Here is a 72,089-nt window from a genome sequence, read left to right on the forward strand (position 1 = left end):
AATGAACACCATCAGTCCAACACTGGGTACAATCCAACAATAGGTACAGTCGATATAAAACCCATCAGATCAATATATTTGTGTTGCAAACGAGGACCATCAAACATGGTATTTAAAACATGGATGAAATCCTAGATACAGTCCAAATAAGGTGCCACTAAACCAATAACCGTAGTAACGCAATCTAGAGACCAGGGATACAATTAACCCTACAAAGGACAATCCATTCACAAGTCCACTGCTATGGTCATTAATACAGGTTCTATATACTTGACCGCCATAGTATACGACCACCTCCAGGTACACTGAACAATGGGATGAAAAACGTCATTCAACTGCTTCATCTACTACAACACGTTTTGGAAATGATAGCTGGTCAGGGCACTGGAGAAATGGCGCCTACATCTCACAAACATATATGCCCTGTGGGGGCTGAAATGGAGGAGGAGGAGAGGCACAGTGGAGCACAGTTTAGGTTTCGCAAAATGGGCGGTTTTTCTAGTTATCTGACAGGAGAGGAGAAGCAGGAACAGCCAGAGAAGCTAGAGGGTTATGAGGAAGGCGAGACAGAGGACCCAGACATGCCGTGGCATTATGCAGTGGAGATGGAGTCAGGGAATCCCTTCGAGTCACTTTGAGTCACTTGCACAAATGGCACAATGCACGCTCAACTTGCTTGAATTGTCAACATTCGGCAGCGGGATGACTTCTGGATCATTATTGGACCCTCGATACCGACACAAAATGGGGGCCTTTTTTACACCCACTAAGAGGGAGGACAAACTGACCTACTACAGAGAAATCCTATGTAGTCAGTTGGCCGATGCCTATCTGCTCCTCAGCTGAGACGGCATTGCTGAGTCTTACCCAGGGCATCTCCTCTGTGGACGAGTATGCCATTCGGTTTTGTCCCCTGGCATCGGAGTTAGCATGGAATGATGAAGCTCTTTGCGCCACCTTCAAGAGAGGATTATCAAGTAAAATCAAGGATGTCCTCGCTGCCCTGGAATTGCCATCTAATCTGAATGAGCTCATATAGTTGGCATCCCGGATTGGTATCCGTTTCTCAGAGCGATGTGAGGAACTACGCCAAGAAAGGGAATCTGCACAACCTCGGCACTTTCCTCGCCTGGCACCTGTCTTCCAGCAACCACCGCAACCTATTCCCTTTCCTCCCGTAGCGGAAGCTATGCAGGTGGATCGGTCTCGCTTGACCCCGCAGGAAAGGACTCGCCGACGAACTGAGAATCTATGCCTATACTGCGCCAGTGCGAAACACTTCCTAAAAGATTGTCCTCTGTGTCCTCAGTCACAGGGAAGCGCTCGCACCTCGGGTTTGTGGGAGAGGCCTCCCTAGTTGTGAATACCACCTATCCACGCTAAAATATGATGGTCCAGGTTTTCCTACCTTCTAAAGAGATCATCTCCATTCTTGCCTTTTTGGACTCTGGCTCTGCGGGAAATTTTATTGAGGCTTCGCTAGTACTGTTTGCCTGTTAAATCCTCTGTACATCTCTATGGTGAATGGTGAAAGACTGGACTGTACTGTGCTATATCGCACAGAACCATTGTCTATGCAGGTCGGAGTCTCGCATAGGGAAAACTTGTCCTTCTATGTTCTTCCTCATTGTACTTCTCTCTTGCTTGGCCTACCGTGGTTGCAACTCTTTGCTCCGCAGCTGGATTGGAAAACTGGAGTTCTTCGCTGGGGTCCGCATTGCAACAACCACTGTATCCACATAAGTATCTAAAAATTGCAACCATCATCTCGTCCACTGCCTGATTTGCCTTTCTTTCTTCAGGACGATGCTGATGTCTTCAGTGAGAAGCAAGCTGAAGTGTTACCACGGCATCGTACCTACAATTGTCCAATTGACTTGCTACCCGGCACCATACCTCCCAGGGGCAGAATCTACCCTGTGTCTGTTCCTGAAAATCTGGTCAAGTCTAATTACATCCAGGAGAACCTTCAGAAGGGATTAATCAGGGAGTCCTCTTCCCCTGCCGGAGCCGGTTTCTTCTTCGTGGAAAAAAAGACAGGTCTTTGCGACCTTGCATCGACTACCGAGGTCTGAATAAAATTACAGTAAAAAAACGTTACCCACTTCCTTTAATCTGGGAGTTGTTTGATCGTCTGTGAGGTGCCAAAATATTCTCTAAATTGGATCTTCGTGGGGTCTATAATTTAATGCGTGTACGAGAAGGGGACAAATGGAAGACCACATTTAATACTCGTGACGGTCATTTCGAGTACCTAGTGATGCCATTCGGACTCTGCACTGCTCCAGCAATCTTCCAGGAGTTTTTCAAAGATATTTTTTGTGACCTCCTATACTCCTGTGTTGTTGTTTATTTGGATGACATACTCATCTACTCGCCAAATATCCAGTCTCATCGCTCTCATCTTTGCCAAGTGTTACAGCGTCTCCGTGAAAATAATATCCACGCTAAACTAGAGAAAGTCTCCGTGAAAATCATCTCTACGCTACACTAGAGAAATGTACTTTTTTAAAAAAAAACAGCTTTCCATTTCTGGGGTATATTATTACCAGTCAAGGTCTTCAAATGGATCCCAACAAGCTGTCTGCAGTACTGAAATGGCCTCAACCCTCGGGCTTAAAAGCAATTCAACTCGGCTTTGCAAATTACTATCGGCAATTTATTCCTCACTAATCCACTATGGTAGCCCCATCATCTTGCTTACCAAGAAGACTGCTAATCCAAGAGTTTGGACTCCTGAGGTTGAAGAAGCTTTCTAACAGTTAAAGTCAGCCTTCGCTTTGGCTCCTGTTCTATCTAGAACTGATCTTAGCAAACCATTTATCTTGGATGTGGATGCTTGGTCAGTTGGAGCAGGTGCAGTGTTGATGCAGAAGTCTTCTAAGGGGAGAACTTTAACCTGCAGATTTTTCTCCAAAACTTTCTCCCCTGCGGAGAGAACTTATACCATCGGAGATTGCGAGCTCTTGGCCATTAAGTTGGCAATAGAAGAATGGCGTCACCTCTTGGAAGGCTCTGTACATCTGCTTACTATCTATTCCGACCACAAGAACTTGCTCTATCTCCAGTCTGCCCATCGTCTCAACTCCCGACAGGCTCATTGGTCTCTATTTTTCTCCAGATTTAACTTCTTAATCCACTTTTGTCCTGCAGAGAAGAATCTTCGTGCTGATGCTCTGTCCAGATCCTCCGATGTTCAAGGCCTGGAATCACATTATCAACATATAACTTATTTAACTATTTATTTTTATTTATATAACTTATTTCCCCTGATTGTCTCATCTCAGCAGTGCCAGCGTGTCTTCAACACTTGTCACCAGAGAAGACTTATGTACCTCCCCGTTTAAAACTCTGAGTCCTAAAATAGGGTTATTCCTCTCTATTGGCCAGTCATGCTGGAATTTATAAGTCCATACAGCTCATCGTCCGACAGTATTGATGGTCCCCTGTAAAACATGATGTCGTTGATTTTGTCCGATCTTGTTCAGTTTGTGCCCGGGACAAGACCCCCCCGTTCCAAGCCTGCTGGTCTTCTACATCCTTTGCCAGTTCTAGAGCAACCCTGGACCGATATTGCAATGGAATTTATTACTGATCTTCCCTCTTCTGGTAGAAATACGGTCATTTGGGTTGTTGTGGATCGATTCTCTAAAATGGCTCATTTTGTGCCATTACTGGGATTAACCTCTACACCACAGCTTGCCAAGTTATTCCTTTGCCATATCTTCCGCCTTCATGGATTTCCCTCCCATATTGTCTCCAACCGAGGAGTCCAATTTGTCTCTAAGTGTTCGAGGGCCCTCTGTTCACAGCTTCAAGATAAAGGGGTATTCCGGGAAAACACTTTTTTTTTATTTTTATATCAACTGGCTCCGGAAAGTTAAACAGATTTGTAAATTACTTCTATTAAAAAATCTTAATCTTTTCAATAATTATCAGCTGTTGAAGTTGAGTTGTTGTTTTCTGTCTGGCAACAGTGCTCTCTGCTGACATCTCTGCTTTTCTCGGGAACTGCACAGAGTAGAAGAGGTTTGCTATGGGGATTTTCTTCTAAACTGGGCGGTTCCCGAGACACGTGTCATCAGAGAGCACTTAGACAGAAACGAACAACTCAACTTCAGCAGCTCATAAGTACTGAAAGGATTAAGATTTTTTTAATAGAAGTAATTTACAAATCTGTTTAACTTTTCGGAGCCAGTTGATATATAAAAAAAAGTTTTTTCCTGGATAACCCCTTTAAATTCGAGATATACGAGATATTTTTTTTCGGGATACCGCCCTCAATCCAATGGACAGGTCGAAAGGGTAGACCAGGTCTTGGAAGACTATCTCTGCCATTTTGTTTCCGCTGGCCAAGATGACTGGGCCGATCTGCTACCCTGGGCCGAGTTTTCATACAACCATAAGGATTCTGAATCCTCTGGGTCTTCTCCTTACTTTTTGGTCTATGGACTTTATCCTCATTAGTGATGAGCGGCATATGCCATATTCGAATTCACGATATTTCGCAAATATGAGGACGAATATTCATCCCATATTCGTGAAATTCGAATATTTGTTATATTCGTGACGTTTTTTTGAATTGCGAATGCGAAATTAATAGCTCACCTGCGCATAAGCGCTATAACATCATGCAAGGGACGTTGCTAGGGACGTTGCTAAGCTCTGACAACTGTGCTTGCAGAACTCTAATTGGCTCACAGGCATAAATAGGGCGGAATTTTCACGAATATTCACATTGTGAATATTTGTATTGCGAATATCCGCAATGCGAATATTTGCATGCATAAACCTTTCGCTTCACAGTCTCATCCCTGGGTCTTTAATGAAATGATACAAGCATTGCATTTATCAGTCGAAGGAGATCCCTACAATGTGCTAAGTTTTTAAAACAGTTTGAAAAAAGACGAATATTTGTAATAGCGAATTTTAATCGCAAAATGTGTAATATTCGCAAATTCGTGAATATGCAAAATTCGGGAAAAATATTCGAATTGCGAATATTCGTGAGCAACACTAATCCTCGTCCTCCTTTACCCTTGACCACTTCCTCCTGAGTTCCCATGGCCGATGATCAAGTGCAGAACTTCCTCTCCATCTGCCACCACTCGTATGAAATCGCAAGCGGACAAGAAAATACGTCCTCCTCCCGAATTCTCTCCAGGGGACAAAGTGTGGCTGTCTTCCAAGTTCATCCGTTTTAAGATACCATGTTATAAGCTGGGTCCTCGCTATTTGGGTCTTCACAAAATCAAAAAACATTTAAACACTAGCTTATTCTCTCCATCTGCCTTCCTCTCTTCTGATCTCAACTTATTTTCATGTATCCCTCTTAAAACCTGTTATCCATAACAGCTTCTCTAAAAAAAAGTCATCACTCCTACTCCCATCTCTGCTACCTCTGATATTTATGTTGTCAAAGAAATTTTAGATTCCAAGTTGGTCAGAGGAAAACATTTTTTCCTTGTAGATTGGGAAGGATTTGTCCCAGAGAAAAGATCTTGGGAACCGCAGGAAAACATGCTAGACCATGACATTATCCACAAGTTATTGTCCTCAAAAAAGAGGGGGAGACCAAAGGGGGGGTAGTGACCTGGGTGTCGTCTGCTGCAGCAAGCCTATCCTGCCTTACAGCGGCTCCTTAGACTCCGCTCCCCAATACGGTAAGAGTCATCAGCCACACAGGTTAGATGATCTACATCCAGCTCCGTTACAGGAAGTTTTTACCCCTCACCTGCTACAATGGACAATACGTTGTTCCCTTTCACCATTTCGAAGAAAGTGTTACTCGTCTTATAAAGGGCGGCCCTACACAGGAACCAATCCCAATTTCCACCTAAGAACCCTGGGAAATGGCAGTATATGTAGCTGGAAATTGGGAGAGGTTCCTGTGTGGGGCCACCCTTTTTAGAGCGAGTAAAACTTGCCAAGAAGGGAATTAATAATGCGAGAGTAGGGCCTTGCTGGGGAAATGTTTACCCCCACCAATTATAGTGGACCATATGCTGTTACCTTCCATCTCTTAGAGGTCTTTGCATCACATCAGTACTTGGTGGTGTAGGTGGCACATGGTGTTTTTTGCACATCTTTCCTTTTGTTTGATTTAAAATAAAATTTGGGGTTCATATATTTTATCCTACGCAAATTATTATTAAAATTTACGTTTTACATAATGAATATCCTCAATACTTACTTGTGGTCTGATGCTGAGGAATGGAGGACGAAGAGAGGCTGAGGAGATGGAAGCTGAAACCTCGCTGTGAGGAAGGAAGATAGGTGGATCCAGGATAGTAATGTCAAAAACTTTAATTCCTATAACAAGTGCACGCAAAGCATTTCAAAACCATCCGTTTTTTTCATCAGGCGTCATGGTTTTGAAATATGTTGCGTGCACTTGTTATAAGAATAAATGTTAATGACATTACTATCCTGGATCCACCTACCTTCCTTCCTGACAGCGCGGTCTCAGCTTCCATCTCATCAGCCTCTCTTCATCCTCCATTATCGTCACGCTCGCTGGTTGGCGTGGGAAGCCGCTGCAGTCTATTGGATTTAACATACTCTTTTGACCGTTGTGCCTCTCAGAAAAACAGGTGAGCAAGTATCTTACAAGATCTCTATCACTGTGATTCCTTCATTGATTCCACACAGGGAGCGCTTTGTGTCTTTTGATTTTGATGCTGAGGAATGTCTGTAACTGGGGAGCAGCATCTTAAATATGTTTAGCACTATCCATATTTGTGAAGTGTTGGTGTGGCACCATGGTCATTCTACTCTGATGCATCAGGCATTGGTGGGTGGAAATCCTGGCTGATAAATGTCAGATTCATCTTCATAAAGGTTGCTTACTTGTGTACACTAACACTTTTACAAAAGAGACCGTTTTGTTCTGCCTACCTGCCTCAGCTACTATTCTGATCCTTCCCCCCGCCTGATGCCACACATCTGATGCCAAGTTCTCCTTTTTTCACCCACCTTCGTCACCGAGTATTGGTTTTCATAATGCCACCATATCTTCTCCTCATGCTGCCGCCACCTCCAGTCTGTGTCATTCAGCCACTATATGGTCTCTTAGTGTTGTCGCAAACTACAGGCTGTGTCATTAAGCGACTATATGCTGCTGCCAACTCCAGGCTGTGTCATTCAGCCACTATATGTTCTCTTCATGCTGCCGCCACTTCCATGCTGTGTCATTCAGCCACTATATGGATATTCTGCCATCTGAACATAGCCTAAGTGATCAATTGCCACCAGAGTTGGAGTGTAAAACCAAACTACATAAAAAATGTACTGGAGTAAAAAAACAACTGGGCAATGGTTTAGAGAAACAACCATTCCATGTAAATGGTGGACTTAGGAATCAAACTGATAAGAACTAAAGATTTACTTAAACATGACAACAATAATTGCCAGGGTTGACTGGGAGCAATGATCTCTAGAGACTACAAAAAGATTGAAAAAACAATTTTTTGGTACACCATATTAATGCAGTAAAAACTGAAACCCCAGATGAGGATTTTACTTTCGAGGAGCCCATGAACTGTCCTGAAGGAGCATTTCTAGTGTTTATCCTAGGGTTGATTAGAGATCAATTGCATATGCCTGAATTTTGCTGTCTAACCCCTTGCTGCAAATGGACGTGAATGGGTGTCCACTGCGGGCTCTCGAGGTATGATGCGTGCTCAGCAGGTGAGCGCGCATCATATCCATGGCTAATGCCGGACATCGCTGATCAGGCTGATGTCCGGCATTAACCGTTTAGATGCCGCAATTAAAGTTGATTGCCTCGTCTAAAAGCTGTTAATTCCCTTTTCAGTTAACTCAGTGGGCTGATCGGGACTACCTTGGCAAAACTGTAGCATGCCGATCAGCTGAGAGGGCTGGGGATGGTCTCTTACCTTCTTCCTCGCCATCCGATTGTCGCTCTATTGCACCATGCCTGAGATCAAGGCCGACGCAGTGGAGGGACGATAACACTGATCAATGCTATGCTATGTCATAGCATTGATCAGCTTCTGCAATCAAGGTATTGCATATTATAGTTCCCTATGGGGGCTATAAAATTTAAAAAAAAAAGTGTAAAAAACAGTTAATAAATGTGATTTAACCCTTTCCGAATAAAAGTTTGAATCACCCCCCTTTTCCTGTTAAAAAAAAAAAGTCAACAAAAATAAACACAAACATATCTGGTATCCCCACCTTTTTAAATGTCCAAACTATAAAATTATAATGTTAATTGAACCGCACGGTCAATGGCGTATATGTAAAAAACATTCCAAAGTCCAAAATTGCGTATTTTTGGTCATTTTGTATACCCTAAAATGCATGAAAAGAGGTCAAAAAATCTGATCAAAACAAAAATGGTACCATTAAAAACTTCAGATCGTGGTGCAAAGAATGAGTACTCATATAGCCCCGTATGCAGAAAAATTTTAAAGTTATAGGGGTCAGAAGATGACAAATTTGAACATACTAATTATAATTTTAGTTATAATTTTTTCTTTGTAAAATAAAATAAAACCTATATAAATTGGGTATCTTTGTGACCGTATGGACCTACAGAATAAATATAATGTGTTAATTTTACCAAAAACTACACTGCTTAGAAACGGAAGTCGCTAAAAATAACAAAATGACATGTTTTTTTTTTTTTCCAATTTTGCCCCACAAATATTTTTTTTTTCTGGTTTCGCCGTAGATTTTGTGGATAAAATATTAATGGTATTACAAAGTAAAATTGTTGGCGCAAAGAACAAACCATCATATATGTCTGTATGGGGGGGGGGATTGAAAGTGTTATGATTTTTAGAAGCTTAGGAGGAAAAAACTAAAGTGCAAAAATGGCCAGGGGTTAAGCATATGCTCATCTTTGATGGTATGATTTGAAAATATACATCCGGACAAAGTAAAAAAAAGAACTTTAATTTTAAATGATCAAAAAGAAAATATTTGGAATAGTTTATAATTAAAGTTGAGCAAGCATTTAAAAAGTTCAGCTCTTCAAGTTCATTAAACTTTCCAAAAAAGTCTGGTTCCCAGCGAACAGGTTATCCGTGAACAACACTGATGAGGACAAGACAGAAAATGTGTGGGCAGCGGCAGAAGGGGCAAGGTTTTCTTCACATTGTGGGGCATCTCAACCTTGTAAAGCTGCTCTATGTGCCTAGGTAGAGACAAAGTTTCTCTACTGGAAAACTGGACACAACTTCCTTTATGTTTGGAGGGATGGCACGGTGCCTCATTTTCTGCATCTGGTAAGGCAGAAAAGAATTTCCACACAGCAGAATGCCAGACAGGTACATCCCCACTTAACTGTGCCCCTCCTAGATGCAGCAGCATCACCGTCCATCACATGAGCATATCAGACCAGCAAGCCTATTTCTGTTAAATTTAACAGGTGCTCTGGCCCTACCTCGACTATAGTCTTCTTCACTGACAGTACTTCTACCCTCCCCTCCTCCTATGAACATGTCACCGGCTCCTCACCTGGTTCCCACATCCTGTTCAACACTACATTGTAATCACCAAAAATCCTCCTTATTTGTCCCCACCATTTCTCTCAGCATGAACTTCTGATGTCTGATGGACATCTTGCTCTAGCATATCTACCGTATTGCCTTACATTATGCCACCACGGCTACCACCACTAGTCCAACTAGTGCTATGCACAGCCACTGCACTAACTCTTCTGCAAATAATTTTGGTCTAAATTTTAAATACTCTGGGGGATATTTATCAAAGTTGTCTATGTCCCGCATCAATATAGACCAAACTACAGAGGGTTAGTCTGGTCTATTGTGCACCTAATTTATCAAATGGCGCACAGCTCTTGATAAATTTTGTGCACAGACTGCATGATCTATGCTTTAGTCTATATTTAAACCTGCTCCAACATGGTCTGACATTTCGGCGTACTTTCAGCCTATACAACTTGTCGCTGAAAAGTCGCTTTTGATAAATTCAGCACCAATGCATTTTTCAATGCATTTCAGTCTAAAATAGACTTGCATGCATCATGTTTTAAAAATCCTCTACAGCAAAAGTCGCAGAAAAGTCGCACATATTTAGACTGCGACTTTCTGTGCGACAAATTTAGACAAGAAAAACCAGTCTAAATCCTTTGATAAATCTCCCCCTCTGTCTATACAAAAGTCATGTATAAGGTCTAATAGAACTCCAATTGTATCTACGTTATGTACAACAAGATAGCATAATCCTTACCCTTCTTCTGATCACCAAAATGACAGCCCCCATTTTGACAGATTTCCAGAAAACAAAGGTTTATCCCAGACCCCATGGACTTCTAGGTCACCAAATAAGACCATTGATCAGAACCAGCCCAGTTTGCTATCAGTGTTCTGTCTTGTCCACCCTCTAGTGTAGAATTGGGGATCGTAGTAAACGGTGGCAATATCACCCCTAACTGAACAAGATTCTCTGCCTTCAACACGGTAAGACTCATGTTTGTTAAAGTGAATCGGACATAGATCAGTGAGGAATTTTAAACTTCTGTGCCTGATGCCACCAAATAAATATGTCATGTTTGCTATCAACTGGCAACTACTGCCACTAGCCCTGCTGTCGACTCATTAGTACTAAAAATGCCTCTGCTGTCTACTGGCTACTACTACCACCTCCAGCCCACCACCCCTGCTGTCAACACCTTACTACTACCACTAGTCCACTTTTGAAAAGTTTGTTCATCTCTATTCAAGAAATTACATATAAAGATTATAGAATGTACAATAAAATAATGTACAAACAACTATTATATTACAAATGTATATAACATTTATTTCAAGGTCTTTCCCTTTGTTCTAATTAAAACTCTTGTAATATATAAAGTTTATGCCATGTAGGACATGCTGAAATGAGGTTCATGAGCTCTAATACTGGTAATAAAAAGTACATCCATGGAACAATGCTATTTTTATCTGGTGAAGAAAGATATTGATGGACATTTATCAACTGGTTTAATCAGGTTTTCTTTACTATAATTGTCGCAACTGTGACTAAGTTTGTTTTAATGCGACAATTTGCATGAAGAACAAGAAAAGCAAGAAAATTCAAACTTGCTTACGTAGTAAATTTAAAAAAATGGATTTTCTTTAGTCGGGTATTTATCAACTGCGACAGTCGCAACAAGGTTAAAAATTTACTAAATTTACTCCAGCTCAAACATGGAGCAGAAAAAGCTACTACCAAAGTAGAAAAGGAAAAATTGCTTACGTGAAAGAAAATTATCAACAGGCTGAAAGCAGTTGATAAATAAGTCACACATAAGCAAAAAAAAAGTAAGGAAAAAATTACTAAAAAAAAGAATACATAAGCAAAGATTGATAAATGTCCCTCATTGTGATTAGCACAGTTTCTTCTATTAATTACTCTATTGACTTAGGTGGAAAAGCGGAGTGGTGTGTAATTACGACACCTCAAACTTATATGAGGTGCTCAAACAATAAAGTACAGTGAATGCACATCCAGTGCCCATATCCTGACCTCATTTCCCATCATCACATCCCATCCTTAGGTGTGGCTGAGCTGTGATAAAGAGATTGTATGCCGAAAATAGAAGAGGACATGATTTTGCAGAGCATGGCTTGTTGGGGGGATGGCTTTCAAGCCAGACCACCATATTCACCTGGAAATATGGAGCTTGTGGAGTATTTTGGAACCAAACTGTGATGAAGAGATTGTGATCAAAGGACCTGTGGGTGTATCGGGAAAAAATGGTGTGTTGGCCGTGAGCCCAAATAAACATAAAGCCGAAGTAGAAGAGGTGTGGCTTGCCAATGGGGCATGGCTTGCAAGCTGGACCATCGTGTTCACCAGGAGATATAGAGCAGAGCTGTAGGAAGTCCCATAGACTTGCATGGAACTGTAGACAAAAACCCTGACCCTTGCAAATTTAGATGGGTTTTGGTTCATTTAACTATCCTGTGTTTTTAGTTGACATATAAGAAACATGTGTACCAAGTTTCTATCTCTAGCTGTTTGGAAGTGATGTTAGAACATACATACATTGAGTTTTACATATATTTTAATGTAAAGCACATGTATAGAAATAGTGATCAATGTTTTCTTTTTTTCAATTACAATACATCTGTAAATAATAATGTCATGGTCGGTATCAATCTCCCTGACTTTTATTAATTGCCCATCTGTAGTACCAAACATAACTGATGTTTTCATGATAAATCAATAGGAAAGTCACTTATTTACATTACCCTATAGAACATTTTAATTTAATATATCTTGTGCTGCATGGTATTGTACAAAGTTCCTAAATCAGAATGGAACCTATCCAAGAATGATTAATATTAACTAATGCACCCGGCAAATTGCACAGTTGGAAATCTGTCCAATTTTCTCATCCCTGATGAATATCTATAATTAGTATTGGAAGGAAAATATTGAATTTTGCAGCAGATTTACAGTAATGGAGTGCAAAGAGTTTCATTCCATATGTCAGATGAACAAGAATTCAGAAGCCTAAACCTTATGCATTCTATTTTAAAATAGAAGTAAAGCATTGCACTTTTTAGTCATTGTTTTTATGTTTTAGAGAAAAAAAAATCTGGTGCTGGAAATAAATGCACACATACAGTTCAGCATGGTGGCTCAGTTACGGGCATTGGACTCTGGTCTTTTTCAACCTTATGAACTATGTTACTATGCTACTGAATGTACCAAGAAGTAGTCATTAGAATTTAACCCCTTAAGGACATAGCCCATTATGCCATTAACCCCTTAAGGACCAGGCCATTTTACACCTTAGGACCGGAGCGTTTTTTGAACATCTGACCACTGTCACTTTAAACATTAATAACTCTGGAATGCTTTTACCTATCATTCTGATTCCGAGATAGTTTTTTCGTGACATATTCTACTTTATGTTATTGGTAAAATTTTGTCGATACTTGCATCGTTTCTTAGTGAAAAATTCAAAAATTTGCTGAAAAAATTGAAAATTTTGCATTTTTCTAACTTTGAAGCTCTCTGCTTGTAAGGAAAATGGATATTCCAAATAAAAATTTTTTTTTTCACAAATACAATATGTCTACTTTATGTTTGCATCATAAAATTGACGTGTTTTTTTACTTTTGGAAGACACCAGAGGGCTTCAAAGTTAAGCAGCAATTTTCCAATTTTTCACAAAATTTTCAAACTCACTATTTTTCAGGGACCAGTTCAGGTTTGAAGTGGATTTGAAGGGTCTACATATTAGAAATACCCCACAAATGACCCCATTATAAAAACTGCACCCCCCAAAGTATTCAAAATGACATTCAGTAAGTGTTTTAACCCTTTAGGTGTTTCACAGGAATAGCAGCAAAGTGAAGGAGAAAATTCACCATCTTCATTTTTTACACTCGCATGTTCTTGTAGACCCAATTTTTGAATTTTTACAAGGGGTAAAAGGAGAAAATTTATACTTTAGTACTTTAGTATACATTTGTAGCCCAATTTCTCTCCCGTAAGGACATACCTCATATGTCCATGAAAAGTGTTCGGCGGGCACAGCTCAGAAGCGAAGGAGCGACAAGGGGATTTTGGAGAGTATGTTTTTCTGAAATGGTTTTTGGGGGGCATGTTGCATTTAGGAAGCCCCTATGGTACCAGAACAGCAAAAAATCCCCACATGGCATACCATTTTGGAAACTAGATCCCTTGGGGAACGTAACAAGGGGTAAAGTGAACCTTAATACCCCACAGGTGTTTCACGACTTTTGCATATGTAAAGAAATATATATATTTTTTCACTAAAATGTGTGTTTCCCCCCAAATTTTACATTTTTTGCAAGGGTTAATAGCAGAAAATACCCCCAAAAATTTGTAACCCCATCTCTTCTGAGTATGAAGGTACCCCATAAGTGGATCTGAAGTGCACTACGGGCGAACTACAATGCTCAGAAGAGAAGGAGTCATATTTGGCTTTTGGAGAGCAAATTTTAGTCGGGGGGCATATCGTATTTAGGAAGCCCCTATGGTGCCACAACAGCAAAAAACCCTCACATGGTATACCATTTTGGAAACCAGACCCCTTGAGGAACGTAACAAGGAATAAAGTGAGCCTTAATACCCCACAGGGGTTTCACGACTTTTGCATAGGTAAAAAAATATATATATTTTTTCACTAAAATGTGTGTTTCCCCCCAAATTTCACATTTTTGCAAGGTTTAATAGCAGAAAACACCCCCCAAAATTTGTAACCCCATCTCTTCTGAGTATGAATGTACGCCATAAGTGGACCTGAAGTGCACTACGGGCAAACTACAATGCTCAGAAGAGAAGGAGTCATATTTGGCTTTTGGAGAGCAAATTTTGCTCGGGGGGCATGTCGCATTTAGGAAGCCCCTATGGTGCCAGGACAGCAAAATAACCCCAACATGGCATACCATTTTGGAAACAAGACCCCTTGAGGAATGTAATAAGGGGTACAGTGAGCATTTACCCCCCACTGGTGTCTGTCAGAACTTTGGAACAGTGGGCTGTACAACATTTTTTATTTGCACAGCCCACTGTTCCAAAGATCTGTCAGACACTAGTGGGGTGTAAATTTTCACTGCACCCCTCATTACATTCCGTGAAGGGTATAGTTTCCGAAATGGGGTCACATGTGTTTTTTTTTTTTTTTGCGTTTGTCAAAACCGCTGTAACAATCAGCCACCCCTGTGCAAATCACCTCAAATGTACATGGTGCACTCTCCCTTCTGGGCCTTGTTGTGCGCCCCCAGAGCACTTTGCGCCCACTTATGGGGTATCTCCGTAGTCGGGAGAAATTGCATTACAAATTTTGGGGGGCGTTTTTCCCTTTTACCTCTTGTCAAAATGAAAAGTATAGGGCAACACCAGCGTGTTAGTGTAAAAAATTTATTTTTTTACACTAACATGCTGTTGTAGACCCCAACTTCACCTTTTCATAAGGGGTTAAAGGAGAAAAAGCCCCCCAAAATTTGTAACACAATTTCTCCCGAGTACGGCGATACCCCATATGTGACCCTAAACTGTTGCCTTGAAATACGACAGGGCTCCAAAGTGAGAGCGCCATGCTCATTTGAGGCCTGAATTAGGGATTTGCATAGGGGTGGACATAGGGGTATTCTACGAAATTTGCTGCATCGCAAACTTGCAGCCTGATACTCACTGTAAGCCCCCTGCCCATGTGAATGTACCCTGTACATTCACAGGGGGGAGGGGACCTCCAGCTGTTACAAAACTACAACTCCCAGCATGCACAGTTTATCAATGCATGCTGCTAGTTATAGTTTTGCAACAGCTGGAGGCACACGGTTGGGAAACACTGAGTTAGGAAACAGACAATGTTTCCCAACCAGTGTGCCTCCTGTTGTTGCAAAACCACAACTCCCAGCATTCTCAGGCATGCTGGGAGTAGTAGTTCGGCAACATCTTTAGAACCAGATGTTGCCGAGTTTTGCAACATCTGGAGGACTACAGTTTGCAGACCACTTATACAGTGGTTCCCAATCTGTGCCCTTCCAGATGTTGCAAAACTACAACTCCCAGTATGCCAAAACTGTCCAGGCATGCTGGGAGTTGTAGTTCTGCAACATCTGAAGGGCCAGATGTTACAGAACTACAACTCCCAGCATGCCTGGACAGTAAGGGCATGCTGAGGATGTGTAGTTTTGCAACATCTGGAAGGGCACAGTGGTCTCCAAACTGTGGACCTCCAGATGTTGCAAAACTGCAACTCCCAGCATGCACAGACGCCAAGGGCTGTCTGGGCATGCTGGGAGTTGTAGTATACAGGGTCCCATTACAGCAATGCATGTCGCTTTACGGCGACGTGCATTGCTGTAAAGGGCCCGACCGCGGCTGAAGATCTACTCACCTGTCGCCGCCGCCATCTTCCTCGCCGGGATCCGGGTCTTCAGGGACGAGGTAAGTACCGGGGCTGGTCCCCAGCACTCCCCCGTCCCACGCTGCGTCCTCCGGTCTTCCTCCCGTCCTCTCCGGACTTCCAGGGGCCGGGCAGGGCGGGAGGAAGTAACCGCCCCCCCCCTTGCGATTGGTCGGTTAGTTAACCGACGGATCGCAGGGGATTGGAGGAGGTGGCAGGCTTGCCACCTCGCTCCGATACTTCAGCATGGTCCTGGCTGTCTGTGACAGCCGGGATCATGCAAAATTACCGGGCGGTCGGGTCCCAGAGACCCGATCAGCCCGGTATCGCCGCAGATCGCAAGGGCGATTTCCCTTGCGATTTGCGGCAATCACCGACATGGGGGGCCTACATGGCCCCCCTCGGCGTTTGCCCTGGATGCCTGCTGAAGGATTTCAGCAGGCATCCAGTTCCGGTCTCTGCCCGGCGAGAGGCAGAGACCGGAAATACAACAGGACGTTCTCTAACGTCCTTGGGCATTAAAGCCCAGGTAGTGGGGACGTTAGAGAACGTCCTATGTCCTTAACAGGTTAAGGACCAGAGCATTTTTTGCACATCTTGCACATAAAGGGGTACTCCGGTGGAAAACTTTTTTCTTTTTTAAATCAACTGGTGCCAGAAAGTTAAACAGATAAGTAAATTACTTCTATTAAAAAATCTTAATCCTTCTATTACTTATTAGCTACTGAGGAAAGTATTTTCTTTTTGGAACACAGAGCTCTCTACTGAGATATGCTGCTCTGGACAGTTCTTAAATGAACAGAGATGTTAGCAGAGACAGTGCCCTCTGCTAACATCTCTGTTCATTTTAAGAACTGTCCAGGGCAGCATGTGTTTGCTATGGGGATTTTCTCCTACTCTGGACAGTTCTTAAATTGGACAGAGATGTCAGCAGAGAGCACTGTGCTTGTGATGTCAGCAGAGAGCTCTGTGTTCCGAAAAGAAAAGAATTCCCTCTGTAGTATTCGGCAGCTAATAAGTACTGGAAGGATTAATATTTTATATTATATTAATTAATATTAATGGAAGTCATTTACAAATCTGTTTAACTTTCTGGCACGAGTTGGTTTAAAAAAAAAGTTTTCCACCGGAGTACCCCTTTAAGTTGTAATTTTTTTTATTTTGCTCCAATACACTTTACAGCAGTGATGGGACCGTGATTGGACCGTGATGACTGCTGGTTACCCCCCCCCCCATAACGGCGAATGCCGGTCACGGCTTCTCCGGGCTGACCGGGTCTCTGGTGACCCGATCGCCCGAAAAATAAGAATAATCGGGGCTGTCTGAGACAGCCCCGATCATCCTAAAGGATAGGAGCGAGGTGATAGGAATGCCACATCCTCCTATCCCCTGACTGGCTGACCAATGGCAAGAGGGTGGCAGGAGGGGTTAAAGTTTTAATTCCCCTGTTCCGCCCGCCCATAGAATTACGGGTAGAGCGGGAGGGGGGGTGCTGGAAAGTGGCACGGGGATCTTACCCGGCAGGCAGTGGCGGCGGACAGCTAGGGAGCAGCGGCTGCAGGTGCAGGAAGAGCTGCAGCGGTGGAGGAGGAGACTGTGCAGTGGTCTCCAAACTGTGGTTTCCAGATGTTGCAAAACTACAACTCTCAGCATGCCCAGACAGTCCAGGCATGCTGGGAGTTGTAGTTCTGTAACATCTTTCCCTTCAGTTCAATACACCCGGCCGTTTGAATGTACTCTAAAAACACTATACTACACTACATTAACACAAAATAAAAAGTTAATCACTACATACACACCCTCTTACTAGTGATGAGGGGCATAGGCCATATTCGAATTCATGATATTTCGCGAATATATGGACGAATATTCATCATATATTCGCGAAATTCGCATATTCGTTATATTCACTATTTTTTTTTGTGCATATGCGAAAATATATGCGCATATTCACGAATATTTAGCCCTCCCTTCTTTAATGGTATAGGGAACTATGACTAGTAGGCCCATTGTGGTCTATGGGGATCTCACGGCATGTAAATCAGTAAAATAAGCAGGACCAGCAGCACAGTGGAAAGGGAGACCACCACTGGTTCGAGTCCTGGGGTGGGAAAGAGTGTTACAGTGTTGTGGTTAAACTTTACTTTCCTTGAAAAGCTGCTGAGTTGCCCATAGCAACCAATCAGATTGCTTTTTTCATTTTTCAGAGGCCTTTTCAAAAATGAAAGAAGAAATCTGATTTGTTGCTATGGGCAACTGCACACTGGTTTTGATGAATCTCCCCCATAGAGGGAAATTTCTCAAAATCTGTCTGGAGGAAAAGTTTCTGAGTTGCCCATACCAACCAATCAGATTGATTTCTTCATTTTTCAGAGACCTTTTCAAAAATGAAAGAAGCAATCTGATTGGTTGCTATGGACAACTCAGCAGCTTTTCCAGGAAAGTAAAGTTAAACCACAACACTGTAACACTCTGTCCCACCCTGGGACTCAAACCAGTGGTGGTTTTCCATCCCACTGTGCTGCCAAGATAGTCCTGCTTATCTTACTGTTTCACATGCCGTGAGATCCCCATAGACCACAATTGGCCTATTGGTTTCAATGGGCAAAAAATCACAGAGTTCATGCACTAGTCATAGTTCCCTATACCATTAAAGAAGGGAGGGCTCAATATTCGTGAATATGCACAAATGTGCATACATTTTCGCATATGCGAAAAAAAAACAAATATTCTATATAGTGCTATGTTCGCAATATTCGCGAATATGCGATATTCGCGATTAAAATTCGAATTGCGAATATTCGCGAGCAGCACTACCCCTTACACATCCCCCCCCAATTAAAATTAAAAACCTCTCATACGGCAGTGTTTCCTAAACGGAGCCTCCAGCTGTTGCAAAACAACAACTCCCAGTATTGCCGGACAGCTATTGACTGTCCTGGCAGGCTGGGAGTTTTGCAACATTGTAATATAGTTCATGAGGTTGAAAAAAGACCAGAGTCCATCAAGTTCAACCTAAATCCCTCCTGAGTCCCTGCTGAGTTGATCCAGAGGAAGGCAAAAAACCCTCATACTAGAGGTAAAAATTCCTTCCAGACTCCAAATATGGCAATCAGAATAGATCCCTGGATCAACGTTCTGTCCCTATAAATCTAGTATAAATAACCGGCGATGTTATTATTCTCCAAAAATGCATCCAGACCCATTTTGAACTCTTTTACAAAGTTCACCATGACCACCTCCTCCGGGAGAGAATTCCACAGTCTCACTGCTCTTACAGTAAAGGACCCCCGTCTGTGCTGGTGTAGAAACCTTCTTTCCTCTAAACGTAGAGGATGCCCCCTTGTTATAGATACAGTCCTGGGTATAAATAGATCATGTGAGAGATCTCTGTATGGCCCCCTGATATATTTATACATAGTTATTAGGTCGCCCCTAAGCTTTCTTTTTTCTAAACTAAATAACCCTAATTCTGATAATCTTTCTGGTTACTGTAGTCCTCCCATTCCCCATATTACCCTGGTTGCCCGTCTTTGAACCCTCTCCAGCTCCATTATATCTTTCTTGTATACTGGTGCCCAGTACTGTACACAGTATTCCATGTGTGGTCTGACTAGTGATTTGTACAGCGGTAGAATTATTTCCTTGTCGTGGGCATCTATGCCCCTATTGATGCACCCCATGATTTTATTAGCCTTGGCAGCAGCTGCCCGACACTGGTCACTACCGCTAAATTTACTGTTAACTAAGACTCCTAAGTCCTTTTCTATGTCAGTCGTCCCAAGTGTTCACCCATTTAATACATAATCCCAACCCGGATTTTTGCTCCCCATGTGCATTACCTTACATTTATCAGTGTTGAACCTCATTTGTCACTTGCCAGCCCAAACCTCTAACCTATTCAGATCCAGTTGTAACAGTGCACTGTCCTCTATTGTGTTTACCACTTTACAGAGTTTAGTATCATCTGCAAAGATTGTTACTTTACTATTCAACCCCTCTACAAGGTCATTAATAAATATATTAAACAGAACAGGACCCAAGACGGACCCCTGTGGTACCCCACTAGTAACAGTCACCCAATCAGAATAAGTACCATTAATAACCACCCTCTGTTTCCTATCACTAAGCCAGTTACTTACCCACTTACACACATTGTCCCCCAGCCCAATCCTTCTCATTTTATGTACCAACCTTTTATGTGGCACCGTATGAAATGCTTTGGAAAAATCCAGATAAACAACATCCACAACAACTGGAGGCACCCTGTTTGGGAAACACTGCCATAGGGTTTTGGTGGAGACAAGCGCCATCCTTGTATCCGGGTCCACCCCTATTGCAAATTCCTAATCTAGGCCTCAAATGCGCTTGGTGCTCTCTCACCTCGGATCCCTGTCGTATTTCAAGGCAACAGTTTAGTGCCACGTATGGGGTGTTTCCGTACTCAGGAGAAATTGCATTACAAATTTTAGGGGGCTTTTTATCCTTTTACCCCTTATGAAAAGGAAAAGTTAGGGGCTACACCAGCATGTTAGTGTAAAAAAAAATTATTTTACACTAACATGCTTGTGTTGCCCCATACTTCATTTTCACAAGATGTAAAAGGAGAAAAAGACGCCCAAAATTTATAACACAATTTCTTCCAAGTACAGAAATACCCCATATGTGGACGTAAAATGCTCTGCGGGAGCACAACAGGGCTCAGGAATGAGAGAGCGCCATGTACATTTGAGGTCTAAATTGGTGATTTGCACAGAGGTGGCTGATAGTTGCAGCAATTCTGACAAATGCAAAAAAAAAAACACCCACATGTGACCCTGTCAGTGCATGCTGGGAGTGGTAGTTTTGGAACAGCTTGAGGCACACTGGTTGTGAAACACTGAGTTAGGTAACAAACTCTGTGTTTCACAACCAGTGTGCCTTCAGCTGTTGCAAAACTCTCAGCCTCCATTGACAGCTGAAGGGCATGCTGAGTGTAGTAGATTTACAACAGCTACTACAACTCTCAGCATGCCCTTTGGCTCTCCGAGCATTCTGGGAGTTGTAGTTATGCAACAGCTGGAGGCACACTTTTTCATAGAAAAAGTTTGCCTCCAGCTGTTGCAAAACTACAACTCCCAGTATGCCCTTTGGCTGTGCATGCTTTTTGCATTCACTTCCAGGCAGTGGAAGAGAGAGCTTGTATCTGGTAACTATAAAATCAAGTACACTAAGCAATTGTTTGAGCTAGTGATTGTGTGTCTGTATACAATAGTGTGAAGTACGCAAGTGAGTGTAAGTATAAAAGTTAAAGGGACTTAAAATTAAGGGACTTTAAATTCAGGGAGTTTAATTGAAATATATATATTTTTTTTTACTGTTAATTTTTGCAATTCCCAAATCTAGTATGGCCTCCATGTTGTAAAATGCAGTCCAGTGTACATCTTGCATGATGTATGCAATCCTTGAACAGCAGTTTGAGGGTGCATATTGTTGTGTGAGATGTGTGCAAGTTGTTTATTTGGAAGCCCAGATCCTGGATCTAGAGGAGCAACTGGCAACACTGAGATGCATTGACAACTTGGAGAGGAGTCTCCTGCTCACTGAACAAGTACTCTCTGTGGTTGAGGTGGGGGAGGATAGTGGGACGGAGGTGCAGGACAGTCAGGCAGCTAGCTGGGTTTCAGTTAGAAAACAGGGTAGAGGGAAAAGTGTCAGGGAGGCTAGTCCTGAACTGGCACACCCCAACAAGCTTGCCCTGTTGGCAGATGAGGGAGATGCTATTTCAGAGCTAGCAGTACTGCAGCAGGACTCTGCCTCTGACCACCAAGGGTGTGTCTTCTCCAGTAAGGAGGGAGGAGTGCAGGGCAGGCCAGACAGGTACTGGTAGTGGGGGACTCTATTATTAGGGGGACAGACAGGGCGATCTGTCACAAAAACCGGGATCGCCAAACAGTGTGTTGTCTTCCTGGAGCTCGAGTTCGGCACATTGCGGATCAGGTTGACAGGTTGCTGGGTGGGGCTGGAGAGGACCCAGCAGTCATGGTACATATTGGCACCAATGACAAAGTAAGAGGTAGGTGGAGTGTCCTTAAAAATAATTTCAGGGACTTAGGCCACAAGCTTAAGGCAAGGACCTCCAATGTAATATTTTCTGAAATATTACCTGTACCACGAGCCACACCAGAGAGGCAGCGGGAGATCAGAGAGGTAAACAACTGGCTCAGAAGCTGGTGTAGGAAGGAGGGGTTTGGGTTCATGGAGAACTGGGCCAACTTCGCTGTACCAGCTCTACCATAGCGACGGGCTGCACCTCAATGGGGAGGGTGCAGCTGTGCTTAGGGAGAAGATGACTAGAAGGGTGGAGGAGTGTTTAAACAAGGGACTGGGGGGATGGAATCTACAACATAGAGGGAGAAGATAATGTAGATCAGTCTTTCCCAAACGCTGTCCTCAAGCACACCCAACAGGTCATGTTTTCTGGATTTCCTTAGTCTTTCACAGGTGGTATAACTTTGGTGATGCCTGATTCACTGACCATAATTATATCACCTGTGAAAGACTAAGGAAATCCAGAAAACATGACCTGATGGGGGTGCTTGAGGACAGCGTTTGGGAAACACTGGTGTAGATAGAGATGGAGGACTTATTAATATACCTGGGAGTGGAGCAGAGGGAGGGCTTAGAATAGTTAATAGGGATAGGCTTCATAGGAAGAAATAACATACACCATAGACTTGCATGTTGACTAATGTCAGAAGTCTGTCCAATAAAACAGAGGAACTGAAGTGGTTGATGTCTGAGAAGAATTATGACATAGTGGGTATAACAGAGACTTGGTTGAACAATAGCTGTGACTGGGTGGTCAACATTAGTGATGCCGCAAATGCGAACTTCCACAAAAGTTTGCGAACCGGGCGAACCGCCATTGACTTCAATGGGCAGGTGAATTTTAAAACCACAGGGACTCTTTCTGGCCACAATAGTGATTTAAAAGTTGTTTCAAGGGGACTAACACCTGGACTGTGGAGTGCCGGAGTGGGATCCATGGCAAAACTCCCATGGAAAATTACATAGTTGATGCAGAGTCTGGTTTTAATCCATAAAGGGCATAAATCACCTAACATTCCTAAATGGTTTGGAATAACGTGCTTTAGCCCCCTTTAGGCAGCACATAGAGCCCCCCTTTAGGCATCACATAGTTAGATCCCCCCTTTAGACAGCACATAGATTCCCCCATATTAGGCAGCACATAGTTAGATCTAATATCTAATATCTAATATGCACGGTTGCTAAAATGGGCAGAGATGTCAGCAGAGAGTACCAGAAAATTAGGCATGTAGACATGGCTCAAAAATTTGGTATTGTCGCAGCCGCAGCTGTAGCAGCGCCCAGAAAAATTGCGGCAGCATAAAAAGTGCTGCACCAGAGGGCAGAAAAATTAGGCATGTACACATGGCTGAAAAATAAGAACAAGCGCATATTCAAGAGTCCAGAAGACTCTATAATGCAGGACGGAGAAACAGACAAAGAAATTCTATTTGTATTTTATTTTTGAAAATGTCAGTTTAAAAATCACATGCAACAAGCGTTCCTTGGTGTAATGGTTAGTACTCTGGAAAATTCAAGTTTAAATTATCAGAAAGTCCAGAAGACTCTATGATGCAGGACGGTGAAAATCACAAAGAAATCCTTTTCAAAATAAAATTTTTCATCAAATCAAGATGAAAGCAGCGGCCAGAAAAATTGCAGCAGCAAAAAAAGTGCAGCACCAGAGGCCAGAAAAATTAAGCATGTACACATGGCTGAAATATAAGAAAAAGCGCATATCCAAGAGTCCAGAAGACTCTATAATGCAGGATGGAGAAACAGACAAAGAAATTATTTTCTAAATAACATTTTTCATCAAATAAAGAAACAGAGTTCTTCCCTCTCTGTATTTTACTTTTGAAAATTTAAGTTAAAAAATCACACGCAACAAGCGTTCCATTGTGTAATGGTTAGTACTCTTGAAAATTCAAGTTTAAATGATCATAAAGTCCAGAAGACTCTATAATGCAGGATGGTGAAAAACACAAAGAAATCCCTTTCAAAAGTGCACCATGGCCGTGTAGGAACATCTGAAATGGCCACACACCTTCCTGGACTGCTTCAGGACATCCTGGGTACTTGCGCACAAAGCGTTGTACTATCAGATTACACACATGTTCCATGCACGGCACATGTGTCAACTTGCCCAACCTCAATGCCGCCAACAAATTTGTTTCGTTGTCACAAACCCCCTTGACGATCTCCAGTTGGTGCAGAGTCAGCCACTGGTCCACCTGTGCGTTCAGGGCCAACAGGAGCGCTGGTGCGGTGTGACTCTCCGCTTTGAGGCAAGTTAACCCCAAGATGGTGTGAGACTGCCGTATCCGGGATGTGGAATAGCACCTGGGGAGCTGGGGGGGGGGGGGGGGGTTGCCGGTGATGTGGAGCAAGACGGTGGAAGTGGACTCGGCCGAGGAAGTTATGGAAGAAGATGGAGTAGGAGGAGTAGAGGAGGTGGCAGCAGGCCTGCCTGAAAGTCGTGGCGGTGTCACCAACTCCTCTGTAGAGCCACGCATTCCATACTTGGCAGCCGTCACCAGGTTTACCCAATGCGCAGTGTAGGTGATATACCTGCCCTGACCATGCTTTGCAGACCAGGTATCAGTGGTCAGATGGACCCTTGCCCCTACACTGTGTGCCAGACATGCCATAATTTCCTTTTGCACAATGGAGTAAAGGTTGGGGATTGCCTTTTGTGCAAAAAAATTTCGGCCGTGTACCTTCCACTGCGGTGTCCCAATGGCTACAAATTTTTTAAAGGCCTCAGACTCCATCAGCTTGTATGGTAAAAGCTGGCGGGCTAGCAGTTCTGACAAGCTAGCTGTCAGACGCTGGGCTAGGGGGTGACTTTGAGACATTGTCTTCTTGCGCTCAAACATCTCCTTGACAGGCACCTGACTGTGGGCAGATGAGCAGGAACTGCTCAAGGCAAGATACGGAGAGGCGGATGGTTGAGAGGGGGCAAGGAGGGCAGCAGTGGTTGACCTGGATGACGATGCTGGACCAGGAGGAGGAAGGCGGCTTTGACTTTGTGTGCTGCTTGTACTGACGTGTTGATCCCATAGGCGTTTGTGATGGGACATCATGTGCCTTCGCAAAGCAGATGTGCCTAGGTCGGTGTTGGACTTCCCACGACTCAGTTTCTTCTGGCACAGGTTGCAAATGGCCTCACTGTTGTCAGAGGCAGACACACAAAAAAAATGTCACACTGCTGAGCTCTGTGATGACGGCATTCTGGTGGTGGCAACAGCATACGTTGATTGGCATCCCGTCTGGCTGACCCCGGGTGCCGATGCATGCTGTCTGACTGTGCCACTAGCTCCTTGCGACGACCTCCCCCTGCTTCCAACTCGTCTCCTCCTCCTCTCTGTCTCCCCATCTGAACTTTCCCCCTCTTCTTCTCTTCTAGCGGGTACCCACGTGGCATCCACGGACACATCGTCATCATCAACACCTTCACCGCTATCTGACACCTCAAGAAAGGAAGCAGCAGCGGGTACAACATCATCATCACACCGTACGTCCATGTGTGTAATGCTGTCTGACTGAGACATATCCCTGTTAACTACATCCTCTGGCAATAATGGTTGTGCATCACTCATGTCTTCAAACTGATGTGTAAATAACTCCTCTGACGGATCAAGTAAAGCTGCTGCGGTGCTGGTGTTGGTGGTGGCGTCAGGCGGGCAAGTGGTAGCAAGAGAGGTACCCGAAACTAAGCTAGAGGAGGAGAAGGACGGTGTGTCAAGGTTCAGAGCGGAAGCTATAGTAGATTGGGTGTCTTGTGAGTCAACTAAGTCCTCAGAACTTTGGGGGTTCAGGGTACATGGCCTCTGAACACTGGCCATTCTAGGGCCAAAGGGAATCCCAGCACCACGATGGCCCCTGCGGGGTGGCCTTCCTCTGCCTGTCATTTTTTTGGTTAAATTTGCACAACTGTCACACCTAATGTGCTTTGCACTAGGGTGACACAATTTGCCCTGCAGGCAAAAAAAATGGCAACTGTGACGTGAACTGAAAGTGACGACTAATTTTATTTAACAGTCAAAAAAGTTTTTTTTTTCTTTTTTCTTTTGCAACTGTGACGTGAACTGACATTGACAGCTGATTTATTAAACAGCCAAAAAAGGTATTTTTTTTTAATTTGCACAACTGTCACACCTAATGTGATTTGCATTAGTGTGACAATGAGCGAAAAAGCTTGCCAGCGGAGTTCCTCTTTTAAGCAGTGGTCCCTAATCAGGGTGCCTCCAGCTGTTGCAAAACACACGTACTGATATATTTCAGCCCTTTGAATACTGTAGTAGTTAGTTGCTTTAAAGAAAAAAAGCTTGCCAGCGGAGTTCCCCTTTTATGCAGTGGTCCCCAACCAGGGTGCCTCCAGCTGTTGCAAAACACACGGACTGATATATTTCAGCCCTTTGAATATTGTAGTAAAAAGTTGCTTGAAGGAACTTAAGTTTTATACTGGAGTACCCCTTTTAACCAGCGGTTCCCTCAAAACCAGGGTGACTCCAGCTGTTGCAACTTGCAAGACACACGGACTGATATCTTTCAGCCCTTTGAATACTGTAGTAGTTAGTTGCTTGAAGGAACTTAAGTTTGATTCTGGAGTACCCCTTTTAACCAGCGGTTCCCTCCCAACCAGGATGCCTCCAGCTGTTGCAAGACACACGGACTGATATCTTTCAGCCCTTTGAATACTGTAGTAGTTAGTTGCTTGGAGGAACTTAAGTTTGATTCTGGAGTACCCCTTTTAAACAGCGGTTCCCTCCCAACCAAGACTGATATCTTTCAGCCCTAAAAAGGGCTTTTTTGGGTGCTGTCCTTAAAGCAGATGTTACACTAGTGCTTTAGAAGTAAACTGGACCCTGAATACACCACCTAGCAGAAACCTAGCTATCGCTTTCCCTATACAGCAGGAGCAGCTTCTCTGACCCTTCACTTCCTAAGCCTGCAGCATGCTGAATGAGGCTAAAATGGCGTCCGTGCAAGAGGTAGGAGGGTCTGGAAAGGAGGGACTGCTGCTGATTGACTATAATGTGTCTGCTGACTCTGACTCACAGGGTCAAAGTTTACTGCAATGTTAAAGTATAGGGGGCAGATCGAACTTCACATATTTTCGCCCAGCGATGCGAACGCAAACATGCTAAATTCACCGGGAACTGTTCGCCGGCGAACAATTTGCGACATCTCTAGTCAACATACTGGTTTATAGTCTATTCAGGAATGATCGGACAAAACATAAATTGGGATGATGTCCTCAAAAACAAGAATACTGACACTAAATGGGAGACTTAAAAATATCTTAAATTCTCACTGTAAGATGTATATGCCTTTTGGGAATAAAAGGGTCAGAAATAAAAGAAAACCAATATGGATGATTAAAAATGTTAAGGGAGCAATAAATGACAAAAATAAAGCATTTAAACTAATAAAACAGGATGGCAGTGAAGAAGCATTAAAACGCTATAGAGAAAAAATGTAAAATATGTAAAAAACTCATAAAAGCCGCAAAAATAGAGACAGAAAGACTCATTGTCAAAGAGAGTAAAACTCAACCCAAAATGTTCTTTAAGTATATAAATAGCAAAAAGGTTAAAAATGAAAATACTGTCCCTTTAAAAAATTATGAGGAGGAAATTATAAATGGGGATCAGGAAAAAGCAAATATATTAACCCCTTAACGACCACGGACGTAAATGTGCATCCTGGTTTGGCGGTACTTTGCGCACGAGGACGTACATTTACATCCTGTGTATTACCGCGAGCATCGGAGCGGTGCTCGCGTCATACACAGCAGGTAATGGCCAACATCCGCAATCGCGCTGATGTCCGCCATTAACCCCTCAGATGCCGTGATCAGTACAGATCACAGCATCTGCGGCAATGCGCAAGTTAAAATGGATGATCGGATCGCCTGCCGCAGGGATCCGATCATCTGCAATGGCGGACAGAGGTCCCCTCACCTGCCTCCGTCCGTCTCCTGGCATCTCCTGCTCTGGTCTGAGATAGAGCAGACCAGAGAAGGAGATAGCCGATAATACTGATGAGTGCTATGTCCTATGGATAGCACTGAACAGTATTAGCAATCAAATTATTGCTATATATAGTTCCCTATGGAGACATAAAAAGTGGAAAAAAAAGTGGAAAAATGTAAAAATAAAAAGTTAAAAATCCCCTCTCACCCAATAAAAATGAAAATTGTTAATTTTTCCCATTTTACCCCCAAAAAGCATGTTTTTTTTATATTAAAATATTTGGTATTGCCACGTGCGTAAATGTCCAAAATATCAAAATATTATGTTAATGATCCCGTACAGTGAACAGCGTAAATGTAAAAAATAAAAAAAAGTCCAAAAATGCAGATTTTTTGTCACATTTTATTCCAAAAAAAAAAAATTATAAAAAAATGATATAAAAGTTTTATATATGCAAATGTGGTATCAATAAAAATTACAGATGACGGCGCAAAAAATTAGCCCTCATACCGCCCTATATACGACAAAATGAAAAAGTTATAGGTGCTCAAAATAGGGCGATTTTAGATTACTGATTTTGTACAAAAAGTTTTAGATTTTTTTTTTAAGCGGTACAAAAATATAAAAGTATCTAGCCATGGGTATCATTTTAATCGTATTGACCCACAGAATAAAGAAAACATGTAATTTTTACCATAAAGAGTACAGTGTAAAACAAAACCCTCCAAAATGTGCAAAATTGTGGTTTCCATTAAAATTTCCTCCCTAAAAATTTTTTTTTTCGGTTCGCCGTACATTTTATGGTAAAATGAGAGGATTCATTGCAAAGTACAATTGGTCACACAATAAACAAGCCCTTATATGGGTGTGTAGATGGAAATATAAAAAAAGTTATGGATTTTAGAAGGCGAGGAGGAAAAAAATGAAAACGCAAAAATAAAATTGGCCTGGTGTTACGCCGAGCGCTCCGGGTCCCCGTTCCTCCCCGGAGCGCTCGCCTCATCCTCGCTACTACAGCGCCCCGGTCAGATCCTCTGACCGGGTGCGCTGCGGTACCGCCTCCAGCCGGGATGCGATTCGCGATGCGGGTGGCGCCCGCTCGCGATGCGCACCCCGGCTCCCGTACCTGACTCGCTCTCCCTCGGTCCTGTCCCGGCGCGCGCGGCCCCGCTCCCTAGGGCGCGCGCGCGCCGGGTCTCTGCGATTTAAAGGGCCACTGCGCCGCTGATTGGCGCAGTGGTTCCAATTAGTGTCTTCACCTGTGCACTCCCTATGTATACCTCACTTCCCCTGCACTCCCTCGCCGGATCTTGTTGCCCTTGCGCCTAATGAAAGCGTTTCCTTGTGTGTTCCTAGCCTGTGTTCCAGACCTCCTGCCGTTGCCCCTGACTACGATCCTTGCTGCCTGCCCCGACCTTCTGCTACGTCCGACCTTGCTTCTGTCTACTCCCTTGTACCGCGCCTATCTTCAGCAGTCAGAGAGGTTGAGCCGTTGCTAGTGGATACGACCTGGTCACTACCGCCGCAGCAAGACCATCCCGCTTTGCGGCGGGCTCTGGTGAAAACCAGTAGTGACTTAGAACCGGTCCACTAGCACGGTCCACGCCAATCCCTCTCTGGCACAGAGGATCCACCTCCTGCCAGCCGGCATCGTGACACCTGGTCCTTAAGGTTAAAATGGGCTTGGTCCTTAAGGGATAAAACAAATTCTTCTCCACTGTATTCACCGAGGAAAATGAAATGCCAGGTTAAATACTGCAAGATAGGGTAAACTCCCCAGTACAGGTCACCTGTCTAACCCAGGAAGAAGTACAGTGCCGCATACAAATAATCAAAATAGACAAATTGCCAGGTCTAGATGGCATTCACCACCATGTTCTAAAGGAATTAATTAATGTAATAGACAGACCCCAATTTTTAATATTCAGGGACTCTATAGTAACAGGGACTGTTCCCCAGGACTGACATATGGCAAATGCGGTGCCAACATTTAAAAAGGTGTCCAAAGGTGACCCCAGGAATTATAGGCCTGTTAGTTTAACCTCCGTTGTATGTAAATTGTTTGAGGGTTTCCTAAGAGATGCTATTTTGGAGTATCTTAATAAAAATAAATGTATGGCTCCATATCAGCATGGCTTTATGAGGGATCAGTCCTGTCAAATTAACCTGATCAGCTTTTATGAGGAGGGGAGCTTCAGACTGAACCAGGGGCAATTGCTGGATGTTGTATATCTGGATTTTTTTTCAAAGCATTTGATATGGTGCCACATAAAAGGTTGGTGCATAAAATTTGAAAGCTTGGACTGGGGGAGAATGTGTGTAAGTGGGTAAGTAACTGGCTCAGTGATAGGAAACAGAGGGTGGTTATTAATGGTACTTATTCTGATTGGTGACTGTTACTAGTGGGGTGCAACAGGGGTCAGTCTTGAGTCCTGTTCTATTTAATATATTTATTAATGACCTTGTAGAGGGGTTGAATAGTAAAGTAGCAATCTTAGCAGATGATACTAAACTCTGTAAAGTGGTAAACACTATAAAGGACAGTGCACTGTTTCAAATGGATCTGGATAGGTTGGAGATTTGGGCTGGGAAGTGGCAGATGAGGTTCAACACTAATAAAAGTAAGGTAATTCACATGGGGAATGGGATTATGTATTACATGGGAGAACACTTAGGATGACTGACATGGAAAAGGTCTTGACAGTCTTAATTAATAGTAAATTACGCCGTAGAGACCAGTGTCGGGCAGCTGCTGCCAAGGCAAATAAAATCATGGGGTGCATCAATAGGGGTATAGATGCCCACGACAAGGAAATAATTCCACCGCTGTACAAATCACTAGTCAGACCACACATAGAATACTGTGTACAGTACTGGGCACCAGTGTACAAGAAAGATATAGTGGAGCTGGAGAGGGTTCAAAGACGGGCAACAAGAGTAATTTGGGGAATGGGAGGACTACAGTACCTAGAAAGATTATCAGAATTAGGGTTATTTAGTTTAGAAAAAAGAATGCTTAGGGGAGACCTAATAACTATGTATAAAAATATCAGGGACAGTACAGAGATCTCTCCCATGATCTATTTATACCCAGGACTGTATCTATAACACGGGGGCATCCTCTACATCTAGAGGAAAGAAGGTTTCTACACCAGCACAGACGGGGGTTCTTACTGTAAGAGCAGTGAGACTGTGGAATTCTCTGCCTGAGGAGGTGATCATGGTAAACTCTGTAAAGGAATTTAACTCCCTGGGGACGGAGGGCGTATCCATAGGCTCTCTGTATTTCCGATCACCACCGCTTGCCGGGGGTGATAGGACCGAGATGACTGTTGATATCTATCAGCAGGCATCCCGTGGCAATGCCTAGGCAATTCAGACCAGGCATCCCGTGGCAATTTAGACCTGCGATTTGCGGTGATCCGGGCCAATCGGGTCACTGGTGACCCGATTGCCTAGAAAATAAGAATGAGAGACAGCTCCGACTATCCGAAAGTAAAGGAGAGAGGTAGCAGTATTGCCACCTCCTCCTATCCCCTGCCATTGGTCGATCAGGCTGACGACCAATGGCAGTTGGAGGCGGGGGGTTAGAGTTCATTTACCCTGCTCTGCCTACTGATTGAAGTTGGGGCAGAGCGGGGGGGGGGGGTGGGGAGGGGAGCATGGCCGGCTTACCAGACTGACGGAGGCGGCATACCAGAGCAGCAGCGGCAGCAGGAGGAGCAGCAGGAGGAGTGCGACTGTGGAGAAGGCTGCGGTGAAGATCGCCGTAAGTGATCTTCACTGTGGCCTTCTAAAAGCTGCAAAACTACAACTCCCAGCATGCCCAAACTGCCAAAGCCACAGCTTTCTGGGCATGCTGGGAGTTGTAGTTTTTCAACATCTGGAGGGTCACAGTTTGGAGACCACTGTGTAGTGTCTCTAAACTGTGGTCCTCCAGATGTTGCAAAACTACAACTTTCAGCATGCTCTGACTGTCTGGGCATGCTGGGAGTTGTAGTTTTACAACATGTGAAGTGGCACAGTTTGGAGACCACTATACGGTGGTCTCCAAACTGCAGCCCTCCAGATGTGGCAAAACTACAATTCCCAGCATGCCCAGACAGTCAGGGATGCTGGGCATGTAGTTTTGCTATTGCAGAACTACATGGCCCTTCAGATGTTGCAGAACTACAACTCCCAGCATGCCAGGACAGTCTGGGCATGCTTGGAGTTGTAGTTTTGCAACATCTGGAGGGCTACAGTTTGGAGACCCCTACTTAGCGGTCTTCAAACTGCTCTTCCCCAGTTGTAGCATAACTTCATCTCCCTTCATGCCCAGACTGTCCAGGCATGCTGGGAGTTGTAGTTCTGCAACATCTGAAGTGCCAGATATTGGAGAACTACACGCCCAGCATCCCTGACTGCCTGGGCATGCTGGGAGTTGTAGTTTTGCAACAGCTGGAGGCACACGGGTTGGAATCACTGAGCTAGAGTCTGTTTTCTAACTCAGTGGTTCCCCACCAGTGTGCCAACAGCTGTTGTAAAACTACAACTCCCAGCATCTACAGTCTGTCAGTGCATTCTGGGAGTTGTCATTTTGCCACAGCTGAAGGTTTGGGGTGTACAGGGTACATTCACACGGGCAGGTTTACAGTAGGTTTCCTTCTACAAGTTTGAGCTGCGGCAAATTTTACGCCGCAGCTCAAACTCCCAGCGGAAAACTTACTGTGAACCCCCACCAGTGTGAATGTACCCTAAAAACACTATACTGCACTACACTAACACATAAAAAGTAAAACACTACATATACACCCCCTTACACATCCCCCCCGAATAAAAATGAAAAACGTCTCATACAGCAGTGTTTCCTAAACAGAGCCACCAGCTGTTGAAAAACCACAACTCCCAGTATTGTCGGAAAGCCATAGACTGTCCTGGCAGGCTGGGAAACACTGCTGTAGGGTTTTGGTGGAGACAAGCACCATCCTTGTAACCGGGTCCGCCCCTATTGCAAATTCCTTATTTAGGCCTCAAATGCGCATGGCGCTCTCTCACTTCAGAGCCCTGTCGTATTTCAAGGCAACAGTTTAGGGCGGATTTTTCTCCTTTTACCACTTATGAAAAGGTAAAGTTGGGGGCTACACCAGCATGTTAGTGTAAAAAAGTTTAAATTATACTTTTCATTTTCACAAGAGGTAAAAGGAGAAAAAGACTCCCAAAATTTCTAACGCAATTTCTTTTGAGTACGGAAATACCCCATATGTGTACGTAAAATGCTCTGCGGACGAACTACATGGCTCAGGAGTGAGAGAGCACCATGTACATTTGAGGCCTAAATTGGTGATTTGCAAAGGGGTGGCTGATCGTTACAGTGGTTCTGACATTAACGCAAAAATATAAAACATCCACATGTGACCCCATTTTGGAAACTACACCCCTCATGGAATGTAACAAAGGATATAGTGAGCCTTAACAACCAACAGATCTTTGACAATTTTTTATTAAAGTTGGACATGAAAATTTCAAATTAGTTTTTTTTTTTCTCTGAAATGCTGGTGTTACCCCAAATGTTTCACTTTCACAAGGGGTAATAGGAAAAAAGCCCCCTCAAAATGTGTAACCCCATTTCTTCTTCTGAGTATATAAATACCCCATATTTGGATGTAAAGTGCTCTGCGGGCAAACTACAATGCTCAGAAAAGAAGGGGCACCATTGGGCTTTTTGAAAGAGAATTAAGCTGGAATTGAAGGCTGTGTGTTTACAAAGCACCATTGGTGCCAGAGCAATGATTACATTCCGTGAGGGGTGTAGTTTCCAAAATGGGGTCACATGTGGGGGGGGGGGCCCACATGTGACCCCGTTTTGGAAACTACACCCCTCACGGAATGTAATAAGGGGTACAGTGAGCATTTATGCCCCACAGGTATCTGACAGATTTTTTTGGAACAGTCATCCGTAGAAATGAAAAATGTTATTTTTCATTTGCGCAGCCCACTGTTCTAAAAATCTGTCAAATGCAAGTGGGGTGTAAAATGCTCACTGCACCCCTTATTAAATTCATGTGTTTTTTTTTTTTTTTTACTGTTCTGGCATCATGGGGGCTTCCTAAATGCGACATGCCGCCAAAAACAATTTCAGCAAAATTCGCTCTCCAAAAGCCCAATGTCGCTCCTTCCCTTCTGAGCCCTCTAGTGCACCTGCAGATCATTTTACATCCACATACGAGGTATTTACTTACTCAAGAGAAATGGGGTTACAAATTTTGTGGGGCATTTTCTCCTATTACTCCTTGTGAAAATGAAAAGTTTGGGGTAACACCAGCATTTTAGTGTTGAAAATCAAATTTTTCATTTTCACGTCCCACTTTAACGAAAGTTCGTCAATCACCTGTGGGGTGTTAAGGCTCACTGTACCCCTTGTTATGTTCCTTGAAGGGGAGTAGTTTCCAAAATAGTAGGCCATGTGTTTTTTTTTTTTTTTTTGCTGTTCTGGCACCATAGGCAGGCCCGTCGCCACAGGACAGGCAAACCAAGCAATTGCTTGGGGTCCCGAGCTGGCCCGGGGCCCCGAGCAGAGCCAGTGCTTGCCCATCTTGTAGCGACGGGGCAATTCCCCCCATCACTATTAAGCACATCCCTGTGTGTTGAAAGATGTTTTTGGGACACAGGGATGCCCCCATTAACTCTCTGCGGCCCCGCGTTAAGTTTAAAAACGTAGGGCCGACGGGAGATAGCGCACGCCGGGACATCACTGAGCAATGGAGGCGCAGAAGATTGGAGCATCGAGGAGGAGGAAGACGTGCACTGGCCAGCTTGGTAAGTGACCAGCGAGACATCATCTTTGGTGTTCCGACCACCGCTTCTCCGGTCCTGGGAACTAATGCTATGGCCAGACCAGAGGAGCGGTGGTCGGAGCACTGAAGTGTGACAGTACACAGGCATACAGCCTCCAGCCATACACAGTATATGGCTGGAGGATGTATGTCTGGGGGGAACACTGCCTACCTAATGTGGGGGAACACTGCCAGCCTAATGTGGGGGAACACTGCCAGCCTAATGTGGGGGAACACTGCCAACCTGATGTGGGGGAACACTGCCAGCCTAATGTGGGGGAACACTGCCAGCCTAATGTGGGGGAACACTGCCAGCCTAATGTGGGGGAAAACTGCCAACCTAATGTGGGGGGAACTATGCTGCACCTAATGTGGGGGGAACACTGCCAACCTAATGTGGGGGAACACTGCCAGCCTAATGTGGGGGAACACTGCCAACCTAATGTGGGGGGAACTATGCTGCACCTAATGTGGGGGGAACACTGCCAACCTAATGTGGGGGGAACACTGCCAGCCTAATGTGGGGGAACACTGCCAGCCTAATGTGGGGGAACACTGCCTACCTAATGTGGGGCGAACACTGCCAACCTAATGTGGGGGTAACTATGCTGCACCTAATGTTGGGGTAACTATGCTGCACCTTATGTGGGAGAGCACTGCCTACCTAATGTGGGGGGGACTATGCTGCACCTAATGTGGGGGGAACTCTGCTGCACCTAATGTGGGGGCCTCGTATCGACGTTTGCTCACATCGTGCTCCCAGAATTCAAGGGTCGGTGTTACTACGTCCTGTTGCCGGCCCTAGAGCGTGACGTGCGTGAACATCAAGGAGGGGGACCTCCATGTCCATTTTTTTGCCCCCAAATTCATTCAAACGGCCCTGACCATAGGGGCTTCCTAAATGCAAAATGCCCCCCAAAAACCATTTCAGCTAAATTTGCTTTCCAAAAGCCAAATGTGACTCCTTCTCTTCTGAGCATTGTAGTTCGCCCGCAGAGCATTTTACGTCCTAACATGGGGAATTTCCATACTCAGAAGAGATGGGGTTACAAATTTTGGGGGGCATTTTCTCTCATTACCCTTTGTAAAAATGGTAAATTTGGGGGGGGGGAAACTGCACTTTATTGAAAGATATTTTTTTTTATTTACACATTCAACTTTAACGAAAAGTCATCAAACACTTGTGGGGTGTTGAGGCTCACTGGACCCCTTGTTACGTGCCTTGAGAGGTGTAGTTTCCAAAATAGTATGCCAAATAATTTTTTTTTTTTTTTTTGCTTTTCTGGCACCATAGGGGCTTCCTAAATGTGACATGCCCCTCAAAAAACATTTCAGAAAAACTCACGCTCCAAAATCCCATTGTTACACCTTCCCTTCTGAGCCCTCTACTGTGCTCGCCGAGCACTTGACATACACATATGAGGTATTTCCTTACTTGAGAGAAATTGGGTTACAAATTTTGGGGGGCGTTTTCTCCTTTTACACCTTGTAAAATTTCAAAAACTGGGTCTACAAGAACATGCGAGTGTAAATGAAGATTTAGAATTTTCTCCTTCTGAATGTCATTTTGAATACTTTGAGGGGTGCAGTTTTTATAATGGGGTCATTTGTGCGGTATTTCTAATATGAAGGCCCTTCACATCCACTTCAAAACTGAACTGGTCCCTGAAAAATTCTGATTTTGAAAATTTTGTGAAAAATTAGAAAATTGCTGCTGAACTTTGAAGCCCTCTGATGTCTTCCAAAAGTAAAAACATGGTGGCCGACATTTATCATTGTCTTTAGACTGTTTTTTGTGTCTACAAGAGGCGCAAAAAGGAGCAAGCAGGGTTTATTTGCGTCTTTATTGCGCCTTTTTGTTTACACATTTCTGCTGATTTTGAGTTGCAATCCACTGATTTTGAGTTGCGATCCACTGATTGTGGCAATACACATGATATAGAAGGGAATTATGAACTGAGCCTTTTGTAAAAAGGCACAAAAAAGGCGCAAAGCCACTGAAAAGTGTCTAAAACTACACCATCACAGACATGGTGTAGCTTTTTGGTGTATGTGAAGAGAGAAATTTCTGAAAATGTTTACCTGCACAAAATTTATCAAATGCTCGGTGAACATTTAATAAATTTGGTTCTCCTACACATTATCAGCACACAAAAAAAGGTGTAAAAAAAAATGCTTCACTTAAACCTACAATGATAAATGTGGGCCGTTAACTTTGTGATGCAGACATAAAGTATAAAGACATAGGGAGAGATTTCTCAAGAAATGTCTATGTTAGATCAAATTTCCACCATTTTTTTTTGTCTATACTTTGACTAGCGTGCGCCTTATTCATCAATAATGCACAGCATAATGATGTATAAGGTGCAGCTCTCCTTTAGTGGGAAAAGTTGTCTAACATACACCTTTTCTAAAGAAGAGTCAGACAAACAACCTGAGGCCTGGGTTATCAACCCGTGGTACACATACCCATAGGGGTACACCACTGGTTGAGCGTTGGTATGCGAAAGCGCCGATAAATACTGGCCATGCATTGGCAAGTACTTGTCAGTGCATAGCCAGGCAAACCTCCAGCTGTTGCAAAACTACAATTCTCAGCATGCAGTGACAAAAGGGCATGCTGGGACTTGTAGTTATGCAACAGCTGTGTGCACACTGGTTGCAAAACACAGAGTTTGTTACATAACTCAGTGTTTCCCAACCCCTGTGCCTCCAGCTGTTGCAAAACTAAAACTCCCAGCATGCATGGCCTGTCAGTGCATGCTGGGAGTTATAGTTTTGCAATAGCTGGAGGCAGATAATGTTTCCCAGACAGTGTGTCTCCAGTTGTTGCAAAACTACAACTCCCAGCATGCCCAGATAGCTGAAGGGCATGCTGGGAGTTGTAGTTTTGCAAAAACTGGAAAACAGACTGGGGATTACTGTGTAGTGGTCTCCAAACTGTGGCCCTCCAGATGTTGCAAAACTTCAACTCCAAGCATGCCCAGACTGCCTAGGCATGTTGGGAGTTGTAATTTGGCAACATCTGCATGGCCAGATGTTACAGAACTACAACTCCCAGCATGCCTGGACTGTCTGGGCATGCTGAGAGTTGTAGTTTTGCAACATCTGGAAGAGCACAGATTGGAGACCACTGCACATTGGTCTCCAAACTGTGGCCCTCCAGATGTTGTAAAACTACAACTCCCAGCATGCCCAGACAACCAAAGGCAGCCCAGCATGCCCAGACAGCCAAAGGCTGTCTGGGCATGCTGGGAGTTGTAGTTTTGAAACTCCTAGAAGCAGCAGCGAAGATTAGTGATGATCTTCACTGCTGCCTCTGATGCCGCCGCTGGCCCATTTCCTCCCCCATCCCCGGTCTTATAATTATCTGTTCTCGGGGGCCGGGGTCCACGCTACTTCTGGCTCCTGTGTCATCCTGCGCGCTGTGCTGCGCAATGACGAGTGACATCCTCAACGTCAGTGCGCCCAGTGACAGCTCAGGACGCCGCCGGAGCCAGAAGTAGCGCGGACCCCGGGCCCCGGGAACAGGAAATTATAAAACCGGGGATGGGGGAGGCAATGGGGCAGTAGTGGTGGAGGTGGTTGGACTAGGCAGGGGGAGAGAAGCGGGCGGCGGCGGTCTCTGGCCCCGCTAAAGCCCCTGCAGTTCATTGATTTAAAGCGCCCACTTTAAATCATTGTTCTGCAGCGGCTTCTGAGGGGGGAGGGAAATAGCCCATAACTTATACCAGAATATCGGTATAAGTTATCGGCTATCGGGCTGGTAACAGCAGGACTTCTGCCAGTTAACCCGTGCGATGCCGCGCATCGCCAGGTTAACTGAATGCTGTCTATAGACGGCGGAATGCGCGAAGGACCTGCGCAATTTTCCGTCTATAGACGGGATTCTGTGGGAAGGGGTTAAAGGTTGAATTGTGGAAGGTAGAAGTGATTCTCACGGATACTGGTAGGTGGTGTAGCTTTGCGCTTAAAAAGTACATTTGCGCACTAAATAGCGTCTTTTGACAAAAGTTGCAAATGATAAATACGTGACCACTGCATGGTCAAAAAGAAAACGTTTTACGGGAAGGCAAAAAGAGGAAACTGTCTATATCAAAAAGAGCAGAAAAGTTTCAAAATATGCTGCTTGCGCCTGAACTGCGCCTAAAGATAGACAAAAAAAAATGCTCTAAAAGCAATGATAAATCTCCCCCATGTTGTATATGTGAATCAATATATAATTTATTTGGAATGTCTATTTTCCTTACAAGCAGAGAGCTTCAAAGTTAGAAAAATGCAAACTTTTAAAATTTTGCATCAAATTTTGGAATTTTTCACCAAGAAATTATGCAAGTATCGACAAAAATTTACCACTAACATAAAGTAGAATATGTCACGAAAAAAACTATCTCAGATAAAACAATCAGAATGAAAAATAAAAGCATCCAGAGTTATTAATGCTTAAAGTGACAGTGGTCATTGTCACGATGCCGGCTGGCAGGTAGTGGATCCTCTGTGCCAGAGAGGGATTGGCGTGGACCGTGCTAGAGGATCGGTTCTAAGTCACTACTGGTTTTCACCAGAGCCCGCCGCAAAGCGGGATGGTCTTGCTGCGGCGGTAGTGACCAGGTCGTATCCCCTAGCAACGGCTCAACCTCTCTGGCTGCTGAAGATAGGCGCGGTACAAGGGAGTAGACAGAAGCAAGGTCGGACGTAGCAGAAGGTCGGGGCAGGCAGCAAGGATCGTAGTCAGGGGCAACGGCAGAAGGTCTGGAATCACAGGCAAGGAACACACAAGGAACGCTTTCACTGGCACTAGGGCAACAAGATCCGGCGAGGGAGTGAAGGGGAAGTGAGGTGATATAGGGAAGTGCACAGGTGTAAACACTAATTGGAACCACTGCACCAATCAGCGGTGCAGTGGCCCTTTAAATCGCAAAGACCCGGCGCGCGCGCGCCCTAGGGAGCGGGGCCGCGCGCGCCGGGACAGAACTGACGGGGAGCGAGTAAGGTACGGGAGCCGGGGTGCGCATCGCGAGCGGGCGCTACCCGCATCGCGAATCGCATCCCGGCCGGAGGTGGTAACGCAGCGCCCCGGGTCCGTGGAACCGACCGGGGCGCTGCAGTGAGGGAAGTGTAGCGAGCGCTCCGGGGAGGAGCGGGGACCCGGAGCGCTCGGCGTAACAGTACCCCCCCCCTTGGGTCTCCCCCTCTTCTTGGGGCCTGAGAACCTGAGGATCAGACTTTTGTCCAGGATATTGTCCTCAGGTTCCCAGGACCTCTCTTCTGGACCACAACCCTCCCAATCCACTAAAAAAAAAGTTCTTCCCCTGACCTTTTTAGAGGCCAAAATCTCTTTAACAGAGAAGATGTCCGAGGAGCCGGAAACAGGAGTGGGAGGAACAGATTTAGGAGAAAAACGGTTGAGGATGAGAGGTTTAAGAAGAGAGACGTGAAAGGCATTAGGGATACGAAGAGAAGGAGGAAGAAGAAGTTTGTAAGAGACAGGATTAATTTGACACAAAACTTTAAAAGGACCAAGATAGCGTGGTCCCAACTTATAGCTCGGGACACGGAAACGGACATATTTAGCGGAGAGCCATACCTTGTCTCCAGGGGAAAAAATGGGAGGAGCTCTTCTTTTCTTATCTGCGAATCTCTTCATGCGAGAAGAAGCCTGTAAGAGAGAATTTTGGGTCTCTTTCCATATGGTGGAAAGATCACGAAAAATTTCATCCACAGCGGGCAGACCAGAGGGCAAGGGGGTAGGGAGGGGGGGAAGAGGGTGACGGCCGTACACCACGAAAAACGGAGATTTGGAGGAAGATTCAGAGATTCTGAAATTATACGAGAATTCGGCCCAAGGTAGAAGATCTGCCCAGTCATCCTGGCGGGAGGAAACAAAATGTCGTAAATAGTCACCCAAGATCTGGTTAATTCTCTCTACTTGTCCATTGGATTGAGGATGGTATGCAGAAGAAAAATTTAATTTAATCTTGAGTTGTTTACAGAGAGCCCTCCAGAATTTAGACACAAATTGGACGCCTCTATCCGAGACGATCTGTGTAGGCAACCCGTGAAGACGAAAAATGTGTACAAAAAATTGTTTAGCCAACTGAGGCGCTGAAGGAAGACCAGGAAGAGGGATGAAATGTGCCATTTTGGAGAATCGATCAACGACCACCCAAATAACAGTGTTGCCATGGGATGGGGGTAAGTCAGTAATAAAATCCATACCAATCAGAGACCAAGGTTGTTCGGGGACAGGTAGAGGATGAAGAAAACCAGCGGGCTTCTGGCGAGGAGTCTTATCCCGGGCACAGATAGTGCAGGCTCGCACAAAGTCCACCACATCAGTCTCTAGAGTCGGCCACCAATAGAAGCGAGAGATGAGTTGCACAGATTTCTTGATGCCCGCATGACCTGCGAGATGGGAGGAGTGACCCCATTTGAGGATCCCAAGGCGTTGGCGTGGAGAAACAAAGGTCTTTCCTGGAGGAGTTTGCCTGATGGAGGCTGGAGAAGTGGAAATCAGGCAGTCAGGAGGAATGATGTGTTGAGGAGAGAGTTCAATTTCAGAGGCATCTGAGGAACGAGAGAGAGCATCGGCCCTAATGTTTTTATCAGCAGGCCGAAAGTGAATTTCAAAATTAAATCGGGCAAAGAACAGAGACCACCTGGCCTGACGAGGATTCAGCCGTTGGGCAGACTGGAGGTAGGAGAGGTTCTTGTGATCGGTGTAAATAATAACTGGAAATCTTGATCCCTCCAGCAGATGCCTCCATTCCTCAAGTGCTAATTTAATGGCTAGAAGCTCTCGATCCCCGATGGAGTAGTTCCTCTCCGCCGGAGAGAAGGTCCTGGAAAAAAAACCACAAGTAACAGCATGCCCGGAAGAGTTTTTTTGTAGAAGGACAGCTCCAGCTCCCACTGAGGAGGCATCAACCTCCAATAGGAAGGGTTTAGATGGGTCAGGTCTGGAGAGCACGGGAGCCGAAGAAAAGGCAGACTTGAGTCGTTTAAAGGCGTCTTCCGCTTGAGGAGGCCAAGACTTGGGATCGGCATTTTTTTTTGTTAAAGCCACAATAGGAGCCACAATGGTAGAAAAATGTGGAATAAATTGCCTGTAATAATTGGCGAACCCCAAAAAACGTTGGATGGCACGGAGTCCGGAGGGGCGTGGCCAATCTAAGACGGCAGAGAGTTTATCTGGGTCCATTTGTAGTCCCTGGCCAGAGACCAAGTATCCTAGAAAAGGAAGAGATTGGCATTCAAACAGACATTTCTCTATTTTGGCATAGAGTTGATTATCACGAAGTCTCTGAAGAACCATACGGACATGCTGGCGGTGTTCTTCAAGATTGGCAGAAAAAATCAGGATATCGTCCAGATATACAACAACACAGGAGTATAGTAGATCACGAAAAATTTCATTAACAAAGTCTTGGAAGACGGCAGGGGCGTTGCATAGACCAAAGGGCATGACCAGATACTCAAAGTGTCCATCTCTGGTGTTAAATGCCGTTTTCCATTCATCCCCCTCTCTGATGCGGATGAGATTATAAGCACCTCTTAAGTCCAGTTTGGTAAAAATATGGGCACCTTGGAGACGATCAAAGAGTTCAGAGATGAGGGGTAGGGGGTAGCGGTTCTTAACCGTGATTTTATTAAGACCGCGGTAGTCAATGCAAGGACGTAGAGAGCCATCTTTTTTGGACACAAAGAAAAATCCGGCTCCGGCAGGAGAGGAGGATTTACGGATAAAGCCCTTTTTTAAATTTTCTTGGACGTATTCAGACATGGCAAGAGTCTCTGGGACGGACAGAGGATAGATTCTGCCCCGGGGTGGAGTAGTGCCCGGGAGGAGGTCAATGGGACAATCATAAGGCCTGTGAGGAGGTAGAGTCTCAGCTTGTTTTTTGCAAAAAACGTCCGCAAAGTCCATATAGGCCTTAGGGAGACCGGTTACATGAGGAAGCACAGGGACACGGCAAGGTTTACTGGGAACCGGTTTTAAGCAGTCCTTGGAACAAGAGGGCCCCCAACTCTTGATCTCCCCAGTGGACCAATCCAGGATTGGGGAATGGAGTTGAAGCCAGGGAAGTCCAAGAAGGATTTCAGAAGTGCAATTGGGGAGGACCAACAGTTCAATCCTCTCGTGATGAGATCCGATGCACATTAGAAGGGGCTCCGTGCGGAAACGTATAGTACAGTCCAATCTTTCATTGTTTACACAATTGATGTAGAGGGGTCTGGCGAGACTGGTCACCGGGATGTTGAACCTGTTGACGAGAGAGGCTAAGATGAAATTTCCTGCAGATCCAGAGTCCAAGAAGGCCACAGCAGAGAAGGAGAAGGCAGAGGCAGACATCCGCACAGGCACAGTAAGACGTGGAGAAGCAGAGTAGACATCAAGGACTGTCTCACCTTTGTGCGGAGTCAGCGGACGTCTTTCCAGGCGGGGAGGACGGATAGGACAATCCTTCAGGAAGTGTTCGGTACTAGCACAGTACAGGCAGAGATTCTCCATGCGGCGTCGTGTCCTCTCTTGGGGTGTCAGGCGAGACCGGTCGACCTGCATAGCCTCCACGGCGGGAGGCACAGGAACAGATTGCAGGGGACCAGAGGAGAGAGGAGCCGGGGAGAAGAAACGCCTCGTGCGAACAGAGTCCATATCCTGGCGGAGCTCCTGACGCCGTTCGGAAAAACGCATGTCAATGCGAGTGGCAAGATGGATGAGTTCATGTAGGTTAGCAGGGATTTCTCGTGCGGCCAGAACATCTTTAATGTTGCTGGATAGGCCTTTTTTAAAGGTCGCGCAGAGTGCCTCATTATTCCAGGATAATTCTGAAGCAAGGGTACGGAACTGTACGGCATACTCGCCAACGGAAGAATTACCCTGGACCAGGTTCAACAGGGCAGTCTCAGCAGAAGAGGCTCGGGCAGGTTCCTCAAAGACACTTCGAATTTCCGAGAAGAAGGAGTGTACAGAGGCAGTGACGGGGTCATTGCGGTCCCAGAGCGGTGTGGCCCAAGCCAGGGCTTTTCCAGACAGCAGGCTGACTACGAAAGCCACCTTAGACCTTTCAGTGGGGAACTGGTCCGACATCATCTCCAAGTGTAATGAACATTGGGAAAGAAAGCCACGGCAAAACTTAGAGTCCCCATCAAATTTATCCGGCAAGGATAGTCGTATTCCAGAAGCGGCCACTCGCTGCGGAGGAGGTACAGGAGCTGGCGGAGGAGATGATTGCTGGAGCTGTGGTAGTAACTGTTGTAGCATAACAGTCAGTTGAGACAGCTGTTGGCCTTGTTGCGCAATCTGTTGTGACTGCTGGGCGACCACCGTGGTGAGGTCAGCGACAACTGGCAGAGGAACTTCAGCGGGATCCATGGCCGGATCTACTGTCACGATGCCGGCTGGCAGGTAGTGGATCCTCTGTGCCAGAGAGGGATTGGCGTGGACCGTGCTAGAGGATCGGTTCTAAGTCACTACTGGTTTTCACCAGAGCCCGCCGCAAAGCGGGATGGTCTTGCTGCGGCGGTAGTGACCAGGTCGTATCCCCTAGCAACGGCTCAACCTCTCTGGCTGCTGAAGATAGGCGCGGTACAAGGGAGTAGACAGAAGCAAGGTCGGACGTAGCAGAAGGTCGGGGCAGGCAGCAAGGATCGTAGTCAGGGGCAACGGCAGAAGGTCTGGAATCACAGGCAAGGAACACACAAGGAACGCTTTCACTGGCACTAGGGCAACAAGATCCGGCGAGGGAGTGAAGGGGAAGTGAGGTGATATAGGGAAGTGCACAGGTGTAAACACTAATTGGAACCACTGCACCAATCAGCGGTGCAGTGGCCCTTTAAATCGCAAAGACCCGGCGCGCGCGCGCCCTAGGGAGCGGGGCCGCGCGCGCCGGGACAGAACTGACGGGGAGCGAGTAAGGTACGGGAGCCGGGGTGCGCATCGCGAGCGGGCGCTACCCGCATCGCGAATCGCATCCCGGCCGGAGGTGGTAACGCAGCGCCCCGGGTCCGTGGAACCGACCGGGGCGCTGCAGTGAGGGAAGTGTAGCGAGCGCTCCGGGGAGGAGCGGGGACCCGGAGCGCTCGGCGTAACAGTCATTATTGCAAAAAATGCTCCCATCCTTAGGGTTATAATGGGCTCAGTCCCCAAGGGGTTAAAAGGGGTATGTTTGGAGAATAACGTTACAGATTATGGATTCTAGATCCATATGGACAGAATATTTCTCCAGGGATCTGTTCTGATGCCATATTTGGAGTCGGGAATTAATTTTTACCTTGAGTATGAGGTTTTTTTTTCCCCTTCCTCTGGATCAACTCAGTAGGGACTCATTAGGGTTTATAGATTGAACTTGATGGACTCTGTGCTTTTTTCGACCTTATGAACTATGTTACTATGTTACTATGATGGGAGTTGTTGCTAAGCAACAGCAGGAGGCAAACAGCACTTACCTCCTGCTGTTGAATCCCTCCGCCACAGACCGCTGGGACCACCGCTGCTGCTCGGGAATGCTGCCGCTCAGGACTGCCACCACACCGGACCGTGGGTGACCCATCCCACACACCCCATTGCCAATCACCCCCTCCCTCCACCGCCAATCACCCGCTGATGCCGCCCAGCAGGAGGGATGCCAACTCACTCCTGCTGGGCAAGGGCGATTGGTGTGGTCTCCAATCACCCTTTTTTTCTAGGTCACCAGGTTACTGGTGACCCAATTGACCTGGATTCGCCACAAATCACCGGTCTGAATTGAACGACTATTTGTGGCGGACCCCCCCCCCCCCAGACCTTGTCACAGGATTCCTGCTGAATAATTTCAGCAGGCATCCCGGTCCAGTCCTTAAGTCCCCGGACGCCAGGGCTCCTGTGTCCTAGATGGGTTAATGTAAGTATTTATGCGGATATGCAATGATATAAAAAAAAATATGACTGCCACCACACAGAAACGCGGGTGAGCCTCCACACACACCCCACTGCCAATCACCCCCTCCCTCCACTGCCGATCACCCGCAGGAGGGATGCCACCTCATTCCTGCTGGGCAAAGGCGATTGGTGTGGTCCCCAATCACCCTTTATTTCCAGGTCACCAGGTTACTGGTGACCCAATTGACCCAGAATCGCCACAAATCACCGTGTCACGATTCGGCTTACAGGTAGTGGATCCTCTGTGTCAGCGAGGGATTGGCGTGGACCGTGCTGGTGGACCGGTTCTAAGAGGCTACTGGTGTTCACCAGAGCCCGCCGCAAAGCGGGATGGTCTTGCTGTGGCAGTAGCAACCAGGTCGTATCCACTAGCAACGGCTCAACCTCGCTGACTGTTGAGAAGGCGTGGGACAGAAGGACTAGGCAGAGGCAAGGTCAGACGTAGCAGAAGGTCGGGGCAGGCGGCAAGGTTCGTAGTCAAGATGGATAGCAGGAGTTCAGGTAACACAGGCTTTGGACAACACTAAACGCTTTCACTGGCACAAGGCAACAAGATCCGGCAAGGGAGTGCAGGGGAAGTGATGTGATATAGCCAGGGAGCAGGTGGAAGCCAATTAAGCTAATTGGGCCAGGCACCAATCATTGGTGCACTGGCCCTTTAAGTCTCAGAGAGCTGGCGCGCGCGCGCCCTAGAGAGCAGAGCTGCGCGCGCCAGCACATGACAGCAGGGGACCGGGACGGGTAAGTGACTTGGGATGCGATTCGCGAGCGGGCGCGTCCCGCTGTGCGAATCGCATCCCCGATGGCCATATCAGTGCAGCGCTCCCGGTCAGCGGGACCGACCGGGGCGCTGCAGGGAGAGAGACGCCGTGAGCGCTCCGGGGAGGAGCAGGGACCCGGAGCGCTCGGCGTAACAGTACCCCCCCCCCTTAGGTCTCCCCCTTTTTTTGTCCGACAACTGCTTTACCTGGGACGAGGACACCGGGAAAGAATGGAGGGTTTCCTCAACGGCAGGCAGTACAGCAGGAGTGGGAATGGGGAGGGAGGGCAGAGGGTGAAGCTTGGCACGGGGCAGGGTGACACCAGGACGGGGGCCATGAGGAGGCACTGAGGCTTGCCTGACAGGACTGGGAGGGGGGGAGAGGCATTTCTTGTGGCAAGCAGAGTCCCAGTTCTTGATCTCCCCGGTGGTCCAGTCAAGGGTGGGAGAATGAAGCTGGAGCCATGGCAGACCGAGGAGGACCTCAGAGGTGCAGTTGGGGAGGACGAAAAATTCAATCCTTTCGTGGTGGGGTCCAATGCACATTAAGAGGGGTTTTGTGCGGTAACGCACGGTGCAATCCAATCTAAATCCGTTGACCGCGGAAATGTAGAGCGGCTTGACGAGACGAGTCATCGGGATGCAGAACTTATTCACCAAAGACTCCAAAATGAAATTCCCAGAGTCACCAGAGTCCAAGCAGGCCACGGCTGAGAGGGAGGAATTGGCTGAAGGAGAAATCCGCACGGGCACCGTGAGACGTGGAGAAGCAGACTTTGAACCAAGAGACGCCACACCCACGTGAGCTGGGTGCGTGCGTGCGTTTCCCAGACGTGGAGGACGAATAGGGCAATCCACCAAGAAATGCTCGGTACTGGCACAGTACAGACAAAGATTTTCTTACCTACGGCGATTCCTCTCTTCCTGGGTCAGGCGAGACCGATCCACTTGCATGGCCTCCTCGGCGGGAGGCCCAGGCGTAGATTGCAAAGGATGCTGTGGGAGAGGTGCCCAGAGATCTAAGTCTTTTTCCTGGCGGAGCTCCTGATGTCTCTCAGAAAAACGCATGTCAATGCGGGTGGCCAAATGGATAAGTTCTTGCAGGTTGGCAGGAATCTCTCGTGCGGCCAGCACATCCAGCACATCCTTGATGCTGGATAGGCCTTTTTTAAAGGTCGCGCAGAGAGCCTCGTTATTCCATGATAATTCGGAAGCAAGAGTACGAAATTGGATGGCGTACTCGCCCACTGAAGAATTACCCTGGACCAGGTTCAGCAGGGCAGTCTCGGCAGAAGAAGCTCGGGCTGGTTCCTCGAAGACACTACGGACTTCAGCGAAGAAGGACTGGACTGTGGCTGTGGCAGGATCATTGCGGTCCCAGAGCGGTGTGGCCCAAGACAAGGCCTTTCCTGAAAGAAGGCTCACTACGAACGCCACCTTAGACCGTTCTGTAGGAAACAAGTCCGACAACATCTCCATATGCAGGGAACATTGAGACAGAAATCCACGGCAGAGTCTAGAGTCCCCATCAAATTTGACCGGCAGGGACAAGCGGAGGCTAGGAGCGGCCACTCGCTGCGGAGGAGGTGCAGGAGCTGGCGGAGGAGATGGTTGCTGCTGTAGCAGAGGCAGAAGTTGCTGTAACGTGGCGGTCAACTGCGACAGCTGCTGTCCTTGTTGGGCAATTTGCTGCGATTGCTGAGCGACCACCGTGGTAAGGTCAGCGAGACTTGGCAGCGGCACCTCAGTGGGATCCATGGCCGGATCTACTGTCACGATTCGGCTTACAGGTAGTGGATCCTCTGTGTCAGCGAGGGATTGGCGTGGACCTGCTGGTGGACCGGTTCTAAGAGGCTACTGGTGTTCACCAGAGCCCGCCGCAAAGCGGGATGGTCTTACTGCGGCAGTAGCAACCAGGTCGTATCCACTAGCAACGGCTCAACCTCGCTGACTGCTGAGAAGGCGTGGGACAGAAGGACTAGGCAGAGGCAAGGTCAGACGTAGCAGAAGGTCGGGGCAGGCGGCAAGGTTCGTAGTCAAGATGGATAGCAGGAGTTCAGGTAACACAGGCTTTGGACAACACTAAACGCTTTCACTGGCACAAGGCAACAAGATCCGGCAAGGGAGTGCAGGGGAAGTGATGTGATATAGCCAGGGAGCAGGTGGAAGCCAATTAAGCTAATTGGGCCAGGCACCAATCATTGGTGCACTGGCCCTTTAAGTCTCAGAGAGCTGGCGCGCGCGCGCCCTAGAGAGCGGAGCTGCGCGCGCCAGCACATGACAGCAGGGGACCGGGACGGGTAAGTGACTTGGGATGCGATTCGCGAGCGGGCGCGTCCCGCTGTGCGAATCGCATCCCCGATGGCCATATCAGTGCAGCGCTCCCGGTCAGCGGGACCGACCGGGGCGCTGCAGGGAGAGAGACGCCGTGAGCGCTCCAGGGAGGAGCAGGGACCCGGAGCGCTCGGCGTAACACACCGGTCTGAATTGAACAGCTATTTGTGGCGCCCCCCCCCCAGACCTTCTCACGGGATTCCTGCTGAATGATTTCAGCAGGCATCCCGGTCCGGTCCCCACCCAACAAGAAGTGAGGACCGGAATTCCCATGGGCGTGCAGGTATGCCCTGGGTCCTTAAGTTCCCGGACGCTCTGTGTCCTAGATGGGTTAATGTAAGTATTTATGCGGATATGCAATGATATAAAAAAAAAAAAATATGTATGTAATGTGATTACATAATTGGGAAAAACTGAACAATTAAAAGACTCCCCTCATAAGTGCATACCACATACGTAAATCTAAGTGGCGTACCATTTTGTTGCTGTTAAAGACCTAAGGGCCTAGTTACTGTGAAAGGCCAGCCAAAAGTACATACCTGCTGGTGTTGTAGACAAATACTGTGTTAAGTGTATTGTCCTCCCCTTATATACGCAATAAGTATGTCAGGCAGAAAAGTGCAAGGACATGCACAGAGAAGTGGCAGAGGCCTAAATTCATCAGGCGCAGGCAAAGGTCGCCTGAACTCTTTAGGGAGAGTAACAATTGCCAAGAAGGTAATTAATAGGGTGAGAGTAGGGCTTTACAGGGTAATTTTCTACCCCCACCTGCTACAATGGACAATATATTGTTCCCTTCCATCTTTTCGAGGAAAGTGTTACTCATCTTAAAAAGGGTGGCCCCACACAGGAAACTCTCCCTATTTCCCCCCAAAAACCTTGGGAAATGGCAGTGTTTGTAGGTGGAAATAGGGAGAGGTTCCTGTGTGGGGCCGCCCTTTTTAGGGCAAGTAACACTTGCCAAGAAGGGAATTAATAATGCGAGAGTAGGGCCTTACAGGGAAGGTTTTTACCCCCACCAGTTACAATGAACGTCTTTAGACGTCTTTGCATCACATCAATACTCTGTGGTGTAGGTGGCACATGGTGTTTTTTGCACACCTTTCCTTTTGTTTGATTTAAAAAAAAAATTTTGTACATATATTTTATTCTAAGAATATTATTAAAAGTTAAGTTTTACATAATGCATATCCTCAATACTTACTTGTGCACACTAACACTTATAAAAGAGACCATTTTCTTCTGCTTACTTGCCTCCGCTACAGTGTTGCTCGTGAATATTCGCAATTCAAATTTTATTCACGAATATTGCATATTTGCGAATTCGCGAATATTCGCGAATATAGCACTATATATTCGAAATTACGAATATTAGTTTTTTTTTCACAGTACACATCACAGTGATCATCCCTCTCTCCTTCCAGCTTGTGTGGTCTAAAGAAGGCTCTAATACTACTGTGTGAGACCGCCGGGCGAATATTCGCATATGCGAATATGCGCGAATATTGATCCCTCCCTTCTGCTGCTTCTAACAAGTTACACTGGTATACTTACTATAAAGTTCATAAATTTTCGCATATGCAAATTTACGCATATGCGAAAAAATCGTGAATATTACGAATATGCGAATTTAGTGAATATATGACAAATATTCGCCCATATATTCGCAAAATATTGTGAATTCGAATATGGCCTATGTCGCTCAACACTACTCAGCTACTAATCCTGCCACCCGCCTGATGCCACACATTTGATGCCAAGTTTTTTTCAGGGACTGCGGTCCTCCGGTCCTCCAGCAGCTTTGATAAGTATCCCACTGGTCCTTCCCATGTATATATCTACATCTGCTAATTTGTGTTATGTATGACTCCATATTTGGATTTCTGAGGTTCCGAAAGTCACCCAGTTGAAATGTATTTTGATTTGTGAACCACTTTCGTTGCCTATAGCAACCAGAGGTAACTTTTCTCTGATTAGTCTGCATTGAGCAATGAGTTGTGGAGCAGCATTGTCACTAACCCCTGCTGTGATTGTATATAGCAACTAGGTAACTCTGCCTGGTGTAATTAAGGGTGAATTGTGGGGCAGTATTGCCATCAATGCCTGCTGCGGTTGTTTATAGTAACTAGGCATTCTAGCTCTGTGTTAAGAACAGTGATTTTTGGAGCAGCATTGCCATTTTACATCTGCTACTGTTATGGCAGGTAGATATCTGTGTGTCTGTCTCCACAGCAATTAGGTATCTTTTTTTATTTATTTTACCTTATCATACAGTATATCAGAATACTACTACTCAAACTTGTGTTATCCTGACAGATACAAATACCGGTACATAGCCCAGTGTTCTATGATTTGAGTCATCATTTTTCCATCTACCCAATACACTAAACACATTGGGTATTTGACATAAACACCTCAGTGGGATACTTACTTGTTATATTTACATTTTCCTATTTTAGGTTAGGGCATCCTCCCTGTCCACCGAGTCAGATAGGGCGCCCCAGTGAGACACCTTCCGAATTGTCTCCTAAATAGGGTTTTCTAGGGTATATGAGGGTAGGTTCCGGAGCGGGCCGCGTTCACTCCGCCTAGGTTTAGGCCTAGAGCAGGGTGATCACCTAGGTTCAGGATAGCCATAGGGGCATTTGATATCCAGCCTGTGCTACCCCCAGGTCCCACCCACACCTATCCTACCCTTATACCCATCTTTTATTTTAGGATATCTTGTTCAGATTGATTATATTCCTTATAATCTGTATATATCTGCATTACTGCTGCCGGACCAGGGGACTGTGTTGTTTTCTCTTTGTACGTCTGCAAATGGTCAACTTATCCTAGTTGCAGTGCAGCAAAAAGTGGTCTGTATGACCAAGGTGTAACCTATTTTGTCATTTCTGGTTGGATGTACGATATCTGGGTACAACACCAGAATTGTTATATGTGGTTTTTGATGGTCTATACATTTTAGAGTGATTTATTAAAAGTAAAGTTTTAATGTTTTCTGTGATTTACAATTTGACTGGTACATTATAAATATTATTTATCTATTTCTGTGAATTCCAAGTTTTTTTCACCCACCTTCACCACCAGGTACTTGTATTGCCACCAACCGCCCCACTATGTCACCGGGTCAATTTCAGGACTCCTGATACTGCTGATGCCATCTCCAGACTGTCTCTTTCTGCCACCATATGTTCTCCTCATGCTGCTGCCAGCTTCAGGCTGTCTCATACTGCCACTGTATGTTCTCCTCATGCTTATGCCAGATCCAGGCTGTCTCATACTGCCACCATATGTTCTCCTCATGCTTATGCCAGATCCAGGCTGTCTCATTCTGCCACCATATATTCTCCTCATGCTGATGCTACCTCCAGGCTGTCTCCTTCTGCCACCTTATGTTCTCCTCATGCTGCTGCCATTTCCAGGGTGAGTCATTCAGCCACTATATGGTCTTCTCTTGCTGCCGCCACCTCATGGCTGTGTCATTCAGTCACTATATGGTCTCCTCTTGCTGCCGCCAACTCCGGGCTGTGCCATTCAGCCACTATATGTTCTCTTTTTGCTGCCACCAACTCCAGGCTGTGCCATTCAGCAACCATATGGTCTCCTTATGATTCCACCACCTCATGGCTGTGTCATTCAGCCACTATATGGTCTCCTCTTACTGCTGCCAACTCCAGGCTGTGCCATTGAGCCACTTTATGGTCTACTCATACTTCCGCCACCTCATGGCTGTGTCATTCAGCCGCTATATGGTCTACACATACTGATGCCACCTCCAGGCTCTGTCATTTCATTATGCCACTCTGCAACAGTGATTCTAATAGCGATGCCTCTAATCTGGATGTCATACTGAAAGACAGTATTATTTCACTTACCCAGCACACAACCTATGCGTGTTACAGCAAGGCAAAGTGTTTTACACTTCTATTGAAGCTCTCTGTAGGCCAGAAATAGCCGTTTTTAATAGAGATTTGCCACAAATAAATTTAGACCGTACCTAATTATTTCAGAAAATTTTGCGAATCACCCAAATCGAATTTTTCAAAAATTCGCTCATTACAAATTAACAATATCAATGTACAATGTGCATCCTGAAATAATAAAAATGGCCACTGTTTTCACTAAAATAAATAACAATGACCACTTTCCACAGTAAATCAAATAATAATATAAACTTTGGCTCCTTTTGTAAATAACAATAAACACTGTGCCTCCTTCCAAAGCTCATCGGTACATCAAGTGATAGTGTTGTACATCAAGTGATTGGCAAAAGGTGATTATGTCATGTGAAACACCTCACTGTTGTGTGAAAAAAATGCTATAGTAGCATGAGTTATCCCAAGACTATACAATATAGGTAATAAGTATACAAGTCTAGAATTCACTGTACTCAACTATATCCAGAAGTCTCATTGCAAGTGAATTCAATGTACATGCTCAACTTTCACTCCATCCACTCGGGAAACAAGGGACTTGTGTTGACTTGACTTGTGGAGGTCTGACCCCTGAGAATGATCAGATACTTTCAACCTATTTTAGGGATTGGTACCATAATGTAATTTACCCCATTTAAGAAATATTTTTTAAGCATTTTTTAAGCATTTTAAACAACTTCTCTAATTTTAAAGCTTTTTAACAGAAACCAATTCTGCTTTAGACATGTTTATTTATTTGATTCTTATTATAAGAACATAAGTAAACACAACACTTTATAGCTCTCGACGATTTTTGTTCATTTTTCTTAATGGTAAGCAAAGAAAATTGAATTGAAATTTTGAAATGCATAACTATACAAGATAATCAAATTACTGCAAGCCACTTTGTTATAACAATATTCCTATGAGGATAAAGGTTCTTATAATTATCTCTCAGACAAATAAAAATCAGATATGCCTGTTAAAAGTTTCCATAGTGACATTCATGGGTATTAATTGAATGTTCTGCTGACAATAAGTTAATAAAATACTTGGTTTGCTAATTTACAATAAAACTACTACCAGAGGAGTTTGGCTATATGAGCATGGCAGCGGCAGCTCGGGCTCTGATGCTCTGAACTAGAACCACCGCTACTTCCCTGTCATAACCCCACCACTATCCAGTTAACCCCTTAAGCACCCGGGCTTTTTCCGTTTTTTTCATTTTCGTTTTTTCCTCCTTGCCTTTAAAAAATCCTAACTCTTTCAATTTTGCACCTAAAAATCCATATGATGGCTTCTTTTTTGCGCCACCAATTCTACTTTGTAATGACGTCAGTCATTTTACCCAAAAATCTACGGAGAAAGGGAAAAAAAATCATTGTGAGAGAAAATTGAGAAAAAAACGCTGTTTTGTAACTTTTGGGGGCTTCCGTTTCTATGTAGTACATTTTTCAGTAAAAATAACACTCTATCTTTATTCTTTAGATCCATACGATTATAACGATACCCTACTTATATATGTTTGATTTTGTCATACTTCTGGAAAAAATCATAACTACATGCAGGAAAATTAATACGTTTAAAATTGTCATCTTCTGACCCCTATAACTTTTTTATTTTTCCGCGTATGGGGCGTATTTTAGCGATACCATTTTTTCATTGATAGGACTTATTGATCACTTTTTATTCATTTTTTCATGATATAAAAAGTTACCAAAAATGCACTATTTTGGACTTTGGAATTTTTTTGCGCGTACGCCATTGACCGTCCGGTTTAATTAACAATATATTTTTATAATTCGGACATTTCTGCACGCGGCAATACCATATATGTTCATTTTTATTTACACAGTTTTTTTTTTTTTTATGGGAAAAGGGGGGTGATTCAAACTTTTATTAGGGAAGGGGTTAAATTATCTTTATTCACTTTTTTTTCCCTTTTTTTTTTTGCAATGTTATAGCTCCCATAGGGAGCTATAACACTGCACACACTGATCTTTTACATTGATCACTGGTTTCTCATCAGAAACCACTGATCGATGATTCTGCCGCTTGACTGCTCATGCCTGGATCTCAGACACTGAGCACTCATTCGGCGATCGGAAAGCAATTTGAAGTAATAACGCACAGCAGAGCAAAGAAGGGCAGACCGGCAAAACTGACAAGCTACTTTCCGGCAGAGGAAGGAGGCAGGGAAGCGGAGGAGCGTGACGAACTACTCCGGGAAGAGGATTGCTGAATCCGATGCCCCCAAGGAAGGGAGTAGGCATATCAGAAGCTCACCGGAAATCACTTACAGCTCCACCCAGAGGGGAGGCGCAGCTTGCGGCTGCTGTGCAGGATCCCCAGAGACACACGGCTACAGGCGGCATACCCACCTTGAGCTTAGTATCAAAGGGCCCTCAGAGAGAAATTAAGGAGCAGGGGGAGACAATTGAATGTGCCAGTGTGGTAACTAAACGATTGGAGGCGTAAAATCCTGAGGCTACAACTGAGGTCAGCAGAAATGAAAGTTTCTGTGACCAACATCAGGTACTGTAAAAAAAACCTGTATTTGGGAGTAAAGAAAATACTGTGGAGATACTATTAGAGCAGGAACAGGAGGAAAACCGGCCAGCTTTACCTACCAAAATTCTGAGGGGATGGATATAGCTAGTTAAAGAGAAGGGGCTGGAGGCTTACTGAAAAACTTGTGGGTTAATACTGCAATAATTTGGAAGCAGTAAACATGCAGGCAAGCGATACTATACAGGGATTGTCTGGAAAGCATACATTAAACATCCCATAAAAACAAGCCCGAAAATCCCAACCCTGGCAAGCCTATCTGCCCCTGTGGCATTTAGCCTGACTGCACGGGCATCTGTTAGCTTCCATCGACAAATTAGCTCACCACCACTCAGTATGCCACATTATGCCCTAGAACCACCATTTGGGATAAGGACCATATCCCCCTAACAAGACTTCTGAAATTATTACCCATGACAACATGCCAATAACACATGTTTCTGAAAGTTCTATGAGGGGAATGTTTTCAGAATTACAGACATCCTTCACAACTGTGTTACAGAATGCAGTGACATTCATTCTACAGGAAATACACACACTGGATCTGCACACTGCTGTAATTAAGGAAAAAATAGAGACACAAACTCGTGCTCACAACAGCATAACACCTTCTGTGAAAAGCTTAGAAGAAGAGGTGGTCTCCCTTAAAAATCAATTATTGGACATTGAGATCTGTTCCAGGATGAACAATATCCGAGTAAGAGGCATCCCTGAAACTGTGAAATCTAATGATCTAGCTTCCTTTCTAATGGAATACTGTATTTCAATGTCCTTATTCCGAATCTATCAAAACTAGACCTGACTCTAGATAGAGACCATTGTCTACCGAAAGCAAGGGGTCTCTCTACTAGCCTCCCAAGTGAAACCATTTTACGTATGCATTTCTTTCATGTTAAAGAGAGAATAATTACAGCATCAATGGCCCCTCTACCAATGCCAGAGAAGTTCAAAAACCTACATTTGTACACGGACTTGTCGGCAGCCACTATGGCCAAGCGCAGGGAATATTCCCAAGGTACCCATCTTCTACGAGATCACAATGTACTGTACAAATGTGGTTTCCCAGTGAGAGTGGTTATTAATTATAAAGGGAAACAACATATGGCAACTACCCCTCAGGAACTGATGGAGCTCTGCTATGACTGTGGCCTATACTCTGATTATTCCTCTCTCCAGGGGACCCTGGACCAAAAATGGTCATAATAAATCCTGCCTAAGCAGAATGGGCTACAGTTAGACATAAGAAAAAAAAAATAAGAAGATAGCAAAAGGTGGAAAATGACCTGGCAGATTGATAAAAAATGACCTTGGATTCAACTCAATGATTATGGGAGTTGAAAACTAATGGCTAGAATGAAAATTTATTTGTAGAGCTTTCCTTATATATTTGAAGCCAGTATAGCCAAAAATATGGATATGGGGGATATCCATAATTTACTCCCTACAGAGCGTAAAAGGTCTACGCCCCAAAAATTGCTCTTTTTTTCCCTTTTATTTCTTTTTTTTCCTCTTTCTAAAATAGTAACATAGTAACATAGTTCATAAGGTTGAAAAAAGACCAAAGTACATCAAGTTCAACCTATAGCCCTAATAAGTCCCTATTGAGTTGAGTTGATCCAGAAGAAGGCAATAATTTTGTTATTTTCTCCTTTTCTTTTTTTTATTTTTATTTATTTTTTCTTCTAAAACTAGCAGGAGTAAGGATTAAAAACAAAGGAACAACAGGGGGTAAGGGCTGGATGGGAAGATTGTTAAAAACGTATGGAAATATTATGGGGGTGCATTTTGAATGCTTTGAAATACAAGTGCATTCTCTTCTTTCTTTATTTCATATTTTACTTAATAACTTTAATGTTTATATACTTGCAGGGCGCAGATGGGATATGTTCAAGCTTCCATCAGGTTTGACAATAATAGGGCAGGGGTGTTACATTCATTTATCTGAAGTGACTTTGGCTTGTCCGGTTTTAACCCTAAAGATGCTGATTGTTGGTGTTAGCATAATTCCTCGTTGCTATGTACAGAATGCTATTGTAGGATGTCAAAGAATCAAAGAATTGGCTGCTGCACTGAGAATTGCGACAGCCAGCATGGATTGGTATGGAGACCCCCCTTCTCTGAGGCTGAATATTAGTACAATAAGTAGTACAATAAGTAGTACAATAAGTACATTTTTAGAAACTACTACTACTTTGAGCAAATCAAATCTTATGAATCTGAATTTGTTACGAATTTCAGGAAAATTTTGATTCCTAATGAATGCGAAAATCGCACAAATCGCTTCATTAAACTCCATTTAGTGCGATCGAGGCTCCAGGGGCTGGGCATCTAAAATAGCGGATCCACATGTGAGGACATGGGATAAGGAATCCTGGGAAGGCGGGAACAAGGGTTGGTGTGATGACCTTGAATCACAGCCCTATATAATCAGCAGCAATCTTGCGGTCAGTCACATCAGCGTTCTATTGAAGAAAGAGGGACAGACAGCAGTGTGTGTTGCAAAGAAAAGCAGAGCACTAAAAGTGTATTGTCCTCTATTAAGTGTAACCTGTGCGTACATCTAAGTGGTGTATGATTTTGTTCCTGTTAAAGTCTTAAGAGCCTAGATACTGTAAAAGGCCAGCAAAAGTACACAGCTGCTGGTGTTGTAGACAAATGCTGTTTTAAGCGTACTTTAGCGCATTGTCCTCCCCTCATAAGTGCATACCACATACATACATCTAATTGGTGTACCTTTTTGTTCCGGTTGTTCCTCATGCTTTTGCCACCTACAGGCTGAGTCATTCAGCCACTACAAGGTCTCCTCATGCTGCCGCTAACTCTAGGCTGTGTCATTCAGCCACTATATGGTCTTCATGCTGCCGCCATCTCCAGGCTTTGTCATTCAGCCATATATATGGTCTATTCTTGCTGCTGCCAACTCCAGGCTGTGTCACTTAGCCACTATATGGTCTCCTCATGCTTCTGCCACATCCAGGCTGTGTCACTGTACCGCCATGTTGTCTCCTCATGCTGCTGGCACATTAAATAAAACTTTTTAGGTTCATCTATTTGAAATCTTCAATTTAAATGTTAAAAAATATATTTAATATTTTCAATTATGAGGCCCTATGGTATCCTCAGGCTGTTGCAGGCTGGGTCATTCAGCCACTATATGGTCAACTTTCTGGCACCAGTTGATAAAAAAAAAAGTACCCTTTTTTTGCAATTCTGACCACTGTCCCTTTATACATTAATAACTGTGGGATGCTTTTACCTTTTATTCTGATTCTGAGATTGTTTTTTCTTGACATATTCTACTTTAACATAGGTGTACATTTTTTTTGTTACTTGCATCCTTTCTTGGTGAAAAATCCCCAAATTTCATGAAAATCTTACATTTTTCTAACTTTGAAACTCTCTGCTTGTTAGGAAAATGGATATTCCAAATAAATTATATATTAATTCACAAATATATGTCTACTTTATGTTGGCATCATAAAGTTGACATGTTTTTACTTTTTGAAGACATTAGAGGGCTTCAAAATGTAGCAGCAATTTTCAAAATTTTCACAAAAATGTCAAAATCTGAATTTTTCAGGGACCAGTTAAGTTTGAAGGTGATTTGAGTGGCCCTTCTGTGAGAAATGCCCCATAAATGACCCCATTATAGAAATTAAACCCCTCAAAGTATTCAAAATAATTGATGAGCGGCATTGGCCATATTCCAGTTTGTGATATTTTACAAATATATAGACAAATATTCGTCCTATATTCGTGCATTTCACGTATTCATTACATTCGCATATTTGCATAGTTGCATATTTGAGGAAGAAAACAATGAGGGGGTGGGCAACTTTAATATTAATTGCTGGGCATGTTGTTGATAACCTCTGACAAGTGTATTTGCATCATTCTAATTGGCCCACAAGTGAAAAGAAGGAATATACAAATATTCACATATGCGAATATGCGCATATGTGAATATGCACATATGCGGGAAAAAGTGAATATTTGTAATTTCAAATATATAGTGAATATATTCGCGAATTTGCGATAAAAATTCAAAATACGAATATTCGTGCCCAACACTATTCAAAATAACATTCAGAAAGTTTGCTAACCCTTTAGGTGTTTCATAAGAATAGCAGAAAAGTGGAGGAGAGAAATAAAAATCTGAATTTTTTTCACTAACATGTTCTTGTAGCCCCATTTTCATTTTCAAAAGTGGTATAACAAGAAAAAAAAATTGGAGCCCAATTTCTCTCGAGTATGGAAATACCTCATATGTTGATGTAAAGTGCTCTGCGGGCTCTCAACATGGCTCAAGAGGGAAAGAGCAACTGTGAGATTTTTAAAACAAATTTTGTTGTCGTGGTTTTTGGGGGCCATGTTGCATTTAGGAATCCCCCATGGTGCCAGACCAGCAAAAAAAAAAAAAAAAACACATGGCATACTATTTTGGAAACTATACCTCTCAAGGAACATAACAAGGGGGGTATAGTGAGCCTTAACACCTCACAGGTGTTTGACAACTTTGTGTTTAAGCTGTATGTGAAAATGGGAAGTTTGATTTTTAACACTTAAATGATGGTGTTACCCCCAATTTTTCTTTTTCACAAGGGGTAATAGGAGAAAATGGACCCCAAAATGTAAAGCCCAATTTCTCCTGATTAAAGGGGTATGCTGCCGCTAAGACATCTTATCCCCTATCCAAAATGTCTTAGCGCCGGAGTGCCCCTTTAAGAAAATGCCCCATATGTTTAGGTTTAGTGCTCTGCTGATGCATTACAATGCACAGAACAAAATTTGGCTTTTTGAAAGAGAATTTTGCTGAAATGTTTTTTGGGGGGAATGTTGCATTTAGGAAGCCATGGGGGCCAGAACAGAAAAAAAAAAAAACATCACTTATGGCATACTATTTTGGAAACTACACCCCCCAAGGAATGTAACAAGGGGTATAGTGAGCCTTAACACCTCACAGGTGTCTGACAACTTTGCGTTGAAGTTTGACGTGAAAATGAAAAATTTGATTTTTAAGAGAAGTTTGCTGAAAGTCGGGGGCCATGTGCATTTATAAACCTTCCATGGTACCAGAAAAGCAGAACCCCCCCCATGTGACACCATTTTTGAAACTACACCCCTCCAGGAACTTAACAAGGGTTACAGTGAGTATTTACACCTCACAGTTTTTTTTTTAAGTGGACCGTAAAAGTGAAAAACTTGATTTTTAACACTAAAATTATGGTGTTAATCCAAATGTTTAATTTTTCCATGATGTAATAGAAGAAATTGGACCCCAAAATTTGAACCGCAATTTCTTCCGATTAACCCCTTAAGGACCGAGCCCTTTTTCACCTTGAGGACCAGAGCATTTTTTGCAATTCTGACCACTGTCACTTTAAACATTAATAGCTCTGGAATGCTTTTAGCTATCATTCTGATTCCGAGATAGTTTTTTCGTGACATATTCTACTTTAACTTAGTGGTAAAATTTTGTGGTATCTTGCATCCTTTCTTGGTGAAAAATCCCCAAATTTGATGAAAAAAAAGAAAATTTTGCATTTTTCTAACTTTGAAGCTCTCTGCTTGTAAGGAAAATGGATATTCAAAATAATTTTTTTTGGGTTCACATATAGAATATTTCTACTTTATGTATGCATCATAACATTTATGAGTTTTTACTTTTGGAAGACACCAGAGGGCTTCAAAGTTCAGCAGCAATTTTACAATTTTTCACAAAATTTTTAAACTCGCTATTTTTTATGGACCAGTTCAGGTTTGAAGTGGATTTGAAGGGTCTTCATATTAGAAATACCCCATAAAAGACCCCATTATAAAAAATGCACCCCCCAAAGTATTCAAAATAACATTCAGTAAGTGTATTAACCCTTTAGGTGTTTCACAGGAATAGCAGCAAAGTGAAGGAGAAAATTCAAAATCTTAATTTTTTACATTCGCATGTTCTTGTAGACCCAATTTTTGAATTTTTGCAAGGGATAAAAAGGAGAAAATTTTTACTTATATTTGAAACCCAATTTCTCTCGAGTAAGCACATACCTCATATGTCTATCTTAATTGTTCAGTGGGCGCAGTAGAAGGCTCAGAAGGGAAGGAGCGACAAATGGTTTTTGGGGGGCATGTCACATTTATGAAGCCCCTATGGTGCCAGGACAGCAAAGAAAAAAACATGGCATACCATTTTGGAAACTAGACCCCTCAGGGAACGTAATAAGGGGTAAAGTGAACCTTAATACCCTACAAGTGTTTCACGATTTTTGCATATGTAAAAAAATATATTTTTTTTTACCTAAAATGCTTGGTTTCCCAAAAATTTAACATTTTTAAAAAGGGTAATAGCAAAAAATACCCCCCAAAATTTGAAGCCCAATTTCTCTCGATTCAGAAAACACCCCATATGGGGATGAAAAGTGCTCTGCTGGCGCACTACAGGTCTCAGAAGAGAAGGAATCACATTTGGCTTTTTGAAAGCAAATTTTGCTCTGGGGGCATGCCGCATTTAGGAAGCTCCTATGGTGCCAGAACAGCAAAAAAAAAAAACATGGCATACCATTTTGGAAACTAGACCCCTCGGGGAACGTAACAAGGGGTAATGTGAACCTTAATACCCTACAGGTGTTTCACGACTTTTGCATATGTGAACCTTTTTTTTTTTTTTACCTAAAATGCTTGGTTTCCCAAAATTTTTACATTTTAAAAAAGGGTAATAGCAGAAAACACCCCCCCAAAATTTGAAGCCCAAATTCTCCCGATTCAGAAAACTCCCCATATGGGGGTGAAAAGTGCTCTGCTGGCGCACTACAGGTCTCAGAAGAGAAGGAGTCACATTTAGCTTTTTGAAAGCAAATTTTGCTCTGGGGGCATGCCGCATTTCGGAAGCCCCTATGGTGCCAGGACAGCAAAAAAAAAAAAAACACATGGCATACCATTTTGGAAACTAGACCCCTCGGGGAACGTAACAAGGGGTAATGTGAACCTTAATACCCTACAGGTGTTTCACGACTTTTGCATATGTGAACCTTTTTTTTTTTTTTACCTAAAATGCTTGGTTTCCCAAAATTTTTACATTTTAAAAAAGGGTAATAGCAGAAAACACCCCCCCAAAATTTGAAGCCCAAATTCTCCCGATTCAGAAAACACCCCATATGGGGGTGAAAAGTGCTCTGCTGGCGCACTACAGGTCTCAGAAGAGAAGGAGTCACATTTGGCTTTTTGAAAGCAAATTTTGCTCTGGGGGCATGCCGCATTTCGGAAGCCCCTATGGTGCCAGGACAGCAAAAAAAAAAAAAACACATGGCATACCATTTTGGAAACTAGACCCCTCGGGGAACGTAACAAGGGGTTAAGTGAACCTTTATACCCCACAGGTGTTTCATGACTTTTGTATATGTAAAAAAAATAATTTTTTTTTTACCTTAAATGCTTGTTTTCCCAAAAATTTAACATTTTTAAAAAGGGTAATAGCAGAAAATACCCCACAAAATTTGAAGCCCAATTTCTCCCGAGTACGGCGATACCCCATATGTGACCCTAAAATACGACAGGGCTCCAAAGTGAGAGTGCCATGCGCATTTGAGGCCTAAATTAGGGATTGCATAGGGGTGGACATAGGGGTATTCTACGCCAGTGATTCCCAAACAGGGGGCCTCCAGCTGTTGTAAAACTCCCAGCATGCCTGGACAGTCAGTGGCTATCTGGCAATACTGGGAGTAGTTGTTTTGCAACAGCTGGAGGCTCCGTTCTGGAAACAGTGGCGTACCAGACGTTTTTCATTTTTATTGGGGAGGGGGGCTGTGTAGGGGTATGTGTATATGTAGTGTTTTTTACTTTTTATTTTATTTTGTGTTAGTGTAGTGTAGTGTTTTTAGGGTACAGTCGCACGGGCGGGGGTTCACAGTAGTTTCTCGCTGGCAGCTTGAGCTGCAGCAGAAAATTTGCCGCAGCTCAAACTTGCAGCCGGATACCCTGTACGTTCACATTGGGGGGGGGGACATCCAGCTGTTGCAAAACTACAACTCCCAGCATGTACGGTCTATCAGTGGATGCTGGGAGTTGTAGTTTTGCAACCGCTGGAGGCTCCGTTTTGGAAACAGTGGCGTACCAGACGTTTTTCATTTTTATTGGGGAGGGGGGCTGTGTAGGGGTATGTGTATATGTAGTGTTTTTTACTTTTTATTTTATTTTGTGTTAGTGTAGTGTTTTTAGGGTACAGTCGCACGGGCGGGGGTTCACAGTAGTTTCTCGCTGGCAGTTTGAGCAGCGGCAGAAAATTTGCCTCAACTCAAACTTGCAGCCGGATACTTACTGTAATCCTCCGCCCATGTGAGTGTGCCCTGTACGTTCACATGGGGGGGGGGGGGGGGAAATACAGTGCATGCTGGGAGTTGTAGTTTTGCAACAGCTGGAGACACGCAGGTTGTGAAACACCGAGTTTGGTAACAACCCCCGGCATGTACAGACAGCGGAAGGGCATGCTGGGTCTTGTAGTTATGCAACAGCCGGAGGCATACTACATTGGCTGGGGATTGTAGTTATGCAACAGCTGGAGACACACTGGTTTGCTACTTAACTCAGTGTGCCTTCAGCTGTTGCAAAACTATAACTCTCAGCAGTCACCGACAGCAAACGGGCATGCTGGGAGTTGTAGTTATGCAACCACCAGATGCACCACTACAACTCCCAGCATGCACTTTAGCTGATTGTGCAAGCTGGGAGTTGTAGTTATACAACAGCTGAAGGTACACTTTTCCATAGAAAGAATGTGCCTCCAGCTGTTGCAAAACTACAAGTCCCAGCATGCCCATAAGGGCATGCTAGGAGTTGTGGTGGTCTGCCTCCTGCTGTTTCATAACTACAGCTCCCAGCATGCCCTTTTTGCATGCTGGGAGCTGTTGCTAAGCAACAGCAGGAGGCTGTCACTCACCTCCTGCTGCTGCTCCACGATGCCGCCGCACAGGTCAGTCCCTCGCCGCCACCGTCGCTCCTGGGGCCCCGATCCCAACAGGGACTCCGGGGATCGGGGTCCCCAGCACCGGGGGTCGTCTTCCCGCACCCGCTCACGTCCTCCGGAAGAGGGGCGGAGCGGGTTGCGGGAGTGACACCCGCAGCATGCGCCCTGATTGGTCGGCCGGGAATCCGGCCGACGAATCAGGGTGATTGTGAGGTGGCACCAGTGCCACCTCACCCCTGCAGGCTCTGGCTGTTCGGGGCCGTCTCTGACGGCCCCGATCAGCCAGTAATTCCGGGTCATCGGGTCACTGGAGACCCGATTGACCCGGAATCCGCCGCAGATCGCTGGACTGAATTGTCCAGCGATCTGCGGCAATCGCCGACATGGGGGGACATAATGACCCCCCTGGGCGATATGCCGGGATGCCTGCTGAACAATTTCAGCAGGCATCCGGCCCCGGCTCCCCTCCAGCTAGCAGCGGGGGCCGGAAATGCTCAGGGCGTATCCATGCGCCCTCGGTCCTTAAGGACTTGGAAACGGGGGCGTATGGATACGCTCTATGTCCTTAAGGGGTTAAGAAAACGACCCATATGTGGATGTTAAGTGCTTTGCTGGCGCACTACAGGTCTCAGAACAGAAGGAGCGCCATTGGACATTTGGGGAGAGAATTTAGCTGGAATTGAAGTCGGGGCCATGTACATTTACAAACCTCCTATGCAGCCAGAACGGCAGATGTAAAGTGCTCTGCGGGTGCACTGCAATGCCCTGTATAGAAGGCGTGCCATTTGGCTTTTGGAGTGAAAAGTTTTTTGGAATTGAAGTCAGGGCCATGTGCGTTGACAAATCCCCCAGCAATAACCCCACACATGTGACACAATTTTAGAAAATACACCCCTCAAGGAACATAACAAGTGTTATAGTAAGTACTTACACCTCACATGTTTTTTGAACAGTGGGCCTTAAAAGTGAAAGAATTTATCTTTAACACTGAATTGCTGGTATTAACCAACCTTTTTTGAGTTTCACAAATAGTAAGAGAAAAAAATCTTCACAAAATTTGTAGCACAATTTCTCCAGAATAAGGAAATATCGCTTATAAGGAGGAAAAGCACTATGCGGGTGCAAAACAGGGATTAGGAGTGAGACAGCACAGATGAGATTTGAGGCCTAAAGTAGTGCTTTGCACTGACATAAAATAAAAAAATAAAAAACCCTGGCAAGTGACTACAATTTTGAAACTATACCCCTCAAGGAAGGTAACAAGTACTTACACTAAGTACTTACACCTCACAGGTTTTTTGAGCAGTTGGCCATAAATTGAAAAATGTGATTTCTTTACACTATAATGCTGGGATTACCCAATTTTTTTATTTTCACAAGGGAAGGGGTAATGGGAGAAATTGGGATACAAATTTTGAAGGGCGTTTTCTCCTGACTATGGACATACATTCACATATAGGGAGTAGTTGACGATAACATACATTCAGAGGAAAATACAAAAATGAAACATCCACATGTGACACCATTACAAAAAGTACCCCCCCCCCCGAGGAATGGGTATAGAGGTAAAGAGGACATTTTGAATGCACGGGTGTTTCCTAAATTTATTTTCCTGGAACGGATGAAGGGTAGTTTTGAAAATTGCAATTTTCAACCTATGCTCTGCTTCATGATTCTGTGAACAACTAACATGTGACTCCGAATTGTCGCCTGGAAATACGACAGAGCTCATGAGCGAGAACTCTTCGCATTTGAAGCTGTTGTTTCTTACGGACCTAACTTACAGTTACATACATTCAGAGGAAAATGGAAGAAAGGAACAACCAGATATGAGTAGTGTTGGGCGTGAATATTCTCATTTCGAATTTTTATCGCGAATATTGCAAATTCGCGAATATTGCGAATATATTCTATATATATTCGAAATTGCAAATATTCGCTTTTTTCCCCACATATGCACATATTCGCATATGCCCGCCCCAAACCCTATGCTCTGAATCATCATTCTGTGAATGTGATGTGTGTGGCCGTCCCCTGCTCAGGTTGGGGAGAGAGCACTGCGCATATGAGGCAACTGAAAACCACCAATGCTGTTGACTCTGTGTCCCATGACCCATTTTTTGGGTGGACAAAAAAAAATTAGATATTATCAGGTGTATTGGGAAATAGTAATTTTTTTGGGGGGTTGGTTTTCAAATTTGGAAGACAATGTACTCTGGAATGGTAGATTGGAGTCAAATTTTGGGAAATTAAAATCAAGGAAAAGGATTAAAATTTAGTGCTCCATTGAAGTGTGATACTACCTGAAGCAATCCTTAATGCAGAGGCCCGTAAGATTAGGGAAAGTGTTGCATTGAGTGGTGGTGTCCTTCAGAATCCCCCTCTTGCAACACACTCTGCATTTTTTCTGGGATCGTCCCTTCTTTCCAGTGTGGGGGAACTCACCTGAAAAGTATTGGCCGGGGACGATCCAGGGAACCAAGGTTCCAGAGGTGCTCTGACCCGCTCCTTGGTGGTCACCAAAGATGAGGGCCTTGAGAACTTCCTCTTGGAACTCCAGCAATGTCTCTTTGTTGCCAGTATGCTGGGACAGTACAAAAGAGTTATACATGGCAATCTGTACCATGTAGACCACAACTTTTTTGTACCATGCCCGTGTTTTGTGCATGGCATTATATGGCTTGAGGACTTGACCAGAAAGATCACCTCCCCCATCTACCGATTGTAGTCCAGAATACAATTGGGCTTGCGGATAGTCCATTTCAGTGAACCCGGCTATGTCAATCTTGATTCCTGAGTCGCCAACAAACTCACAGGTTCGTGGTCAAAACAAGTTCGCCGGTACCAGGCACCAGTAAACTTGGCTGGGGGGCTTTTCTAGTATGAGCGCCAGGGGGACTCATAATAGCATGGGGCACAGGGTCAGGAGCAGAGGAGGTTTGTAGTATCACATAGCGGCGTCTTCGCCTCCTTGGTGGCTCATCATCAGAAAATGATGAGGACGCTGAAGAAATAAGGAAGGTGGGGTCTTGCTCGTCCTCTGTGGCACTTTCAGTGTCGGAAGCAAGTATGGCATATGCCTCCTCCACTGAAAACACCCTGTGGGTCATTTACTTACTCTAATGGGGATGGGGGTGTACGTACGTGTGTGGGAAAAACTTTATTTGTGTATGTGCTGTGTGTGGTGTGGTGGGAGACTACCTTCATACCTGCCCTAACCAGCCCTAACCTAACTAAACCCACCCTAACTAAAAAGGGAAAAAAGGAAAAAATAAATAAAAAATATAGACTTCTAGCACAAAAAAAACCCTGTGGCAAAAAAAGTGTTTACCCAATCAGTGGTGTGCGCACTGATTAGTGATTGGTGGCGGCAGGGAGCGCAGAAGTCAGGGGGGGTCCAGCCACGCAGCCCAGAACAGTAGCTGGTGGCACGTACAGACTACCACACAAAATACCAGAAAAATAAAATAAAAAAACGCTTAACCCCGAAAAAATGCACCCACCTGAACCCACCAAAAAAACGCTGATCAGTGGTAAGTCACTGACAGCGATGGGGCAGGCTGCACACAGAGGTATGGTTCATCCACACAGCACAGGCCTGCTGCTGGTGGCACGGACCGCCTATAGGTGCAAAAACAAAAATGCCACTATTACCTAAAAAGCACCTGGACCACAGAAAAAAAAAATGTTGATCAGTACTACGGGACTGATCAGTGGCGGGTGGGCTTTAGCTAACGGTGGCTTACCACTCTTTTATAGCTAAGAGGGCCCGGCCACACATTTAGCAAGAAAAAAAAGGTCTGCCCCCCCCAAAAAAAACACTTGCACAGACCGTAGCGACCTTGTAGGGCCGGGGTCATGCAGCTAAAGGTACTACGGACCTGTGGACACCTACAGTATGGTACGCTGTTAAAATATATATATATATATATATATATATATATATATATATATATATATACACATCTTTTTTTTTACCTCCTAACTCCATCCCTGCCTAATCTAAAGCTTTCCTAAATGTATGGGGCACAGAAACAGTGCCAAGGGGCACTTTTATCACTGAGCAGTGGGGACTGGAAATACTCAGGGCGTAAATGTGCACCCTGAGTCCTTAAGGATTGGGGATGCAGGGCATATGCATACGTCCCCAAGAGGTTAAAGCTTATCCTACAGTAGTATCAGTTCCAGCTGTGTGTAAAAGGGGAGGGATCTCCATCTTGATCCGCGATAGTATAATAGTAAACGTCCAACAATAAATTACAGGCAAAGAAGGCCGATATATAATTCTTGTTTGTCTAATCAACAATATACAATACATTATAGCCTCAGTTTCCTGTCCTAATTCAAAACAACATGGATGAAAATGAATGAAAATGATTATTTCCATTAGACAAGGGATAATGTTGCTGATAGGGGATTTTAATATGGTTCAATGGCCTTCCATGGACTCAACCACCTCTAAATTCTCAGTTGAACCTTCTCTACATTAAAACTCTTCTCTCACATCAACTATTTGACTCCTGGAGAGTACAACATCCAGGTGAATGCGATTTTACTTACTACTCCCCATGTCATAAAATGTACTCCAGAATAGACTACTTTTTGATTGAATGTCGTAATTTACATTTAGTAGAGTCTACTAAGATAGGAGTAATAACATGGAGTGACCATATTCCTATGATGTTAACACTGAAAGAAAATGTATCTCTCACTAGACATGTGCAATTCAGTTCAGCATGAATGTCAAATTTACCGAATTTTGCCGTTTTCGTGCATTCGGGCCGTTCCGAATGCACAATTTTTTTTTTGAATATTTCCGAATAGCAACGATAAAACGAATAGCAACATGCATTCGTTATTCTCCGAATGCATGTGGTAAAAAAAACAGATGCATTCGTTATCCGAAAACAAATGCATTAATTATTTACTGAATGCATGCGGTAGAAAAACGAAAGTAAAGAATTATTTCTAATATTTTTATTGTTCCTTGCGCTACACTGTTTCTGACTGTTAGTTACTGTTTTACTGTTACTAGGGTGCCTCCAGCTGTTGCAAAACTACAACACCCACCCAGCATGCGGCTGTCTGGGCATGCTGGGAGTTGTAGTTTTGCAACAGCTGAAGGCACACTTTTGCAAACACATGAATTCCCGCAATGCTTTTTAATTCATTTTCAAATTCTGCTGGCTTTTGTCAGAAATGGGTTACCAGGTCAATGACATGCATAATAATTGCCATGGGAACATTTTTCATTCATAAAGCTTCAGGCTTAATTGGATAATTGCTGTGTAGAACGCTTAGGACACCAAACATTCTACACTGCAATTATCCAATTAAGTCTGCGGTTTTATGAATGAAAAATGTTCCCACGGCAATTACTATGCATGTCATTGACCTCAATCACCCGACGATCAAACACATCAATCATTCATACAGCATTCATTCATTCATTTACACATTCATTCAACATTACATTATGTATTAATAAATTATTAATACATAAAGAAATGTTGAATGAATGAGTAAATGTATGTATGAATGAATGAATGCTGTATGAATGATTGATGTGTTTGATCAATGTGTTTGATTGTCGGGTGATTTATGTATAACATGATGTTATACATAAATCACCCGACAATCAAACGCATCGATCAAACTGTTGCAAAACTAAAACAACCACCCAGCATGCGTCTGTCTGGGCATGCTGGGAGTTGTAGTTTTGCAACAGCTGGAGGCACACTTTGGCAGACACACGCATGCAGGCTTAATGGGATAATTGCCGTGTAGAACGCTTAGGACACCAAACATTCTACACTGCAATTATCCAATTAAGTCTGCAGTTTTATGAATGAAAAATGTTCCCACGGCAATTACTATGCATGTTATTGACCTGGTAACCCATTTCTGACAAAAGCCAGCAGAATTTGAAAATGAATTAAAAGCATTGCGCGAATGCGTGTGTTTGCCAAAGTGTGCCTCCAGCTGTTGCAAAACTACAACTCCCAGCATGCCCAGACAGCCGCATGCTGGGTGGGTGTTGTAGTTTTGCAACAGTTTGATCGATGCAATTGATTGTCGGGTGATTTATGTATAACATCATGTTATACATTAATCACCCGACAATCAAACACATCAATCAAACACATCAATCATTCATACAGCATTCATTCATTCATTAATTTACTCATTCATTCAACATTACATTATGTATTAATATAAATCACATAAAATCATATTGTCTTACCTGTCTTCCAATGTTCCGATCTTTGCGGCTGCCCTCTTTTCCTGCACACACTCCCGATAATGGTCCCCTGCTTAAAAAAGATTTACCCGAATGTACCCAAATACTGTATGTATACGGAAAATCAAACCCTCCCGAATACGAATGTATCCGAAAAAAAATCAAACCCAGACACCCGAATACCGAATGTATACGAAAAAATTAGCCCCCCCCCGGACACCCGAATACCGAATGTATACGAAAAATGAACCCCCGTACACCCGAATACCGAATGTATACGAAAAAAAATGAAACCTGGACACTCGAATACTGAATGTATCTGAAAATCAAAACTGAAAATATTACTGAACCGAAAATTTTATAAAAAACGCATTCAATGATGTGCCCACAAAGCGTCATTATGGGGTCATTTCATTAAACAAACTTCACATTTCGAAAAATCTAATCTAATCTAATACAAGCAGTATTGGACATTCAGCAAAAGTTATCTGTAATACATGGCCTAAATAGAATAAAGTTTGACCAACATCGGACTAGGGAGAAATCGGATCTAACTGCACAACTTCATTGTTTACAAAGTTATAAGTTTCAAATTTTCCGAAAATTGATCCGAATTTTTGTGCGATGAATCTATATTAAAGGGAACCAATCATCAGATGTTACCCTGTATAACGCTTGGCAAAGCGTTATATAGGGTAAAATCTTTATTTTCACCATTCCCGGGGGATGCTCCTGCCCCCAGGGATGGTGAAGATATGAAGTTATAAACTAGTCAGCGCCGCCGCCGTAAGTCGTCCCCTGGGCGGGAAGCTCTTCTCACCTACTCCTGTGCTTCGCCCGGCAGCGACGCCCCCTCCGCTTGATTGATGGGCCGCGTCATTGTTCCGCTCACTGAACAGACAAAGCAGAGCAATGACGCTGCCCATCAATCAAGCAGAGGGGGCGTCGCTGCCGGCCAAAGAACGGGAGTAGGTGAGAAGAGCTCCCCGCCAAGGGGACTACTTACGGCGGCGGCGGTGACTAGTTTATAACTTCATATCTTCACCATCCCTGGAGGCAGGAGCGTCCCCCAGGGATGGTGAGGACAATAAGTTTACCCTATATAACGCTTTACCAAGCATTATATAGGGTAAAATCTGATGATTGGTTCCCTTTAAAAAAGCCTATTTCTAGCCTACAGAAAGTCTCAATAGGGGTATAGAACACTTTGCTGTGTTCTAAAATGCATTTGGAGTGTGCTGGGGTAGTGAAATAATATGCAGATTACCGGCATCGCTTTGAGAATCACTGCCACAGAGCAGCACAATGACAGAACCTGGTGGTGGAATCAGTGTAAGGAGACCATATAGTGGCTGAATTACACAGCGTGGAGGTGTTGGCAGCATGAGGAGACCATATAGTGGCTGAATGGCACAGCGTGGAGGTGTTGGCAGCATGAGGAGACCATATAGTGGCTGAATGACAAAGCGTGGAGGTGTTGGCAGCATGAGGAGACCAAATAGTGGCTGAATGACGCAGCATGGAGGTGTTGGCAGCATGAGGAGACCATATAGTGGCTGAATGGCACAGCGTGGAGGTGTTGGCAGCATGAGGACACCATATAGTGGCTGAATGACACAGCTTGGAGGTGTTGGCAGCATGATTAGGCACTAGGCCTTCACAATCCCT

Source organism: Hyla sarda, chromosome 2 (genome assembly GCF_029499605.1).
Source record: "Hyla sarda isolate aHylSar1 chromosome 2, aHylSar1.hap1, whole genome shotgun sequence".
NCBI lineage: Eukaryota > Metazoa > Chordata > Amphibia > Anura > Hylidae > Hyla > Hyla sarda.